Here is a 65,525-nt window from a genome sequence, read left to right as displayed (position 1 = left end):
TTTCAAAAATTTGACTATTACACTTGTTCAGAGATGTGTTGATCTCAGGGTGGATTATTTTCACTTAGGTGTTATGATGTCTGTACATTGTATATCACTTTTTACTTTGGTGAAATTTATTAAAAGATAGGAACCTGATATTTGTTACAATTGCGTACCTTGTATTGAGTTCTTTTAAAATGCGTTATTGCAAGTTACTGTTGTATTGTATTGAGTACAGAGGGTACCTTTTACATATTGGGTACAGAGGGTACCTTTTACATATTGGGTACAGTAGGGTACATTTCCTTTGGTCTCCTAAGATACCTTATATACATGTATGATACCCAGGGGTACCTTTTCAATGTTACCTTTTCAATGTGTTTACCTGTTATCAGGTTCCTCTCTTTCGGTACACTGTGGTATCCATTATTAGGTATAGCAAGATGTCTTATGTTGGCTATCACTTGGTATATTTTTTTAATTTTTGGTACAGTTGGTACCTTTTATGAGGTACTTCTGGGTACCTTTGATGAACTGTGATGTCATTTGTTGCTTTCAGTGTGGTAGTTTATGGGGTCCATCTGTGTTTTATAAGCTGAAAGGGTTCCCTGTAAATTATACCACAACTGTAGAATTCCATTGCGTTTAGAAATGATAGCATTAAAATGGCACAAACTGAGGTTATAACTTTTTTTTACCAATACAAGAAACATTGATTAAACTATTTTTATATAATGTTTAGGTCGATACATGTCTTCTCTGACATTACAATTGTCTTCTTGTATTGTTGGAACAGTTGATTAGATATTTGAGATTTCCTTGATGTTATTTAATCGCACAAAAAATCACATCAGATTGTTTATAAGTAATATCTTAATACCAGATTTGAGTTCAGTCAATTGCAAGTGATGGTTCAGTGTGCTTCTCAGTAAATATAACACTGCTAGTACCTTTTAGATGTGCGGTACAAACTCGTCATTGCAAACCACGGCCTCTTTTACGGCACCGTCCAAAACACACCGTCAACAGACTGTGGCAGCATTCATATACAATCTAAGTATTTACTCCCTGTGGCTTTGTACATCAACACTACAACCAATCAGATTGCCTCATGTATACCATGTGCTATACAATGCCTTGGCAAGATACGTATGTACACTGAAAACTGACTTGACAGGTTGGGTTCTGGTTGCTGAAATTTATTTTTTTGTCATCCTAAGGACAAGATTGGAATGATACATGTATAAACAGAAAATAACGACCTATAAATCTTGCCTCAAAGTGTCGAATATGATTTGTAAGAGCATGGATTTTTTCTTTTAGATATTACAAGGTACTCACAATATTCTACTTACTGATGTATACTTAACCACCTCTTGCAATTAATGAACTCAAATCTGGTATATTAGGATATAACTTACAAAAAATCTGATGATGTAATTGACCATGCATTTCAAAAATGTACAGGAAGTCCCTAGTAAATGCAATCAATAGTTCAAACCCATGCCTGACTATAAAATGTCATGTTTTTGAAGGCATCCATCGACATTAATGTTATACTAGAGTTGTTTAGTCAAAAGTATTTTCACTTTTATAGTGAAAAGTTTGTAAACTCAGTTTGTGCCAGTTTAAATTCCAAGCCTTTATTTTGTCACTAGTACTAAAACTTTGATATGTGTGTTTCTCTGACTACATTGTGTGTAAAATATTTAGTATAAAATATCAATCTAGCCACTCTTCTATGTCCATTACAGCGCTTCTTACAGAGGGGTGGGGGTGGGGGTTTAACCGAAATAAAAGAAAACTTACAAAACTCAGTACAATGCAAGTTTTATTAATTATTTTGACAAAAATATTGTGTGTACCTGTGTGATTTTTGTCGCTATGAGAAAGAATTGTAAATTGTCTCTCGAGTTAAAATGGTATAATTGTGATGTACTTTTATAAATGTTAAATTTTATTTACATTCAAAGCTTATTTTTCTGATCACAAAGTAGGACAAAACTATAAAAAGTTTATTGAAAAATTTGTCTTTTGAATTTATACATATTCAGAAATGTATACTTTACACTGTGTTTTATTGGACTTAGCAAAGAGTATTTTTGTTGACATTATTTTGACAAATGTGAGTTGAACTTTTTTTTTTAATTTCTGCAATGCACTTTCAAGTATATGGGTGTTGTTGTTTTGTGTTATATTGATCGCTATTTGCTGTGATTTTTATCATGTTCTTTTAATGCATAGTTTCAAAAACTACAAATATGGCAGTAAAGTTTTCTTTCCTTCAAAATATAACCATTTCGAAGCCCCCTTTGTGTTTATTAGTCTCCAGAGGGGAATATTCCACTGGTTCAGTTCGTCCATGGATGCGTACATGTGTCTGACTGTCTGTACAAAAAATGTGGCATCATTCTCTGACATGCAATCAAACCTGTCACAAAGGTGACATATCATATCATGCCACCATTGTCACAAAGAAGTAAAGTATTTGATTGTGTGTGTGTGTGTGTGTGTGTGTGTGTGTGTGTCTGAGTGTGTGTGTGTACATGTGTGTACACACATCCACAAAGAAACTAGCTCTGTTGTAATTTGTAGAGAAGATGGCAGGTTTCAATCAGATGATAGCTGTGGAGGGTCTATGCTGTAAGTTAGTGTACGTAAAATATCATTAGCCCTAAAAATGTGTGGTTCCGATTATGCTCAATTTTAGAATAGGTAGATTCTTTATTGTATTTTCAAAAGATTAGTCTGAAATTTGGTTTGAATGTTCTTCAGGGTGTGTAGATGAACATTTGTTCATGACATGATAATTCCATTAGTAATATGCAAATTAGGGCAAAAAATGTCTTTTTGGTCAAAAATCTTTAATTCCAAAACCACTGAGCAGATTGGGCTGGAATGTAATGGGGATGCATATTTGGCTGTATAGATGAAGTAATATTAAGCAAATAATGATCTCATCAGCAATGTGCAAATTAGGTGTAAAAAATATGAATTTTGGTCAAAACATATCTCAAAAAGTATTTGGTCAATGAGACTGAAATTTGGGGAGAGATTTCCAGAAGTGATATTCTGCAGATTTTCTTCAAAATATTTTGACACAATTAGATCTAGTAGCCATTGCCACGCCCTTAGCAACAACCAAATAAATGGCAGTATACTAGTATTTTGCTAAAATAACATTATCTGGTAGGCATGTGAGTAAACATTCAAAAAATGCATGCAGATATTCTTAGCAACCATGACCACGCCCATAGCAACAGCCAGATTTTTAGACATGTGAGCAAACATTCAAAAAGTGTATGCAAATATTCTTAGCAACAAGACCACGCCCATAACAACAGTCAAATGAATACACATATTACATAGATAACAGGCATTAATTAATAGACAAATTACTAAACATACAAGAATGCATGTGAACATGCCTAGCAACAAGACCCACATCCATAGCAATAGCCAATTGATTGTGTATAATTGCAAAGATAATAACTGCTGGATAGGCAACTGGATAATCATTCAGCAAATGAACAGCTATACCTAGCATGTATGAGCATGTGGGTAAACATTTTTAAAAACCGTACAGTTGTGCTACAACGCCATTGGCTATTTTTCACATGTGAGTGTCGAGTTCACTTAGTTATGTTTTCCGTTGCTTTCCATATGGTCTCTGTACGTGTTATTGGTTTCTTCTCCATCAGATGTACAGCCTTTGCAGATTGGAAGAACAGTTTTATATTGTCGCTTTTTAAGTTGATGTCAATTTCCGCATCCACGATTTCTTGCGAGACTTCACAATTTTCGCGATTTTATAAATATTTTTCTCGAATACGTAAAAAAAGGTCGGCCAGAGGGTCGGCAGTGAAAAGCTAGGTATGGTCGGGTAACCGGAAGCAAATAATTATTTTTTAGACCTTACTTGCAATGCTTTTGAAGTTACTTCAGTAAATGTGAAGACCATAGAACAAAAATATAATGTTATATACTGATATTGGGTCAACATACGCAATATGCCTCCTCACACAAAAAAACACAAGTCATTGTTTTGCAGTCTGAACTTTGACCTTTTGACTAAGTCCTTTTGACCCATCGTGTAATGTATAGCATCCCTGGTGACAATGGACAATGTAGATCGAGAGCCACCTGGGTTCATTGTAAATGTCATCTCTTACTAGTCTAGACTGTTTTCTGTAACTCTTGAAAAAAAACCACTTCGGATCAGGATTACTACAGTAATATGTAGGTGTGAAAACACAGTTTTCTAGCAGATGTATTGGAAAAGTTGGTCAACAGATAATGAATGCTATGCAGTCCTTATGGTTCCACTCGTACATTGCACGATGTAACACAAGCTCAATAAACGAACTTCGTTCATGTAGGGGCGGGGTGTGGGGTCTGGTGTCAATGCGATTGCTGAACTTCATTTTCGCACTTCTAAGAAAACTTTCACACCTTCGATGATAACAGATTCTGTATTTATCATTGAGATGTTGATGAGTTGATTAAAGTTTATTGCTAATATCATATACAGTGCTGGGTTTTCGCTAATATTTCAATGTTTCCTGATATGTTTTTTATATTGCATCGATCATAGTGATGTGACAGTTACAATTTTTATCAGGGTGACATTACATATAAACGTGTCGATGTCGCTTAGAGGGGGGTGGGGGGTGGCCTAAATGAACAAAGATCGTGTACTGAGCTTGTGTGATTGTGCATAACACTAAAGTGAGAACCTGGGATTCAAACCCTGGCCTTTAAACCAAACTTTCAGTAATACAATTAACGTACATTGTTGTACTTCTGTGTTAAACATGATATCATTACCATGTCTATTTATCGAGTGCCTGCATAAACAATTCGATATTGTGACAATAAAGTCGCTTTAGGCAGAAGTACACACCTGTTGACTGGCGGACTCAAAGTGGCACAAGCTGAGATTACTAGTATGTCCTTTTTTTATCCCAGTGAAAAAACACAATCAAAGACAACAGCATGCACATAGAAGAGATACTACACATAAAGATATCAATAATATGTGGTGTGTACGTACATGTAGTCGTAGCCATTACTATACAGCAAAGAAAAATTAGATGAATTAGAATAGAAAAAGATATACGTGACTTGGTCGCGATCTGAGCACTTCTGATTTGTCTAGCGGACCGGAGTTGTCTGAAAGGTTCGAGGGTTCATTCAGTTCAGAGGGTACCGTAATGTCCTACAGTTATATGTCTTATTATCCAAATGAAAACAAAGGTTTACTTGATAAAAAACACTATCTTATCATATCTTGTCCAGGGATGATATGTCGGGTACATCCATAGTCCGCAGTATATTCTATTGTAAGGCTTGACCGTTGGAACTTATAGCTAGTGAATCATTGTATTGTCTGTACAATGTCCGTGTCCCTTGGTCTGTTATATCTACTGAATAACAAAGGCAGACAATAAATTAATAGTCAGGGAGAGGAGTGCTGATTTAGCAGTAATTTTCACATGGAAAATAAGACCAGAGTTTAGATTACCCAATTTCACACTGATAAGCTTATACACTGTGTCCGCAACTTGTAATCAGCAATTCGATGAATCATGATCTCAACATGGATAAAATAGACCTTAAATTGATGTACAATGTGTAATTATTGGTATTTTAATAATTTTATGCAATATATTACTGGTTGTCTGAAAAAAAATATTTCCCAGTTACAGCTGGTACAGGTTTCAATGGCCAGTTCATTTTTTCTAATACAGTAGAGTCAAGTTCCATATTTTAGTTCTGTAGGTCTTTTGATTATCAATTTTAAACATTAACATATACCGGCTTTATGGGTTAGATCAATGTGTGAGGGCGCCCCATCACGTGTACCTTACAGACTATCCCTGCTAGGTCACACACATTAAAATATAAGGAGTCACCAGAAAACTATTATAGATGTCATAAGCTTATTCATATACGTAGCCTGCACGACACCCCCCCCCCCCCCGGGATACTTCCCTCATTTGAATATATATATATTTATATTTATATGTGTGTTTGTGCGTGTGCCGCCCTTTGGGATGTTTATTCTACTTTTTTGGTTTAAATTAGGGTCTTTTTTTTCGAGCTGAAAAGCCTAAAACGGGCCCGGGTCCACTTTGCCATAGTTTCGATTTTGCTTGATGGTTTAAAATGTGGTCCTTTGTCCTAAGGAAAATGTATTTTAGTCTAAACTTTCATCCTTTAAAAACCTGTGATGGTCTAAAAATGGGGTACTGATTTTTGGTCAAAGTGGGTCTAAATAGGGCCTTGAGTTTCCAGCACTGGCCACATACCCCTACTAGGGCTGGCCAATGGTACCGCGCGCGCCCGGGGGAACACCCTTTCACTGATCAGAATTACAAATGTCATTCCTCATGTATGTCGCCGAGACAATGAACTGTGGTTTCAAGTAAAACTGACTTGTACTCAATAAGAAAGCAACGTTGTTTCAGAAATGATGATAGAAAAGAAACAATAATGGGATCTGTATTTCAGGTTACTGGTTCAATATACCTTATGCTGTGACATATGTGATCGTTAGTACAATGTCGTGAACTGCTCGCACTGTGCTCGGGGTTCATGGGTTGTGCCTCTGAGTGACGAGCGCCATATGCGGCAAAAAGTAACCTATGAATTTCTTGGCATTTCACCCTGTATTTGTTTGACTTTTGTTTAATGCTGTTTTTTTTTAAATATAGAAGAAAAAATTAATTATATACCTCGAGTATAGAAAATTGAAAAGTTTTTTTTTTAAGAATAAAAAGTTGAAGCAGATGGCATGTGGTACTCCCATATATATATATAAGTACTAATAACCACGCCAAATGCAGCCTAAATTCGGTATTGGACGAGAACAACCGTTTGTAGCACAACTGAACTGATAAGGTTCAGTAGTGCTTTAGGCTTGCCAAAGTATGTGTGTGTGTGTGTGTCATTATATACACACGTTATTGGCATGTTGCAACACTGTCAGGAATCGGAATTGCATGAATTCTATGCGGTTGTTTTACTGTTACGTTCTGGGGTTGCATAATGTTAAATTTTGGTGTCTAAGTAGTTATATAACTATCTTTCTAGTGTACCAGGATCTAACCAATCTGATTAAAATCTGATTTTGGGAATGTGGCTAGATGTCTTTATTTACCTAGCTATTCCCATCTTGCTGTGACATTTATTTTGTTCCGGGTGATCACCGCCACCAAACATCTGACCGCGTGTAATATAGACAATCCCATTTAAATCTCAAGGATCTTCTAAGGTTTCAAAATCATTCAGAGAGTCTCCGTACGTGTTGACCTTCATGTGTTGAGTAAGCTTATTTAAATGTAGTTCGATTGCTCTTTTTTTTCAATTTTTCCAGTGTGCACAGCTGCCAATGTGAAGCAGAGTCATCCGGATTAGCTACTCAAAGCATACATCACAGCACAATGGACTGAATAGGGGTAAATAATGACATCTAGCCGCTTTCACAACATCACATTTTAATCAGATTGGGATCTAACGAGCTTGTCTCAGTTAGGAATTAGCCCCACCGGTATCGTCACTCATACCACAGACAAGTAAAGACCTTCTTACTTGTCTGTGCTCAAACCTACGCTTTTACACCCAGGCAGAGAGAGACACCGCACACCAACTATTGCGTTGTAAATCAAAATCTAAAGTGTCTTTATTTCTCCAGGTCCCTAACAGAGAAGTCTAGTTGTCACCTTGACATTATATACTGATGTCATCACTCTGAATATAATTTGCCACAAACAAATTATCTCACCTAGATAGATTCATTGCTCTAGAAGACACGTTCAACTTTTCACAGAATATTTAAAGATTGAGATTTAAGATCATGCCAAATGTAAATTTTTCAAGTGTAAGACACGCACTATTGGAAAATTGGATAATAATGTGAATTAGATAATCAACAAGTTATCTTGTTTACAAGTACTAATTTATGCTGTTAAATCAAAACACTTGACAATTCTTAACTACTAGAGATAAGTATAATTAATCTAGGATTAGTAGATAAATCAACATATAAGTAAACCACTCTGTTGTTAGCTCCTGTTTGTAAGTAAGTAGCACAAAGGTAAACTATATGTTAATTGGGGGGGGGGGGGGGGTGTCAAATTCCAAATATCATATTTCTGGATCGTAACATTAACATGAGCTAGCGCCCCAGAAACAAAACCAACCGAAGGTATCACCTTCACTTTCTTTGCATCACTCTATCTGAAATAGACAATTATATATGAAACCGAGGGGTACTTGAAAATATATATTTAGGGAGGGGTTACTTTAAAAAGTGCTGTAAGATATATGATATAAAGGCATTCAGAGTGGGGCCAGAAATCGATCAATTTTGAATCAAGATTGAAAAATTTGTTTACATAGGGTGGCTGGTTGGCTATAATATAACATGTCAACACACAATAATGTGGGAAGGCATGGGGGATATACTTTCATCACATTTTTAGAAATCAAGAATGGGGTATATTTAACACCATGTGTGTGTGTGTGTGTGTGTGTGTGTAAGTGCGCGTGAGTGCCAGTGGGGATGTATTAATAAAAAAGATGTCATGACACAACGTCTCCTTAATTTCATGTTTGTGAAAGTACTGTTACGGATGAGAGAATACAACTTTTTAATATTCGCTAAGTTTTGATCTTTTGCGAGGTCACCGTGAACTCTCAGCTGTCATGAATTAATACTTAGAACAAATGTTTGCATTTCGAGAATAGTATTCTTCTGAGATGACAACATTAAGTTATTAAAAGATCGTTGATGTCAAATAATGACTGATTACAGACAATTGGAAGAACAATGACGTGATCACATTGTTTAGCTAGTTTTCATATTTGCCAATATCATTTGCATTTAATTAAGGCGACGGCAATACTTCTGTTTTAGTCATTTATGGTGCTGATTACTTTATCACCCAATCATTTGAGTATTGTATATTTTACGTTTATAAGAATTTAATGGAATAATAAAATTATGGATTCAGTCTTTGGACGAGACGGTCTGAGACTAGGAGCTTCGATCTGCTCCGTGGACACTTCTAAATGATCCAGGTTAACCATGGACATTGTATGTAGTCTGAGCTAATTTCCTAAAAGTCCAAGTCGATCCCGTGGAGAGAGAGAGAGAGAGAGAGAGAGAGAGAGAGAGAGAGAGAGAGAGAGAGAGAGAGAGAGAGAGAGAGAGAGAGAGAGAGAGAGAGAGAGAGAGAGAGAGAGTGAGAGAGAGAGAGAGAGTAACATTGAAGGGGTTACCTTAACATTAGAGGTTACCCTCAATTTGTTACAAATTCAGTCTAAGAAACCATACTTGGTGGTGACATATAAGATTTCTCATGGATTTAAAGAGATTATAGTTTGTCATGAAAGGGGTTATATCTATTAATTATATATTTTTTGGAGAAGGGAGGGGGAGAAGTGGTGTTTGCTTTAATTCATTTCATCTTCAAATTGGCTTGTTTTGTTCAATTTCGTTGTATTCCATTCCATTACATTTCGTTTCGTTTCTATCCGCTAAATAACATAAGCCATGCCTCCGACAATGTACAGTATTAAAATAACGATTTAGAGGCAAGAACTAATAAGTTTATGTCCACTAGGATTTGATAATAAACACTGATCTCCTGTATTATTTTGATTCCCAGGATACTGTTCAGCGCGTTTACAATTTGAGAAAAAAATATAACCCCCTCGCACAACGCATGATAAACCTTTGATCTTGATTCGATCGACTAGGTGATGCTACCACCCAAGCAAGAAATACAACAGCCAATAAAAGACTCGACAGTGGGTCTGTAAAACATATATACAATTTTCTCTGATACACCAAACCTATGTAACTTACTCAAGAAGTACATTCTTTGCTGACGTTTACGAATTAACATGTTAATGTGTTCACCCCAGATGACAGTATTTGTTAACAACATACCAAGATATTTGTAACTATCTACTCTTTCAACTTCCTCTCCATTTATCTCTAGCATAGGCGGATGTGAAGTACTCTTTCGAAAATCTAAAATCATTTCTTTTGTTCTCTTGACACTTAATATCAAATGGTTACTGTCACACCACGTCACTAATCTATCAACTTCTTGTCTGTAAGTTGTGTCCTTATTCAGAGTGATAAGGCCTACCAGAACTTTATCCCAGCGAATTAATAAAGTCTATCATTACTGTCGGCATGTTTTGGAGTACAGTCGGATGTAAAGATGGTAAACAAGGACGGAGAGATTGAGGCGAGCCAGTGTTCGTCTGTCGACTATCCGAGAGCGTCGAGTTCACTTTTACGATGTTTATCCGTCAAACCAGAAAGTCAGCGACCCATCGGATTAATTGTCTGCTTGCAGCCATACCTTACAACTTTCTAATTAGCAATATGGATAACAGTATGTAAAATGGAAAGAACTGCATCCTCTGTAATTCTGTGATGACGGTAGGCAAACTGTAGTGGATCTTGATACAACAATGTTTGAACAACGAGATAATTGTATTTTTGGAACAGGGATGATACAACTCTTTTTCCAGAAGTGCAACTGTCGATCGACAATTTGGAAGAATTTTGAAAAGACCGGTGCCAACTCAGTACCACATTCTTTAAGAAGTTTCCCTGTGATTTTATCAGGGCTGTGGGTTTTACGAACATTAATATTTCTAAACTGCTTTCACACCTGCTCTGCGGGGATCATTATTTTAGATTAAATTATTTTTACCTTCATCATCATCATCCAAAGACTGTAATTCATAAGTAGGTTCCATTCCATTGTCACTCTCTTCGAAGCGAGTATAGAATGTATTAAGGTCGTTCGTTCGCAAAGGAACTTTCATTGGTCACTGTCAGTTTGTCCGTGGATGACATACCCAGTTATGTTTTGTAATCCCCACCAGGTGTTCCGTACATTGCTTCTTGACAAATAATTCTCTCGTTTGCATTTGTGCTCAAGCTTTTTCTTGCATATTTCTTTTATCAACAGTAAATTCTCTACTTCTCTTTTCAGTTTTGTATCTTCTTCCCTAGGTTATAAGCACTTTGTTTACATTGCAGTAGATGTTTCAAACTGGTATCGAACCATTACATGGTTTATTGTTTGAGAAGCGTTTCAGAGTCCTAGTAGGTATGCATAGATCAACGCAAAAGTTAATGTAGTCACTTATCACCTCCGTTGCATTATTAGCATCTTCAGCACCAATAAGCTCGTCCCAATCAGTGCAATCTAGGCAAGCGCGAATTTTTTTCAATAGACTCAGGAGAGAAGCACAGCAATGAGACTTTCTTTGTTTTTTTTGGCAATTTAATCTTTGCCTATATGGTGGCATCATGTGTAACATACAGTGATCAGATTTCCCAAGCTCGACCAATCTACGTGCACAGTAGTCGTGAAAGCACCACAACTACCTAACTATACATGGAATCAATAGATACAAATAAAAAATACTTACCAGGTGTGCCAAATGCCGTATTATGGTTCAGTCGGTTTGATGATTGTGTTGCCGTATCTGAGACCCCTGTATTTATATAATATTCACATACATATACCGACTGTGATCAAAGTGAATTTATTATCCCATAGTACCATTGAGTAAACCCAGCACAGGAAATAACATGCTTTCCTTTTGTACGGAAATCCAGTTAATGGGTGTCCTTAAATGTCCTCATTTTGGAACCATTTCCTGTGAGTCAATTAGTACGAAGAGACGCTGACGTTGTCAATTTCAAACGATGACTTTAATTCTTGATGAAAATGAAAATGTGTGATTTTCCATCCTCACATTATTTTAGAACCATTTCCTAAAAAGTTGATTATCAAGGTGTTTTAAGTCTCACAGGCTTACTTCAATTTGAAATTAATTAATTCTTTCATAAATGAAAGGTCAAGCAGACACCTACACCATATAAGACTTACTTTGGGAGCCTTCAGTAATTACAAGGGGTAGGAGGGGGAAATCAGGCCCGATCTGTTACCTAAATTGTAACCCTCCCCATTCCACTATTCTAGAACATGTCCCTCCTTCAATTTCTTATCTCTAAACTATGATCATCCTCTTCCTGTTTTGGGTTAAAATGCTATTAGGCTTGAGAAGTCACATCAAGTGTCAATGGACTCGATCCCACCGCTGCCACCACTTCGATAATTCTAAAGGTAGTGATCGTTTCCCATAACTACCACCAATTGAGAGTGAATATATGTGTGAAGTCACTTCATTAATTAATACCGTGTTTGGATCTAATTGGCATAGCTAAAGGCCAGAACTCCCAAACACTAGATAGGTGCACTACAGACATTATCAGAACAGTGATCAACATTCATGCTTCATCACCACATTACATCCAATATCTCACCACACTGTTTCCCTTTCACTACCGTGAGACCTACTCCTCTCCTAACACAACTACTAATAATTGATTCACTGCAAAGGTTTTCAGAAGCAATATGACTGAATCAGACTGATGTGTCCTGCTATTACAGTACAACAGTGGTAGTGGTGAGATGTGGCGACAGTCGTGGCAGCAATGGGGTGCCGAAAACCACAAAATAATGCCAAGATAGGGATAATAGAATGTTGTCAAGTGCAATGGGATCCTCCCCTAATATTATTTTTCTTAAATACGACCCTCTCCGAGATTTGTAAAATATACACCCCCCCACATTCTCCAAGTCCTCCCCATCTGTAATTCCTGAAGTAGTCCTTAACAACATATTCTACCAGTATATTACAAAGTACACCAGTAATAAATCATAATGAAAACACACCACTAATTGTCATGGTTTTATCATTTGTTGAGAGTGAAATTATTAACTTTGCAAAGTGTTTTTATCTCTTGTCACGCGTATATGCAATTCAATTTCCTAAAAAGCAATTCTTGTAGTATAGTGATGTTTAGAGAATGTCGTGACAGAATTAATTACATTTACATATAAATCAAATTGTTTGTTTCGTGCACATGTCATGGATCCTTTTTGGCCTATTTTGACACTTGGATTTTGTAAATTACCGGAATGGACTGATTCTTTTGATAAATGTTTATATTATAAATCATTTGAATTCCAATTTACTTTCCTCTTTGCTATTACAATCTAATATTGATGTTGGATACCCGCTTGATAATTCCAACAATTCAACCACTGCTCCTACAGTATATTAAACGCCGAATAATCGTGATTGCACCTATGTTGCCACGTTAGCATAGTTTCATTGCAATATCGACGTCTGGTTGACATCGAATTCTGTCGATTCCGTTATTGGACTGCGTAGTTTTGAAATTCAGTAGCTCAAATTCCTCAAGTTTAAGTCATGCTTGAAGTCTTATTGGACATCACCATTGGAGACGCTGTAAGACTGAAAGTATATAATGAATAAATTATGATAATAAACGTCATCAAATGCCATGCAGTTGTGTAATATTTACCGAGATTCCAAAGATCGTAAGTCTGTGTTTGACTTATATTGTATTAGGACCACGTGGGAAAGTTCCTTTGATATTTAAAAGTTGAAATTCACAATATGAGCGGCGGTTTATTTAAGTTTGTATTTAAACGAGTCTGTTCTGAGGCAAGTGATGGCCCAATCTCAGCGAGAAAAACCCGGAAATGCAAGCTCTCGCGGTGAGTGGACTTGCGCTTCCGGCTTGCGCTATCACAGAAACAATTTTACCCCTCATATATTATTGACATTTTATTGTATTCTGATAGAAACATTCTGAAACATATCTCGGGAAACGAGTACCTTGTGCTCAAGTACCAGTACGACCACAAGCACTTGCTGTACTACGGTATACAGTCTCAGACCACTAACATTTATTTAGTGGTCTGAGGTACAGTTGACCCATACATAACAGCGAGGTGACGGTAACGATCGAGAACCTGACAGTGTCCCGGTCCCGTCGTCACGTACAAAAACTGAAAGTGGTTAAGAAATTCTCAGAGAAATGGAAGGCCACTCGCCCGTGGCTAGTACACTGCAGTGAAAATCTTTATTGAACATTAACATTGTAAAAACAAATAAAAGTTTAATTTCGCAGTGGCCACCACATTTTAGTTTAGGGACGTCAAACCCTGAAGGGAGAGACTTACAATCTCCGCCCTGGTTACGAGGTGTACTTTTCTATGGCTTAGATCACTTGTACAGCTCCACTAGAGCTGTATGTAGTTAACTCTTTCCATGCTTGTTTCACGGCCTTTGATAGTCTACCAAAACCATAATGGTCTACACGTTTTCTCTCTCTCCTTGGATACCTCCTGTGATTAACCTCGTCATCCATTTGCTGACTATTTGCATTCTTAGGCAGTGCCGTAGAAACACTAAGTGCAGATTCGTCAACTACCGGACTTTTGTCACCATTGGTCATTTCACAATCCATCGCCAGATCGCATGGTGTACTAGTAGCACTTTCCATCGTATCCAGATCACTGATTTCATTCAGGCCACAATCCAAGTCATCTTTCTCTACTTTACCAGTGTCCAAAAGACTGTCTAACCCAAGGTTGACCTCAGTTGACTGACCTTTCACCTCAATTATGTCACTGTCATATTTTACAGTGTCTTTGATGGGGTCGGTGACCTTACCTTTGTCACCCTCATTTGATGTTAATAGAGCTGGGTCAGTGGGTTTACCGACCTGGATGCGTTCATCCAGTGGTACAACTTTAACTTTGTCCAACCAGGGAATCAGAACTTCCCCCTGATATTGCTTTTCATGGTGAACTAGCTTTGGTTTACTTCTAGGGCTGAGCTGTATCCGGTACACCAGGTCGGACAGTTTGCTTGTAACCAGATATGGCCCTTCAAAAGCCAACTGTAGTTTTGGTGCGTAACCCTTTTTCCTTCGCTCATCTTTCAACCAAACAATGTCCCCAACTTGAAAAGTATTCCTAGTTGCGAAACGATCATACAAACGTTTCTGTCGCCTAGCTGTGACATTCAACTGTGTTCATGCATGTTCGTGTGCATGTTCCAATTTTTTCCTTAAGTCAGCTACATAGTCAGAGTTGGTAGCCCCCTTTGGAGGTTCTACTGGTGTTACTGCCATATCTAAGGGGTAGTGCAACTCCCTCCCAAACATCATCATATTGGGTGTTTCCCCAGTAGATGGATGCACACTGCTACGTTATGCAAAAGTGGCCAAACTGATGTTCTCATCCCAGTCTGATTGATGTTTCAGGGGATCCATCTAAGCTCTTATATAACGGACCAGGGTGTGATTAAACTTTTCGACCTGTCCGTCACTTTGTGGGTGCCGAGGGGTAGTGTAGGTTTTATTCACCCCCAGCAATTCACACACCTCCCTGAAAATATTTGAAATAAAATTTCTGCCCTGGTCACTATGGCATTCCAGGGGCATGCCAAAACGACTGAGGAAATTATCCAACAGCACTTTCGCAATTGTGGTAGCCTCCTCATTAGGAATTGGATAGGCCTCCATCCACTTGGTGAAGTAATCACCAACAACCAGTATCTTTTTATTACCTTTACTAAGGAAAGGGTCCCACCACATCGATGGCTATGCGTTCAAGAGCTGCACCAAAAACATAAGTTTTTAGAGGAGCTCTCTTCTTTCCAACAACTGACTTATTTTTAGCACACACATTACACAATCGAATGTGACTTCGCACGTCGACAGACATCCCATACCAATAGTACTTAAGCCTTGTTTTTGCCAGTGTTTGCCCACCGGCATGACCACCAAATTTACTATCATGAAAAGTCCCCAATACTAGCTTGACAAAGGTTTTTGGCAAAATGATTTGCCACCTCACTAACTTTCCGTCAGTTGGTTCCCATAGCTTGTATAGTATACCATTATGTACCCTGAGTTGGGAATATTGGGACCAGTATGTCTTCAAAGCTGGTGACTTGTGAGAAATATCCTCCCAAATTGGTCGAGGTTCACCACTCTCCACATGTCTCATTATTAGACCAATATTTGGATCCCCCAATTGTTGTTTCTTCAACTCATCCACTGACCAAAGAGTCTCATGGTCAATGACCTGTTTACTATGTAAGCTAAATTCAGCTTCCCGTTGCTTGGATTCAGCAATCGGGGGCTTGGTGGACACTTTATGCGCATTACACCAATTTGGATGAAGGCGTCCCTCCACCCTAGGCCACCCATTGTTAAATTCGCTGGGAATTACCCCCACCCTTGAAGCCTTACGACTGACAAGAACACCTTCAGAAACTAAATCCTGACTTTCCGACCTGTTTGACTCAATTTCTGAATTATCAATTACCATAGTGATTGTATTCATGTATGACTTTTCTTGTGGTGATCCTTACCACACTGCTTACAGTACTCCACAGGAATGACTCAAGGCATCTGCATTCAGATGCTTTTTACCAGGCCTGTGTTCAACTTTAAACTTATACTGGCCCATGATCTCTAACCAGTGGGCCAACTGTCCCTCTGGGTTCTTAAATTTCAGCAGCCAAACCAAAGAGGCATGATCTGTCCGAATGGTAAACTCTCTACCAAGCAAGTAATGCCTGAAATATTTCACATATTCAACTATAGCTAATAGCTCTTGGCGCGTCACACAGTAATTTCTCTCTGCTTTACTCATGACTTTACTAGCAAAACAGATAGGTCTCTCCACCCCCTCTTGTATCTGACTCAACACAGCTCCAATACCCACTTTGCTGGCATCTGTATCAAGAAGAAAATCCCCTTGTGAAGATGGAAAAGCCAATACTGGCGAAGATGTCAATGATGTCTTAAGCTGATTGAAAGCAGCCTGACATGCTGACGTCCATACAAAATGAGCATTCTTTTTGATTAGTTCATTCAGGGGCTTTGCTATAGTAGCAAAGTCTTTAATGAATCGCCTGTAGTATGAGGCTAAGCCAAAGAAACTACGTACTTCAGATACACTAGTTGGTACGGGCAATTCTGGATTGATTCAATTTTCTTAAAATCGGTGGAAACGCCATCTTTTGAAACTTTGTGACCCAGAAATTCCATTTGCTCAGCAAAAAGCACACATTTCTTTGCTTTTAATTTCAACCCAGCCCCCCCCCCTCAGTTTATCAAAGACCATTTGCAATCGCTTCAGTTCCCCCTCAAAGGTATCAGCAAAAATAATCAGATCATCCAGATACAACAGACAGATCTCCCATTGCAACCCATAGAAAACTTCCTCCATTAACTTGTGAAAAGTGCCTGGTGCTCCTGATAATCCCATGGGCATAACTGTCCATTCCAACAATCTACCAAACGGGGTTACAATAGCTGATTTTTTTCTACTTTCCTCATCTAGACCGACCTGATAAAAACCACTGCAAAGATCAAGACAACTCAAATATTTTGCTCCACCCAGACTCTCTAGGTTGTCCTGTATACGGGGCAGAGGGTATGCATTAACTAGTGTTACTGCATTAAGACGACGGAAATCACACACAAGACGGAAAGAGGAGTCTTTCTTGCCCACAAGTAGACAAGGGCTGCTCCATGGAGAATCACTCTCCACTAACATTCCTTCGTCAACAAATGTTTGAATTTGTCTGTCGATTTCAGCCTTCTTCCAGTATGGAGCACGATAAGGAAGCAGTTTTATAGGTTTTTCAGTAGTAGTAGGAATATGGTGTTTTACCACATCTGTTTTGCCTAAATCTGTTGAATTTCTACTGAAAACATTTGCATTCCTTACCAGCAAATCAAACACTAGCTGTTTTTGCTTGTCTGATGTTAAGTGCAAAACACTACGGTCATATAGGTCTTTCATATGAGTAGGCATATCACCCCTCCCCCCAACAGTCACTTTATTGACTCTATTTGGAGCTGTTGACATGTGACCTGGTTCATTTGAAATCAAAGGAGACTCGATGTCTAAATTGACAGTTCTGTTCATTCTCAGGAGACTCATACACTGTCCCCTTTTAACCTTTATGTCCTGGCTACTGAGATTTATCACCCTAACAGCATGCAATTTACTTCCCACTTGACTGAGAGATCCTGCACCCATTAGACCAGTTTCGTTCAACTGCACTGGTGTCACTAGTGCTGTTATTTCAGAAAGATTAGATTGGATTTTGTCGTCTAACACGTTACCTGATATTTCCCTATCTGAAAACTGACGACCACCATACAAGTTGTAACCAATTTCACCAACTCAAGGAATTCTACCCATTCGAGACATGATGATTGCTTCATGTCCTGCTGGAATAGATTGTGCCCAGTTTGCTTGTAACCGACAACAGAAAGGTTTTGGGTCTACATGTATTGTTTCTAATTCCTTATTACCAACAGTAACAGTACCCCTTTGAAGATCTAAACAACAATCAAAACCCCTTAACAGGTTCATACCCAAGGTGCCTGCAGAGCCATTCAAAGATTCAGCTATTAAAATTGGTTCAATACTTTGCTTATCCCCTATCTTAATCATCATTAATGCTTCACCAAAAAGGGGCACCTTCGAGCCGTCCACCTGGATTAAAGATGTATCAGAATCTACTAACTGGGGACGCTCATTCTTTGGTATAAGTTCAAACATATCTTTAGATATGATACTGTGTGTTGAACCTGTATCGATGAGACATTTTTGGGATACTCCCTGTACAGATACATCAATTAACAACATGCTGGTAGACTGAGGATCCCTGCCTACCTTTGAATGACCCCTTGCGACAATAGGACATTGACCCTTTAACTCAGAGATAGATTTAGAAGGAAGAGAGAAGTCAGCATTACAATTCTGAGAAGAGTTCTCAGAATTCACAATACTACTTTCATTAGAAAGAGGAAGAGAAGATGTATCAACATGTGTTTTAGGTGGTCGGTGTCTACCATTCTTTTTACATTTATTCTTGGTAGATACCTTGATACCAGACTTTGAAAATGAAGAATTTGTCAGTTTCTCACTAGCGCGATCTATTCCGGCCTTGCCCTCAAGTTTGAAGCTGTGACTTTTCGATTTGGATTGGGAACAGGCCGGCCCTCCCAGCCCATTGGAGTTTAACGACTCTCCTTTTACTTCAGATTGACCTGGCCTGTATTGTGGACACTGCCTCTTTCGGTGTATTTCTTGGCCACAATTCCAGCAAACAAGTTTCTTTCGATTCCCATTACTTGAATATGAATATCTAGACCTCGCTGACTGTGTCGACTCCAACCGTTCTAGGCGATCCTACACTTGCAGTAAAATCTCATTAATGCCCTTGGGCTGAGAGGTTGTATGTATGTTATCACCTAGGCCAGTGGCTCGAACAGTAACAGTTTTTCCTTTATTTTGACAAAAGTTTTGGAAGCTTTCCTCACACTGTGCCTCATGCACAACACTTTCCAGGGTAGCATTCTTTTTTCTACCCTCCTCACTTATCTTACGTTGAATAGCTACGTCTTTCACCGCCATCATCAGACAATCTATACACAAGCGTTCCAAACATTCACCACTTGCACTTTTATCATCATTTCTCGTATCTCTTGTGCAAGATCTTGCAGTGATTGATCTTTCTTTCTCACAATAGTTTTAAACTTGCAGGCGGAAGTCGTCTGCCAAACCACGAGCGGAAAAACGCTTTCCTAGTAAGTCACATAACCCCTCATATGTGTTAAAATCTTTTCCATAGTGAGCAGCAAATTGCAAAGCACGGCCTCTCAGTTTAGTCAACATGTTAAAACGATGTTCTGAATCCCACTGGTTGACTTTTGCACAGATATCAAAGTGAACACGATAATTGGCGAAATCTGATTCACCAGTGAAATTGTCTACTTTAGCAGTGTTATTCTTTGGATCAGAGAGTCCATGCTTAGAGAAATTCAAGTTAGAACCGTTATCACTTGTGGAAAATACTGGGGTTTTATTCTTACTGTATGTCAGTGAACAACCGTCACCTCTGGATGAGGCTGTTCCTCTACCCAGTGAGAACATTTCCCCTGTTCTACCTCTAATACCAGAACCATAAAAGGAAGTATTGGCGGGTGTAGAATCCATTTCCCTTACACCACCTTCTCCGCCAAAAGAAACACTACCCCGAACGGTAGAGGTCAAAACTCCACTTGCACTACTAGCTGTACTAGTGCTGAAAACATTATCAGCGTCCTTATCACCCCCCCCCCCAAAAAAAAAAAGAAAAAAAAGAAAAGAAAAGAAAATGGAATAGTTTTTAAGGAAGATCAACACCTCGCTCGACAATACCATCACACCTCGCTCGACAATACCATCAGGAGACATCAGAGGAGGCATAAGGACCTCATAATGCTGATCATGTCCAGGACCCTTGTTTGGAAGTGATAATTCAGTCTTACCAGCATCCGTATCGGCGTGCGGAAAAGACACTTCACTATCACCAAATTTTTCCATGTCAGACAAAATCTGCACTCAATTAGAGAGTTTCGGCTACACGTTCAACGTGTACGCGAACGCGCAACTCACTCACGTTCACGTTCGCGTATCAGCTGTGATCTAATTTTGCTTCGGCTAGCCGTTTACGTATATATCAATAACAGATTACATGTACATGGTTAGCCTAAATATTACATTAATGTTTTGGTTATATGACATAAATAGCGCAATGACAATAACCGTATGGCTCGACATTATGACAAGACAAATAATTAAGCAGATATATTTACGTGAATAAGCTCGTATGTTCACAATAAAATCACCCTGTAGTATCTTGAAGATTGCAGCGACAGTCATCATCATACATCGTGATTTCTGTGCAAAATCAGTTACGTGAAGGCAGCCACAGATTCAAGGCTGCATTTTAAATATTTTATCAAGGAAAACCAAAATTACCGAGGTGTATTATGTTGTGAAGGGTCAACCTTGCCAAAAGCATCAACATTTTTTTTTATAATATTAGTGATTATTTTACAAAAAATTTTAAAAGAAATTTCACGTTGTTTACTTACGTGTAAACAGCCGTCGCCACGTTCGAAACGCCCGCGAAACTTGTCAGTACGCAGAGAAGTAGGTCAAAATTGCGACGTAGTAGCACAAAATCTCCTACGTCACACGTGCGCGTACACGTTGAACGTGTAGCCGAAACCTCTAATGTCTGCCTAGTAACAAGACTATATATAGAACAACAATAGAACAATTGATCAATAGCACAAAGTTATGAACAATGTTGCAAAACTCGTACTTTGCATTATCGATTTTTCAGAACAGGGCACAAGACGACCCAATTTTACATCACACCGCTTGCCACCATTGTAATGAATATCTGGAAAATGCTCCAAAAACCCTGAAGTTGTAAACTCTATAAAATACTACACCACAATGCCCACGAAAACCAGTGTAAACGGTAGCGCAAACTGGCCTCCGATAACCGTGAATGCCTCGTTACGGGCCGTTCGTTTAGATTGTGTGCAAGGGCAGAACTCGCACCGTAAAACTGGGTCTGCACGAATGCACTGATTGCCACACCAATCCTATGGAACAAAGAAACCAGAAAAACCCTGGAACAACTCGATAAACCAACAATCTACCTGACAGAGGTGTACGAGGAAATATTTCCCCAATGAAAGAAACAGGTTTTAACCGAAATAGAAGAAAAATAGAGGTAAGCAAGAGATTAGTTCACCAGCACAAGAAATACGCTGTTCACTGCATGCCGTCTTCAACCAGAGTCCCCGGACGGAAGGGGTGGTTGCCCATGGTTACCAACCTCACGTGACCAAGTCTCCACCTCCTAGCAACTGACTGACATACTCAAACAGTCGGATAACCGTACCTGAGAATCAGGGATCTTTTACATTTCTCAGCCAGATACTAATAGTATAGGACTGGCGACAAGTGACCACTGAGGGCGCTAAAATGCCCGAGTATTTCGTAACAATACGGACGTACACACACACACACACACGTACATACATACATACATACATACATACATACATACCGACAGACAGACATGCATACATAAATATATACATACATACATACATGATACATATACATACATACATACATACATACATACATACATACATACAGACGTACATACAAACACACATACATACATACATACATACATACATACATACATACACACATACATACATTACATACATACATACATACATACATACATACATACATACATACATACATACATACATACACACATTCAGTCATTATATAAGTAATGGTAGAAATATCCAAATAGAAATGAAACATTTAAGTAATTTAATTATAATTCAATGAAAACTATCTACAATGGAAATATAAACTTAAATAATAAACAGAAAATAAACAGGCTTGTGGTACTATTAAAGTAAAATTTCTCTTAGCTTAGTCGAGAGGTAAAGTTCGTTCGGCATTCTTGGCTTTGACTGGGGCACACAATCAGACTTCAAGCGTGAAGTAAACTTGAGGAATTTGAGCTACTGAAGTTCAAAACTACGCAGTCCAATATACTGTAGGAGCAGTGGTTGGCGTGGTTGGAATTATCAAGTGGGTACTGATCATAATAAGTATTCTACATCAATAGTATATTGTAACAGCAAATAGGAAAGAAAATTGGAATTCAATCTATTAAAGAAATGATTTATGATGTGAAATTTTATCAAAATAACCAATCCTTTCCTGTAATTTACATATCATTCAGGAAACAATAGCCAAATGCAGGTGTCAAAATAGATGAAAATGGATCCATAGTGTCTGGACGAAACAAACAATTTGATATATATGTAAATGTAATTCATTCTGTCACGACATTCTTTAAACAACACTAACTACACGAATTGCTTTTTTAGGAAATTGAACTGCATATACGCGTGACAAAAGATAAAAATAGTTTGCAAAGCTAGTAATTTCTCTCTCACCAAACGATAAAACCATGACAGTTAGTGGTATGACGTTTTCGTTATGGTTATCACTAATGTACTTTGTAATGTACTGGTATTACAGTGGTATAGTTTGTTGTTAAGGTAGAGTTTATGAATTACAGATAGAGGAGAACCGTGAGAATGTGGTGGGGAGGGGGAGAGAGATTTTACAGTCGGTTCTTGGGGAGGGTCATATTTTAGAAAATGGTGTAAGGGGAGGATCCCATTGTATACTTGACAACATTGTATTATCTATCGTGGCATTATTTTGTGTGTTTCGGCACCCCATTGCTGCCAAGACTGTTGCCACATCTCACCACTACCACTGTTGTACTGTAATAGCAGGACACATCAGTCATATTGCTTCTGAAAACCTTTGCAGTGAATCAATTGTTAGTTGTTGTGTTAGGAGAGGAGTAGGTCTCACGGTAGTGGAAGGGAAACAGTGTGGTGAGATATTGGATGTAATGTGGTGATGAAGCATGAATGTTGATCACTGTTCTGATAATGTCTGTAGTGCACGCACCTATCTAGTGTTTGGGAGTTCTGGCCTTTAGCTGTGCCAATTAGATCCAAACACGGTATTAATTAATAAAGTGACTTCACACATATTATATTCACTCTCAATTGGTGGTAGTTATGGGAAACAACCCATACCTTTAGAATTATTGATGTGGTGGCAGCGATGGGATCGAGCTCGAGTCCATTGATACTTGGACTGATGTCACTTCTCAAGCCTGACAACATTTTAACCCATGTTTTAATACTATTTGAACAGGAAGGAAGGTCACATTTTAGAGATAAGAAATTGAAGGAGGGCCAATTTCTAGAAAAGTGGAATGGGGAGGGTTAAGTTTTAGGTAACAGATTGGGCCTGATTTCCTCTACCCCCTCCCCCTGTAATTGCTGAAAGCTCCCAAAGTAAGTCTTATTCATGAGTTTCTAAAGGCTTCATTTATTTCAAATTGAAGGAATCATGAGACTATAAACCTTGTGCTAATCATTTTTTAGGAAATGGTTCTATAACGTGTGGATGGAAAACCACACATTTTCATTTTCATTACGCATTAGAGTCATTGTTTGAAATTGACAACATCAACGTGTTCGATATCGTGTAGGAAATCAAAGGAAATGGTTCTAAAAATAAGGATATTTAACGACATATTTCATCATTAACTGGGTTTCCGTACAAAAAAAAACACATTCACTTCCAATAGATTTTTAAACACGTGTATAATGGGATAATGAATTCACTTTGATTCCACGTATGCATGTGGATATAATATATAAATACAGGGTCTCAAATACGACAACACAATCCACACACCGACTGAACTAAAACACGGTATTTGGCACACCTGTAAGTATTCTTGCATCTATTGTATTGATCCCATGTATAGTGAAGACTAGCCTAAATTGTAAGCTTATAGCACAGGCTACAGGACGAATGATCAACTTTGTTCTCGCGATTTTCCGGATTTCTAGTATTATTTTCTCTGTACTTCACATAAACGGTAGACGAAAAACTATTGATATGCAAATACGAACATAAGCATGAATAGATGACAACTGTAAATCAACATAAACCTTATTAATCTAATTGACAATATTTAACGTCTTTGATGAAAGCCGAAATATGGAAATTAACATTACAAAGAGTAAGTACAAGTACTGGTACGATTTGGTTGCTGTAACTGTGCTGCTCGACTACGTTCGGGGGAGAAGTCACCAGCATGTTGAATTCCAAGTACATGTATAACTTTGTTTTACCACTTATTTTGCTCCAGTTTCGCCTCTGACATTTAAAGATTGCCATAAAAGTGTCGTCTAAACCATGGAACCAAAACAGAACATAAATAGTACTTTTACCATTCTTTAGTTTCTTTTTGAAAGTAACCAGGCCAGACAACCTAAGAATGCATGTGGAATGAGGATTAACGTTACCGTTTATTTGCTGCGAATATTTCAAACTTTTATTTCTATACGTCGTACTTTCTAATTATTAGGACAGTAAAATATTAGACGTTAGAATAGTCTCTAAGCACCCTTCTCCATCATACATGTCTACTCTTTGTCTTCATACAGTGTAAACTTTATGTTCAGGATGATGTAACATGATACTTCAATGTTTCAATTGACATCTCATTATAATTTGCATGACAGCGTCTTACAAAGTTAGCCAAAGACGTTGTGGTATTATCAAGTTGAGAGAACAACTGTTTCTATAACCCTGCAGCGTCTGAGCCAAACCACGATTTATGTATTTGTAATTTACTTGTTACAAACCGAACACACAGGCACCACAAGTACTTTGGGTGCCATGCGCAGTACTGATTCAAACACTCTTACTAATAAACTGTTTGGTTCACACAACAAAAATGATGAATTTGAAAATTGCTTTTTAATCTAGCATGATAAATACAATATTCAGAAGAGTGTATTTCAAAACAATCAAAGTAGTTTTCTATGCTATAACATTGTATACATTCGCTGAATGTGCAAAATCAAAGAGGTTGCTATTCTACACTTGGTTTTTGTTACCAAGACTAACAGTGCCCCAACGGCAAACCACAATGAAAAGCTGAGGCCATACACACGTTCGTTGTTGCGGGCGCACTCATAATGTAGGGTATGTTGAAATACAGCAACCTCAAAGGCGAATGTCAATCAGAAAATAGCTGAATGTTTCGTCGTTGCGGGCGCTCATATATTGTGTGGCGTGATGAAAAGCAATGACTTCAACGATGACTGACTGAGTCAGAAAAATGGAGACTATCACTTTTGCAAGTAGTGAAAGTAAGTCCATCTTCATGTAAATCAAATGCAAGGTTATTATGTTTCACTGAAAAGATCATGGTAGAGGTAGTTGCACTCAACTAACACAACTAAGCATGACCAAATGGGAATCCAAGTTACACTACTACCTCGAGGCTTGTGTAATAGGGAACTAGCAAACCCACCATGTTGAATGATGCATCATGGGAAATGTGATAATAAATACTAATAAACAGGTATTGTAAACAATACAATTACACTGTTTACAACCACACATGATCAATTCATAGTTACCCTGACCATTGTGGGGGTTTATTTTATCGGCAGCTCCAGATTGGGTATTACGATAACCACAGATAATCCCATACTCCTTTGCGTCTGAGCATGTTCAGTCTGGATTGCAAGTTCCCTATTCGTACGTATTTACCTAGATCGTGATCTTAGAAGAAAAATGAATGGCGATTTTTTGTGTCTCTAAGGGCTTTGTTTTTAACTTTATGATTCTGGGTTTAATTGTGTGTTGAATTTGACACTAAATGTCACCCATTTAATGAAAGCCTGAGTGAATAACTACAGATGCATAAAAGTGACCACGTACACTTAACTGTATAGTACATTTTGTTTAAAAAAAAGGTCAAACGATTCTCCCATCAGAAATGAGAAGTTGGTAAACAAAATACATTATTTAGATAACGATACACGGTTGACATAAATCGATTACAAGACGTTGACTCCCATAAAATTAAAATACACTTAAAATTACAGATTTAAAGGTAAAAGACACGATGTGAATTCACTATTTTGTTCGAAGAATAAAATTTGAAGATACAATGGGTTCGAGTAAATTTCATCCACTTTCACCCGTCAGTATGGGGTTTGCTCTGATCTGAACTTAGATGAAAGTGACATATGGGCTTTGGTAGGCCAACTTCATTTCAATGACTGTAGCGCCATTTACAGCAATAACAATGGAAACAGTCGACAACCCATTTTTTTGCCAAGCAAGCCCGTACGTCATCACTTTCACGTTTCTATTAAACAGTACATTTACAGTGTATTATTTTTCCTCTTAATGTACACTAAGACTTAAACAAAACTTGTACCAACTTTTTAAATGACATTATTGAAGTGAAACGACATAAAAGTACAAGTTACAAATATAAACCAACAATTTAGTCACTCAGTGAAATGATTTACAGTAGACACAAAATGATAATAAATGATAAGGCAATACTCGTACAGATAAGATAAAACCAATCTGAGATGATAAATAACTGGCATTCTTTAAAAAAAAGAAATTGTGTATTTACTACTGTAACAGTGACTTTCAAGGGGCACAAGCTGAGTTAATAAGTTTTTACTCAAGTGAAACACTTATATAAAACCTAAATTAAACTAGATGTAATTATGTAATATTGGGGAAAAGAACACAATTCCATGTTCAAATGAGGGCGAGGGACATTTCTCTCTGCCATTTGATATTTATTTGCTGACAACTATACACGTGGCAGTTTTGCTATGATTGCAGATGATTTGATGGAAGTTAGTCGTTGCCTGCAAATGTTCACAGTGTCTCTCCATACAGGTCCCCTTTTATGTCAGTTCACGTTGCGATCTTCTGTAAAGATAAAGATAAAGATACACTCGAATGGTCTGTCAAAAGTGCATTGATTTTTGGGGACAGAAGTAAGATTGTTTACAAAGGATGTAGAAATATACTTTGCAGATCGATAGAGATATACATAACGCCGGTTTTCTCCCATACACTATGAATTGACCAAACCCATGCTAGATTGCACACCCTGTCACTTTAGGCATTACATATGGAGACAAAAGAACGCTCAAGGTGTCATTAAGTTTACAAACTTCGTTAACCACCCATCACCCCCTGTAATCTTGATAAGGTGTGATAAGACAGTAGGTAGTGTACGGCTCTCTGTGGTGTAATGGTTATTAGTACTCATGATGAGCAGTTTAGGCAGTAGGTCATGGGTTACAATCCCACTGGGAAACGTGATTTTTCTGTGACCGACCCAAACCTTGGGTGTGAGGTCGACAGACTCGATATGAAGGCTGTATATACAGTCGTGTCTCACTCACAAGATGAATGCGAATGGGGGGGGGGGGGAGAGACGTATATATCGAAGCGTGACGTAGTCCCCAAAAAACCCTGAATGGAACTCTGTAGAATTGTGTATAATATCTTCATAAAAAGAGAATCGTTGCAAACAATTCCTAGCACACAAAAAGTGTATGATCGGATCAAACTTCGGTGTGATTTCTGAAAGTACATTATACTTATTACCTACTGTATGGACAGAAAGCTTAAAAGTGTCAAAACTCAAAACCACCAAAATATTTTTTGCTGGTCTATTGTCATCCGTAAAATGTTGGAAAATCTGGCAGAGAAAGTTGATCAAGCTACGTCCAAACATTTCACAGCTTATTTGTTTACGATGGATTAGTTTTTTTTTCTTACTGTTTCTCCATTTGAACTTTGGTGGTAGTCTTTTTTCCTTGTAACCAATAGGTTTCCATACATCCCTTTCCCTAACAATGGAATGGTAGAAATAAGGCTCGTGAGTAATGAATACTATGTTTTGAGAGTTTACAAAAATACGAGTGACTTATGGGGACCTGCTACTACAAGTCGCTAAACAAACCCTTAGGTCACCAGTATTTTCCTGCTGATTGAAGAAAAATATAGAGGACTAATATAAGTATGCCTCCTCTAGCATAATATATGAAAAATCCGACAAAATTTGGCTCATATTTCGAGTACCACAGAACCAGTGACGTAGACACAGGTTGTCGTGATGTTGAACGACCAGTCCATATTTTCTGCAACTATTGCTTTGCAAATGATGATTCAAATGCAAAAGTAGGAATGATTTTTCCTGTTATAATTGTGTATCTCAAACTTCCAATTCTAGATTACCTTGATATCAACATTTCCCCGTGATTCGAATATATAATCGTCTAGTAACGACAGGATATGATGGGTCCATTTACTGCAGTGTATTTTGAGGGCTGGAATTTGGAATAAATTACGTCGAAATGTTAGTATTTATTTTGTATTATATACTGAATCTCAGTCACTCACTCACTCAGTACCTCACCCATCCTCTCTCGCCCGCCCGCCTACCTACCTGCCTTCCCATCAATGTACGCATTCATTCATTCATTCACTCACCCACCAGGCCACTCACTCACTCACTCACTCACTCATGATCACCCATTCACAATTCAAGTTAACAGATAAATTGCCAGTATATGGAATTCGAAAAATACACCGGTAAGCTAAGTAACTTTTACAGCATTTTGCCCAAAACTTACGTTCTCCATGACTTTGCATCCGTGAAGCTACGTTAACAGTGTCGCCAAACAAACAGTATCTTGGCATTGCTTTGCCGATTACACCAGCTGCGCATGTTCCGCTGTGGACCCCAATGCGAAGTTGAATTTTCTCTCTGGGCACATGACGCATTCTAAAAAGTTCTGAAGCGTTGAGCATGTCTAGTGACATATCTGCAATTTCGGACGCATGTCTGGTACCATTGCGTTTTGGCAGACCAGATGCAACAATGTAGGCATCATTTATCGTTTCGACCTGCAATAAAAAATAATTGAATTTGAAAATAGCGCCCTCTATTTTCATTTCTATAACCCGATATAAAATATGATAGATAACGAAAGATTTAGTTTAAACAATGAACAGAGCAACTAGACTTAATCATCATATATTTTTACTTCTAATTTTTATTGAAAATTAATTTTGAAAGAAATTGCGAACATACTACAAAATTTGAATACGCCGTACGGTGTGAAGGCGTTATTGATTAAGTCGGTTAAACTACAAGAGATCTTTCACCCACGTCTTTTCTTCCCTTCCTTGATTTGGTCAAAGCTTTGCAAATGTCAGAGATCCAAAGGAACGGTGAAAATGCCCAGGTAATATTTGTATTCTGATTCTTATCACATGTATTGATGTGGTTGAACTAGATATATATATATATATATATATATATATATATATATATATATATATATATATATATATATATATATATATATATATATATATATATATATATTACGCTCTGCCACTGCGGTATAGAGCACTGTCTTAGCAGATTGATACTCACCGAGCTATATATATATATATATATATATATATATATATATATATATATATATATATATATATATATATATATATATATATATATATATATACACATTGGTCTTAAATCTTGGAACACAACCTCAGCGATATATTCCAAGGTTCAAATACCTTAAGCTTGTTTCATGCTCTCAAAAACTTTGAATATTACATTGAATATTAACCTCAAATTTCTCCGTTTACCCGGCATGCAATGTAAATTATGCTGCTGGCTCTATTATTAGGGACGATAGCACAAATGTCACACAAGCTCAGTAAGCGAACTTCGTTCATTTAGGGGAAGGGGCCGGGGTCAATGCGATTGCTGAACTTCTTTTTCGCACTTTTAACCAAATTTTAAAAAACATTCTCACGCCTTCAGTGATAAAAGCTTCTGCACTTACTAGTGGGATGTTGATAAAAATTACTGCCTATGTGAGCTACAGTGCTGGGTTTTCAGGTAATATTTCGATTAGTTTACCAGCATCTCAGTAAACAGTTTCACAAGGTGGGAACGTCAGGTTTACCATCATATTCTTACATAACATAGTGGTGTAACCGCTGGTGTTTTCATCATGGTTTCCATCGTATATATCGTGTCATGTTTAATTAGGGGGAGGGGGTTTTATTCGAAACGAACAATGTTCGATTATTTGAGCTTGTGCGATCGTCCTTGCGCCTCGACATTTGCTTTCAGAAATTAGGCGATCAAATCTTTATCTCATTCAAATGACGGTTACCTTGTAAACATCATATTGTTCGATTATCTCATCAAAACATGTGTATACGTCATTTAGCAAGTCGACGATCTAATTGAAGAACAAAAACAACACCACGTTAATATGAAATCTGATTGTGACTCGAAATTTAGTGACAATGTAGACTATAACACGCTGAAAGATACAGTCAAGGTTGTCGGTCCGTCCGATAATCTACGCTGCCAGTGTAGCGCCGCTAACGGCTGTATGATTTTAAAATGGGGAAAGCGATAACTACTAGTATATGCAAATGTGTTCTGTCATACCGTATGCTCAATCACAAAATTTCCAATTGGAAAATAAATAGTGACAACACTGTTTAGATAATACAATTGTTGCCTCTGTAAAAGTGTCATCAAGTCGTCAATTTTCTCTAGCAGAAATGTAATATAAGAAATGTCTTATTATGGCAGCTAGCCTAATGCATTAATTGTCGATATGCAATTCATAACATACTTATTACACGTATTACGTATACACGGAGGGTAAAGATTTCAAATACGCAAAATAAACTTGCCTGAAAAGGAGTACTTGCGGATGCTATTTTTTCAAATCCACTGATGTCAGAAAAAAATATAGTGACTAGGTCGTAGCTCTCGGGGTTGACTTTCGCTCCCATTTTTAGCTTGTCTGCAACAACTCTAATGTGACAAATGAATGAGATGGATCACAAATAATGAAAACATAAAAGCATGGAACATGGACAAAACGCTGGGAATCACCTAATAATTAGTAATGGCATTTCATTGCTAAAATCCGGCAACAGTGTATACTGAATCTAGAAGTAATCCATGGTTTCAAATCTCAAGAGCTGTCTTCATTCCGTCTAGTTCAATTAGAAATCATGAACATAAAGGTTGTTCATACAAATGATTAAACCGCCAAATGTTAGAATGATGCAAACAATAAGTCGTAGTCTGATCTGACAAATACCATATTTGGACAATATAATTGTGCCGCTAAAAACTAACTCATTATTAGGCAGAAGTCTTTGATTGATTAAAAAGGTGTTCCTGACTGTGTGGGTGACTTTGTTTGAATTTGACATTCAACTCAGGACCTACCCTCATTGAGCTAAACGTCAGAATAGATTCGAATCCTCGGACAGCATTTAGACTAGCCACAGCGATGATCTTTACGTATGTTATATTTTACCAGTCCCCGTACGACGTATTTCATGTATGTATTCTGTAATGGTTTTGCTTTTGTTTTGATCGTACGTATTAAAAGCTCTGATATCGGACAGTTTTAAATCATCCCTTAAAAAACGGAAATATTTTCGCCCACCGATTCTGTACTTATAGAAAAAAAAGCTAATGGGGGGGGGGGGGAGGTTGCACCAATATTTTAATTCATCGTCTGTACGTCTAAGTACCAAAGGTGCACGTATGATTGCTTAGATTTTTGTTTTCCTTTTAAAGGAAAATATCAAACGAATCGCGCTACTACAAATATATCAATATATAACTAAAAATAAAGGGTGGACGCTGTAATAACTCCTCTATGCAAATCAACGTTTTCCTCATAGTATTTGTATTTAAACTTGAGATAATTTATGTTATAGGCCATCGCCTCCTTTCTAAGCTAATCAGCAGACTGCTGTCGATGGCTACGTACCTCACCAGGTTTCACACTGCATATTTGCATACAGATGATTTTTATGACAATTTATGACGATGATTTTTTGATTGACGATAAATGACCATTATTAATCGGTAAGACTATACAGGACATTTCGATGTATATCCCTTATGTCCTGTCCATAAAGGTAGGGGAATACATACAAGGAAAACAACAATCTAAGAAATATTCCTTAGCGCCCCTGTGTCCATCACCCCTTATTATACCCAACGCATTTCAATTCATTAACAAATTACGATTCGAGTTCGCTACATACGGTGGCAGCATCCTGTACAGAAGTCTGTCCGTCTTTTTCTTTTCCAGTATAAGTTGCTGTGTTCTTTCTTCAACCAGGTCTTCTAAGTTATCGGCATACTTCTCCATTTTTGCAGTTAACGTTTCCAGTACTCTTGGCTTTCTGCAGAATTACAATGAATCGTGCAACAGAAAGAGGTATATATGGTGAGCGAGCCTTGGAGAGTGTTAAGTTTAAAATCAGGCTATTGTGTTACATGCATGCGCCAGTGGTTTAAAAAAACTAAATTGACAAGAACTTGAAGCTTGTATACATTGACGGGTACGGGTGTCCAAAACAACAATGCACATAAAGAGATGTGAGCTCTCTGCTTGGAAACATCACCATATAATAATGGAAGACGTTGTAGGCATGTTTTGATAGGAACTCGAGGTTTTTTTTGTTTTTGTTTTTTTTTTTTTTTTTTTTTATCAAACATGGTTATCGCTAACTAGATAATCCGATCCATATTTTCCACCAGGGCTCTTTTTAATTTAATTTTTTAAAAAGATTTTATGACTTACAAATCTCAAGACCGTGATTGATAGAATGTTATATTTGGCCTGACTAACTAACTAACTAACTAACTAACTAACTAACTAACTAACTGACTGACTGACTGACTGACTGACTGACTGACTGACTGACTGACTGACTGACTGACTGACTGACTGACTTACTAACTAACTAACTAAATAAATAAATGACTAACTAACTATTAACTACATAACTGACTGACTGACTAACTGCCTGATTGACTGACTGCTATTAAGCGAATTATTAAACCGTGCGCGTGTAACTTGACGCTATTAGACACTGACTATAATGTCAGGTAGTGTATTCCTTTCCTAACTCGGTTGGTAATCTCATGATAAATGCGAAAATGATTAAGGTCACATGGTAGCGATCACGAAAATTGCTAGTTCTGTGTGTTTAGCTGCTAGACCCCACGGGCTATTCTGCTCAGGGTGAAGGTGACCTATCAGAAGAAAGCCCGAGGTCTAGCAGCAAGACCGTGCTAATGCGCTAAGTATTCCATAGTAAGTACTTCTCTCGATAGTCACGAGTCTCTATCTCCTTACAAAAAGCTGCACGCTCTAGGGGACGAATTTAACTTGTTGAACTCAAGTAGCACTACCAGAGTGATACTAAACGCTTCAGTAGTTTTGGATGATAATACAATCAATGAAAGTACACTTTAAACTTACTCTCCGTTATTGATGCTGATCAAATTCTTCTTCAATTCTGTAAATGTGGGTCTCACCAAGGGATCTTCGGATAAACACGAAAGAATGACGCGTAACCATTGTACCTCGCACTCAGAAGAATCAATCTTTGGACGGAATGGCGGAGTTTCACCATTCTTCACTCTATTCACAATATCTAACGAGAAAAAATGGACCATGAATATTGCAACTTATGACACAATTACATACAAGTCATCAATAAATTACAATATGCCCACAAGGCGGTCATCATCTTGAATATATCAAACAATTTCGTTTTCCTGCAGTTGGTGACGTAAGTTTAAGTTTGGAATACGTTTCATGTCAATAGAGTGACTTAAACTGGTTGAAGCTGAGTGTGTAGGATTCATTATTTGGGTTAAAATACACCGACAGTCTGTCGATTAAAGTATTCTAGTATTTTTGTAATGTTGAACGTTATCAATGGCAGTAAAACCAGTCTTCTCTCGCGCGTTGCCATCTCAGTCTAAATGGGGCTCCCTCAACATTTAGTCAACGTATCTGTCTGTCTGCCTACCTATGTACCTACCAACATATGTCTGTCTGTCTGTCTGTCTGTCTGTCTGTCTGTCTGTCTGTCTGTCTGTCTGTCTGTCTGCCTGCCTGCTGCCAGCCTGCCTGTTTTGGTCCGTCTGTCTGTCTGTCTGTCTGTCTGCCTGCCTGTCTGTCTATCTCTTTGCTAGCACCCATCTAAAATTAAATAGGTTAACATGAAACTTGAACAGGCATTGTCGTTTGGATAATGACAAATCGATTAAATTTTGCTGCAGAGTCACCTAAATTTTAGTAGAATGCAATGAACTATTGTAGAAGACAAAATTTAAAATCTAATTAGTCTTACTTGGAAGAGATGGGTCAACAATAAACTGTTATTATCAATTAAAAAATAGTTGATTTAATTAAAAATGAAATTTGATTAAACTACCTACTATGGCAACGTGTATTTAATCCAATAATTCTATAAATCAAACAATTAAACGTCAAGTTAAAATGTGGATTGATTAACTATGACCACTACATGTTAAACAAGTCTGTACTTAACATGGGAGTTATTACATTGTAAATTTTAGACGTTTCAGTTTACGTTGACTTCACTAATTGATGATGGAAAGCCTTGGTGGAGTGCATGCTATATTTGACCCCTTTTAGATTGACAATATGGCGGATGTAATATGTGCCCTTTTATGGCCAATGAGAGAAAGTCTCCTGGCAGACAACCTGATTTTAGTGTTCAATGACGGGCTTCAGGGTTTATCATAATTACCCGTTCCTATATTTGACTTTGCTCTCTCTCTAGTAACCCTGTTGGAAAAACTAAATATGGAGAGTTGTTTCACCTTTGGTAAGCATAGCCTCATTTGGCGTTGGAAAGGGGCCATTCCGTTGTATTATTTCTTGAAGAACAATCCCAAAGCTATAAACATCACCCTTCTGGCTTCCATTTAGCGGTCTGGTAAATTGCCGTAGAAGTTCCGGAGCTGTCCACAGTTGTTCTATAGTTTTGTATGGATAAAAAGCATGAGGCAACGTTATAACTCTTAATGTACGAATGCTTGTCTTTCCCTCTGAGGGCACAATTATGTCCCAGAAAATGTCCAGATCATCGATATTTTGAAGGCTTTTGTTACTCAGTTAATCATAGAGCTAGCACTGCTGCTTTCCTTGATGTCTGAGCAACACAAAAAAATCCCTGATTTACACTTCTACAGAATACCAAGGGACAATACTATGAGGTGATCATACCCCCAATTTGAGTGAGGGCGCTGTATTCTCAATTTCCTATTTTGCGGTCTGGAATGGCCTATTGCACACAACCTTGCTGGAACAGTGTTCTTGGAGTCTGACTGCAGTGGTAAAAGTGTATCACAATTATTTATGTTCTTGTTTTCATTTGTAAATGAGTCAGCAGCATGCCTGGTATTTGTTTTATCTACAATACTGTATAAACCAAGACAACACAAATACATTTGCACCGTGTTTCGGGAGGAGTTTTGCCGAGGTTTGGTGAAAATGACTGTATTATCATTATAAGAACAAACAGAAAGATATATTCACTTGTCCACATTTCTTGGTCAATGTCTCCGAGAGCCAGCATGTACGAACCCACTGTGGTTTTCGTCGTGTGACCAGTAAGTTGAGGGACCTTAAACGGAAATCCGGTTACTTTTAAAACCCATGTCTTGTCAATCACACACGTTGTTGATTTCAGGTTGCCATGGGATATCACGTCACTCTTATGAATATATTCCATTGCCTGCATGAGTATAGAGTTGAAAGGAGAATAACCTGCATTTGTTACTAGTCTAGATCCTATACGTTTGTTTTTAATATTAATTTGAAGATCTCGCTACGCACGTCTAGTCATATGGATGTATGTAGAATATAATTTCATGTTAAATTTTTAATGACCACCACCACCACCACCAAAAGCTGATTTAATCCAATCGAAGTCCTATGACATCCATATATGACTTACATTCAAACTTGACGGTGACGTAACGATATTAACATAATTTGCATATCAGGGTCGTGTTTCTCGAATTCTTGAATGAATTACCCAATCACAAGCATGTATCTGTCAATGTATGATAGATATTCTACTTTTAACAGAATTTGTTCTATTTGAAACTCCTTGTCATTTGATATTTCACTTGTCATTCAAAACAAGCATTTGAAGAATTTGAATACTCGGATTGCAAACCGTTACTATGAGCTACTTGTGAACAAGTTTGATCATGTAAATCCTTGTACCTCCCATTGTACAAAAAGCCGTTAATGTAATTTTATCTTTGTTTCCTTGTATTGTGTATTCTAACTGTATTTTTTGCCGGTTGTCTTTGATTTCTATGCATATTTATTTTGGGGTCCACATTTATAGGTGTTCGTTACCTGTGTGGACTACCTGACCTTTGTCAAAGTTAAATAAATAAATAAATAAATATTTGAAAAATAGAAATGACCACTACACTACTACTACCATTGCAGTTTTAAAATCACAGAAACCATAGTTTTTTTCTGAGCTGATCTACAAATGGTGTAACAAAATATTGAATATTACCTGTACTAAATCAAATATAAATGAACATTTGAAAAGCCACTCTAGTCGCACGTCATCATTGTCTAGTATGTCCTGTGAAATAAACATGTGAAATGAACATACCAATTATTAATTGGCTAACTTTGGAATAGAAAATGGTAACGAATGAGTTGGGTATCCAGTCTGAGCAATAATAGAACTAGTGATTTACATGGTGGTATTTTACATACTTTCCATATATTTGACTGTTAGTTTCAAGTTTAACCTTCATGACGAGCAAGAAAATAAGTTTTGACCTGCACCTTTCAAACTGTTACAAATGACAATTAAATTTGTCATTTCTTCATTTGTAATTGTCAATATTGGGTCCTATTTGTGTGTGTGTGTGTGTGTGTGTGTGTGTGTGTGTGTGTGTGTATTTGTACATATGTGTATGTACTTAATCATGTGTCCGTACGTCCACCTGTCTGTCTGTCTTTGTCTGGCCTCAGTCGGTCGGTCTGTCCGTCCGTCTGTCTGTCTCTGTCTGTCTGTCTGTCTGTCTGTCTGTCTGTCTGTCTGTCTGTCTGTCTGTCTGTCGCTCTGTTCTTGTCACTGTGTGTTTGAAAGTGTTGTTGTCTAATATAAAACTCACCGAAAGTGTTCCTTTTGGGCAGAACTCACATAATAACATATTATTTCCGGGTATAATACATGCTCCGATGAATTTATTAATATTCTCATGATTCATATTTGTAAGCTGTGGGAATAATGACAATTTGAAGTTAAATAAAAAAATAAGATCAACATGTCAATTACAAGGAGTCGACTGAATACAAAATGAAGCCTTTGCCGACATTATTCCATGATAGCTAATTTGTCGACGCTGTGAAATGTAGCGACTCACTACAACAGCATTACAGATAACGCCAACAGTTTTGTGCGAAGATCCTGTTCACGACTATTTTCTGTCTCAAAACTAGTTACAGATGCAGATTATACAAGGTGCGTATAGAACACAGTGCAGTACATACATAATTCATAGCTTTTATATAAAAAAAAGAGACTTGTTTCCGGATCCGGTGTCCAATAACAAAAATCTTACTTTTTGAACTTACGGAAGTAAAGACATTGTAACAGACGACATCAAAATCTCTAATGTTGAGACATAAATGATAATCAGCAACACATTGAACTCCATCAGCAACTCGTATACACGGAGAAATGGGTGCAAAATTATTTGCTGAATCGGGGTCTTGGAAATGTAGAATAAGTTGAATAATTAACAACAATGTGTCTAAGTAATAGTGCGTGAGTCTTTACTTACCTCTGTACGACAACGATTTGTCTGTTTACGTCAATGTAAAAAGATTCTTGCATGATGTGAATACGGTATATTTTATAATGAATGACGCAGTAAAAGGCATATAATAGGTTTCTATTTCCACTTGTGAAATACAAATTTAATTTTTTTAGAAGATTTCTTTTTATATACTTTGGTAATGTGATTGATTGGTTTTTCAAAATTTCTATCTCATAAGAATGCATTTTAATATTTACAGCTCTAAGGTAGCTTATATCTTCTTTCTTCAAATTGATTGTTTGGTCTGATAACTTCTTAACAACACAAAGAGTTCCCCTGCACCAAGCGAGCACTTGTGTTGTGTTGCAGTCAGTGGATGACGTGCGGCTGTCACAGGATAACGTTGAACGACTACGAGTCTAAAAAGAAAAGTATATTCCACAGACACATTAACATTATAAAACGAAAATCATAAATCCTGAAACAAAACATTTATGATTTTCGTTGTAATAATTATTGTCTATATGTTTGCAGTATATCTCTATGTCTCTGGCTCTCTTTCAGGTATGTATGTCTGTTGTTTTCTGTGTTTATCGTGCTGTCTGCAACTCCACCAACGCGCCAGTCTGTCTGTCTGTCTGTCTGTCTGTCTATATATTTGACTATATGTCAGTCAGTCCATCCGTCTGCCTGCCTATCTGTCCCTATGTCCCTGTCTCTGTCTGTCTGTCTGTCTGTCTGTCTGTCGATAAATCGTAAAGGTAATATTCAAACTATCAGGGTAATACGACCGATGGTTTCGCAGAAACGATCGACACTCGATGGATTCAATATCGACATAGCATTTAGTCACTCCCTCTATTCCATTCACTCTTACTGATGCTATCTGGCCTAAACCTGAAAATATATTGAACTGAAGTATTTGATTACCCCATCCAAGGTTTTACGAAATTTCATTTCACTCTGCTCCACCATCCAAAGCGATTTTCCCATATGTTCTTTTACTCTGCGGCTATATAGGAAGAAAACAACATTACTTATGGTTTCCACTTTCAACAAATAAAATAACTTGCTTCAACCCAAATAGATTGTGCAAAGTACATGTAGAGGTAAATCATTTTATATATGTGACGCTGGCTTGTAAACAAATTATCAGTGGAGAAATATCGCTGAAAAAAACATGAATACTTGTTTCTCAATTTATAATTGGGAAACGAATCGAAAAACCATCAACCATGCATAATGAAGAGAGGAGTAATATGTTATTGCAAATTTCAAAGATTACACGGTTCAAAGCGACTTTTGATTGAATTAATCCTCTTATGTCTTCCCGATAATTGTATTTGGCGCCTTTCACTCGTTTTTAGATCCGAGACGACAACTCTCTGATGTGTCTCGGTCAAGGTGAACGACAAGCAGTACTGTGTAATGAGCAGAGTGTTTATATAATGTGTCTATACTTTAAAATTGTTACTCTTCTATATTTCTTTAAGACATACAACGAATTCTTACCTATGCCAATACACGGCAGCCACAACACAAACCAACATCACAACAATGACTGGACATAAGCCAAATATTAATTTATTGTTATTATCTGTCATGAAAAAAAACATCATATTTTAGTATTTTGTGAGTAATTGCAATGTGCTGCAATACGAGATATTGTGAACTACTTGTCAAGCTGACAGAAGCCAGCAGTATGAAGGCACATCTTGTAAGTTGTTCTGTTGCAATTTAGCTCATGGTCACAGCATATGGTGAACGTGGTGCAAACAATACATGGACATGATGGATCACGAGACACAAATGACCAATCAAAAGCTTCTCAATGTTTAAAATAATTAATGATTTGAAATTAAAACAAGCCATCCAACTTTGTTTCCTTATCTGGAAATGTCAGCGTTACAACTTCTTCCTAATCTAAATCCCGGGGAGTCCATAAATTCTAGAAATAAGCCTTGTTTTGAAATACATGTATTTTGCTCGTTTGGAGTGCACTCACAGCTATTTTCAATCATGTGTTCAACCATTAACAACCCTTGAAGACATACATGTAGTATTTTTATGTATTTATAGCAATCGCCCACAGGCCACACTTTTCAATTGAAATCTGCGCCATATTGGATTCGAAGTCGTAGCTTCCTATATCGTTTTGGATAGCAACAAAGTCATTCTGAGCTCCAATTCGATAATTTATTTAGATGCGTCCTGAAGAAATTGAAGTTACATGAACGGAAGCCATTGATAATTTAGAATGGGGTGTCCCCTGTAAAAACATACCTTCTTCCTTACATACTTGAACAAATCCACACTTTGGTCTGTCTGTAGGTGTGTCCAGAAGACCACCCTTTGCCCAGACTGGGAGTAGTAATGTGTCGTAAACCTATTATATGTACATCAACATGGGAAATAACATAATAATTACGTCTTCCATCGATATGCAGTGAAAACATACAACAAACAGATGTGAACTCAAGATACAGTCGACAATTTGGACTCAATTGTCCTGAGAGATTCCAATGCCTCGATATCATGTAGTAAATACAACTAAAAAATGTGAATCTGTAAAACGAAGCACAGCGCAGCACAGTACACCTGATTATAACAACGCGACACAAAGGTGGAAACTAAAGATAAGACATGACAACATAAATCAGAGCAAGACAAGACAAGATAAGACAATGGAAGGCAAGGCAAAGCAAGGCAAGACGCCGCAACCCAACCCAACCCAACACAGAACATAGCATACCACAATGCTTAACAAACCAACACAGCACATCTGCCATATTACATTACATCACAACACAACACAACACAACACAATACAACACAACACAGCACAACACACACACAACACAAACCCCAATGCAATGCAACAGAGCACAAACAACCCACAACACAACACAACACAACACATTACATTACATCACATCAAAACAACACAACACAACACAACACAACACAACACATCAATTGAGTAGTAACACAGAACAATAGAATATAACGAAACGCAATGCTGAGCAACTAGTTGCTAAATATCACCTATGATTTGTATAAGAACTTACATTAACTTCAATAGCATCGATCGCGATACAACTAGTTCTGATTAATCCCAATCTGAGATGATTGTCTCTAGAACATCGACACATTACATTAGGGTTCACTTCATATTACCATTAAAATGAACATACCCTTCCCGAGTTATATATTTCTGCGATTTGTTCCAATTGACCATTTGGTCGTAGGTCGAGTATAGAATAATCAGGGTCGCGGTCACCATTGTCATCCATTACAACAGAGCCAGACATTCCTTTGAAGGTAACATTCGAAATGAAATGTAAAACTGATATTAAGAACATGAAAACGTGCATAGATGTATTTAAAGGAATGTAGAAAATTAACAACGTTAACGTGGTTGAAGTAAGTTACTTTTAAAACAGTGAAAAGTATCTTCGGGCAAATATAAATATAAATAGGTGGACTCACTCGTATGTTTTCGCCACATTCTGTATGTATGTATGTATGTATGTATGTATGTATGTATGTATGTATGTATGTATGTATGTACGTACGTACGTACGTACGTACGTACGTACGTACGCACGCACGCACGTGTGTGTCTGTGTCTGTGTATGTGCATGGTTTCAAAAACCCGATAAAATGAGACAAAACTCGATTAGTTGTTATCGTCAACTATTTTTGCCCTTATTAAAATAAAGTATTATTATTATAATGTTCATTGGAAATAAAAGAGCTATACTCTAAAATGTACAAAAAAAATATAAAAAAAAATATCATAACGTAGAGACATAATTCCACTGTTAATTATGCTATAGTGTAAAATATATTGATTCATATTTGCAGTGCAAATAGACATGTATAAATTTAACTATTTTGAAAGTTAAAATCTTCACCCCAAAGTGTAGCAGGAACTGTACTCATTCGTCTTAAAGTGTAGCATGTCCAGTTACTGTTTCTTATTGGTTTCTGCGTGGTTGTATCAAACAGAAAAGCTGCACGGTATTGTGAAATTCACTGTACCATTGTTATACATGCAATTTTCATCCACATATACAATAGATTGATGTAAGGATTTCGTTAGATCTTATTTTCGAATCGTAGTGACAAGGCCCCTCAGGTCATTCGTATTTTCCTAGCCTGGTTGAGGACAAACATTTGTATGAAACGATATCAAATTATGCCTCACAGAAACCAAGTTGAACAGCAGGTACGGGATTATTTTCTGGTCGCTCTATGTCAATAAAACTCGCGTGACTGGTTCTGAGGCACGAAAACTTACTTGTGAAAACATTCCAAAACGCCGTTGTTTTTTCTCTCTCAATATTTCATTAATCATGTACAATCATGGCCTCCAATATGTGATTTTTTTTATTTATTTAGAGGGAATGTGATCACTGTTCGTCTCCGAGTGGTAAGCCCCCTAAGTCACTTTCCTTGGCTGAACGATAAAAGTACTGCAGAATAATAATGTCGAAATATATAAATGCAGATTATACACTATAGTATGTTTCCGTCGAGTTTAAGGCAGTATGGTTGTCAGGAATGTATTTTCAATATCTCAACTCTTTGAAAAATGAAAATGAAAAAAGAAATATTCAAACCACCTTCGAATGTAAGTCCCTTGACATTCTCGAACCATGCTTCTCCGTCTGTTGGGTCGTTTCCTTTTTCCAGACTTTTGTTGAGAGCAATGGCAAACAGCATGACTGCATCATGTAGCCACGGTGAGTAAATATTTCCCTGAAAATGTAAAAACCATTCAGAAGATGATGACGGGAAAGAAACTGTTATTATCTATTGATCCTTTTACAGATGCAGTCTAGTCACGATCATATGAATGCAATGGACAAAAAAATACACAGCAAATCAGGTAAAACATATTTAAAGAGGAAAGTTTATGTTTTACAAAGAGAAACACTTCACCTATCACAATTTCAAATGTTGATTATATTCACGTTCCACACGTACACACGACGAGCACTCTATAAAGGAATGTTTTCAAAAGTTTTTTGACACAAAAGGCGTGACTCGATCATACATGACAAACTTTCTAATATCAGAATATCATACATTTTGTCTGACGAATTTGTTGATTTTCGTGAAAAGGGATTTCTTTGCAAGTTCTTTCTACACTGTATGTTTACCTCACAACTGATGAACAGACACAAATTATTTACGCTGCTTTCTTTTTTTTTTCTTTTTTTAAAAAAAAGGACGAAATAAACTTTCAATGTGAAAATGTAATAGGCTTGTTTATACAGTGGTTTTTTTTATCGGATAACCAACGGGAGCTAGTCCCATTTACGGGTCCGTTGGTTCAATTTTATTGCAGGAGGAAACTGGAGTACCAGGCCGGCGGGGAAAACCTGTGTTGTACAGTAGCGTGAAACGGAACGACGACACTCTTCTTACTTACAGCCGACACCTGGTGAGCTCTGGCTGCAGAGGTAAGAGGCGTACCAGCTAACCGCTCGGCCACCGAGAACCTTTCAATAAAAGAAAGTTTTCAAAAAAAGAAATTTTTCATTTTCCTGAAGTTGGGTTTCTTTGGACGTTCGTTCAACACCATGCATTTGCTTCACAACTGATGAACAGCTAAAAATTCTTTCCTCAGCAGAGTCGTGATTTGATAATACTACGAGGTAAAATTTTAATATTAAAATACGATACATGATTTCTGACCAACGCAAGGTTTCATTTACTTGAGTGTCGTTACATGTTCACTTATTTTGTTAAAGTTAACTAATAATGTCAAACTTACAAACTATTTAAATCTGGGAGTGACATATTCAGGACTTTGTCAAAAAAAACTTACAAGCTACTTGGTTTGATAAAGCGTACCTGCAAGTATTTCCATGACAGTTCTTGTATCATTAATTTATATAAATCGCTTGTACGGAGTCAACTAGAGTATTGTCTACACGTTTGGTTACCCCATCAGAAGTATTCAACTAATTTAAGCTGGGAGTTACACATTCAGGACATCGTCAAAAAGGCTTACAGGCTACTTGGTTTGATAAAGCGTACCTGCAAGTATTTCCATGACAGTTCTTGTATCATTAATTTATATAAATCGCTTGCACTGAGTCAAGTAGAGTATTGTCCACACGTTTGGTTACCCCATCAGAAGTATTCAACTAATTTAAGCTGGGAGTTACACATTCAGGACATCGTCACAGGCTACTTGGTTTGATAAAGCGTAACTGCAAGTATTTCCATGACAGTTCTTGTATCATTAATTTATATAAATCGCTTGCACTGAGTCAACTAGAATATTGTCCACACGTTTGGTCACCCTATCCTAAGTTGTTAGTCATTGAAATTGAAAGCGTCTGCCATAGATTTATCAATTACCTTTATTTTGGAAAATCGTCTCATAGTAAAATAGAAAGCCTCGACGGCAGTATTTTAAAAATCAAAGCCTTCAATCTCGTAGGCTCGTTCAATTCGTTGCCACTACACCTTTGAAGCGGTTCGTTTTAATTCTACTCAAAGGAAAAATTCGTTTTTACCCCGGACCTTCACTTTTATCAATACCTTGCAAAACGATGACATATTTGTGAATTTTATCTTTGTTTTTAATATTTGTTTTGTAAATATTGTATGTATTTCAGTCTTTTCCAATTTCTGAGAGTCTGTAAATGGGGTAATCCTGTATCAATCAATCAATCAATCAATCAATCAATCAATCAATCAATCAATCAATCAATCAATCAATCAATCAATCAATCAATCAATCAATCAATCAACCAACCAACCAACCAACCATCCAACGAACGAACTAACCAACCAACCAACCAACCAACCACCCACCCAAACAACCATCAAATCAATTTATAATAAAATAAATAAACTCTTATTTTATACAACAAGTTCATTCAAGGTTCAATGTACTCTTGATAAATAGAGAAATTGATAATATATATAAATATATGACTAAGAAAAATGATTGCCTTTATCAAGAATTAAAAAACAATTACAGTGTAAAAGAGTTGATATAGTTATTTCGAATTCGTCCTTGTCAATAGCTAAGCCAACCTTGTCAATAGACGAAAGGGTAAGTAATGTCACAGAGAGTCTAGCTTCCTGAGTTGAATAAACGTGCATAAAAGTGTATGTGACATGTTGCATGCTTTGTTAAGCTTTCTATTGGCGTGGAATTGTGTATCAAATACGAATACACTTTGTCTTGTATCCGCCATCAAGCGAACGTGATACACTCGTCGGAACGTGACGGTTTCTTTTTCTCAAGCTTACAGCATGAATCACTCGGATGAATACACCTCCTTGCAGGAGACAAGTTTATACTCCCCAATATAAGCAATAATTTATTCTGTACGATATATGATTGAATGCGAACACGTTAGACAGAAAAAGGGGACAAACACCAGGAGGTGCTGAATTGGCACCATAATGATATAAAAGATGTTTACGTGCACATTTGTATACTAAGTCTTGAAGGAGTTGTAACAACTATACATTATTGTATCGAGATGTTTTTTGGTGTATTGATGATCCTTAAAATGTTGCCATAGTCTTGTGAAAAGAAAAGAAGAAAAGGAAGAAGAAGTACTAGATCATGATAGAATTGGTGGTCATGAGGATAATAATTTGTTAGGTGTTGATGATGACTATATGGTGACGACGACTATCATGAAATAAATGATGCAGCGATCAGAGATCATCAGAAGATGATAATCGCTGTTAAGCGTGGAAAATAGTAGTTTTCCCCTCATCTATGTCTTGTTACTAAGTATTATATATATTATGTATGTATGTGTGTGTGTGTGCGTGTGTGGGCGCGCGCACGCACGTAGGTACGTACGTAAATATCTGTATCTATGTACGTACCTATGTATGTACATTCAGTATGTATGTATGTATGTATGTATGTATGTATGTATGTATCAAATCTGAAAACGGCAAGACTTGTAGTGGAATGATAAACTGAATACGATACGATACATGTGGTATAAACTGGAACAATAGACTTTATTTATCAAGGCGCTGACTGTTCGGCCTGCGGCCCCACCCCAAGGCCAGGGCCAACATTCGACCCACTTAAATTTTATAATTCATTTTATAGGAAAACTTGGAATGTATATTGTCTAAACATGAATATTATGTAAATTACGTGAATGACGCTTAGGTTTGTGAATTTGAAACAAAAGGGCGCCTTGAGGACAATTGTTTTCCAGACACGCTATCTTTTAAAATACTAAACATGTAGTCATGACATTCTACCTCATTACTAAACTCTCTTATTCTCAGGAAAAATGATAGCAATACCTATTGAAATGAGATGGCGTAAGTTTATAAAAGCACGTCTAAATTATTGTCTTGAAGCCCATGTCAGCTATTGCAATAATGAGATTCTCTCTAACTGGGTGTTTGGCGACATGTATAAAGAGCGTCATGTCTGAAACCAAACACGGTAATTACACATTCATGTATGTATGTATGTATGTATGTATGTATGTATGCATGTATGCATGCATGCATGCATGCATGTATGTATGTATGTATGTATGTATGTATGTATGTATGTATGTATGTATGTATGTACGTACGTACGTATATGTATGTATGTATGTATGTATGTATGTATGTATGTATGTATGTATGTATGCATGTATGTATGTATGCATGTATGTATGTATGTATGTATGTATGTATGTATGTACGTACGTACGTATATGTATGTATGTATGTATGTATGTATGTATGTATGTATGTATGCATGTATGTATGTATGTATGTATGTATGTATGTATGTATGTACGTACGTATATGTATGTATGTATGTATGTATGTATGTATGTATGTATGTATGTATGTATGTATGTATGTTTGTTTGTTATTATTATACATCAACAAGGCATTCACATATATAGTACTATTTCTTTACCTGTTTGTCAGGTGGTAGGGTGTGATTGAATGGAGGCTCTGCCATCTTAACTGGAATAAGCTTACGAAATGCATCGATTTCTTCGTTACTCACTGTCTTAACAGTGATCTAGACATGTAAGATAAAATCAAAAAGTATGGTTGAAAACAAGTGCACGAGAATGAGATTGATCAATGATCTGTTATAGCTTCAATTATTATTATCATTTTTAAACCTTTATTATGGACGCACAGGCCAGCGAATATCAGAAACACACCACGAGACAGCTTAGATATAACATAACATGAAACAACAAATCTTTATAAAAGGTATAATATTTTAAGAGAAACAAAATCAATGTAAAATCTTGAGCCAGTGGGCCTGAAGCCCACCAAACTGTACATCACATGTAACAACACGATGCATCAGAGGATTTTGACTGTTAATAAAAAAGATATGACATAAACCTAAACACCACATGTCTCCTAAAAACTGAGAGGAATTAACTCTATTGAAAACAAGCATCCTAAATGATCTGGCAGAACTTGGAAGCCCTGTCAGTCTTCGGAATACATTGCTGTGACAAACAATTATATTTTGCACACTACTTATATTGAAGTCACACCATAAATGGTTTCCGTATGTTATTGCAAACAACCGTAATAAGGAGACGCAGTTTCACCGATATAGTACATGCAGAAAAAACCTTCTCAACAAAAGGTTGGATCTACCACAAAGTGCTCTACGCTGTTTCAAAATATCTCGATTATCTTTCAAATCATCAGTAAAAACATGTCCCGTGTAATCAAAACTTGATGCGAGTTCAGGAATATGCCCACAAAGGTTAATTGGGGGAAAGACTGACAATTTTGTGGATTACCTAACGTGTACAAATTTTCTAGCGTTATAAAAACTGTTACGATATATGATCATCTGCATATTGTTAACAGAGATGAGTAAGTGTCCTGAGGCATTTTATAGATGGAGAGATGAGACACATATGACAAATTATTAATTACAATTCCACCCACTTCACAACCAACCCTGACACGAGTCAGTGACCTGTTAAGTAAATGAACATAAACATTGAAAAGAAATGGGGATAAAATTCCCCCTTGTCGAACGCCATTTGTTACGCTAAAAGGGGTCGGAAGAGAATTTGACCAACAAGTACAAACCATTTTGAAAGTAGCCGTATACAATATAGGTCGATACCGATCTGTCAACCATTTTCCTTGAGAGTCTAATGATTTACTCTATCAAAGGCCTTTTCGACGTCAATGAAACAAACGAAAACTGGGCTGCCATTCGACTTATAATACCTGGTTGTTTCTTTAGAGTAGACATATGCACATATCAGTGCCATGATATTTCTTAAAACCAAATTGATTGTCAGATGTATACAAGTTATGATCGCATCTATAATGTAAAACATATTCAAGAACCTTTGAAAACATGCTGGTTAGAGCTATCTATGGGTCGGTAATTATTCTTGTTCGAGAATAAGAATAACATTTGCAACAATATCTGGTACTTCACCGTAGACAAGTATAGCAGAAAAGCAAAGGGCAACATGAAAGAACTGCCAGTCTACTATTCTGCATATTTTAGATGCTCGGCACTCAGGCAACACATTTAACTCTTCAGAAAAGACAAAATTTTCAAAAGCATTATTTACCCCTGACTTGTGTTTCAAATTGTGACTGCCCCCACATATCCACTATTGGTTGTTTACCAGTTGCATCGTTTATAATCGTTGCTAGGGGAACTCTTTTATTATTAATGTTAGCAACTGCGACCCACAATTGTCTATGATTCCACAATTCCATCTGCACGATTTTTGCATTTCATCTTTCCGACATTGTCTCGGGACATATTTAAATTGAGATTTACATTGACGCATGCGCAATGCATCAGCAACTGGTCCAAATCGAGGCTTTAAGCTGGCTTTCCACGCTACATATGCTTGTCTGGCATTTATATGTGCTTTCTTGACAAAGTCGTTCCATCCGGGCATTGGAGGAAATTGAGTGGTTTTCTTATTACGAGTTGTTACTAGCCCTTAATAAGACATCACGATTGAATCGTAGTGTAGAGTAATTTGATCTTTATGATTAATAATCTTACATTTACATTTTCTAAATGAAATTACATCTATATTTGTAACAAAATATTGTTATATAAGGAGCCACCACTATACGTAACGTCAAATTTACCCACCTTTACTCAACCTTTACCCTACCCGTGACCCACCTAACTACCTTTTCTGTCAAGGGGTAGTACGAGAAGAAGTGACACTTTTGACTGTATACAACCCCCAGGGGAGAGATCACCGGGGGTGAATGAAGTCAAAGGTGGAACTTCGTCTCATACTCACCACATTTACACATCCTCTGCTAAAGATTTACCCCAGAGGAAAGACTTTGTCAAATGTGACTTTTCGTATAGTGCACTCTGTATCAATTGAATATATGTTAATAAGACTTATGACCAGTTGAACCCTGTCCGCGTGGATCTACTGTCATTTAATTTATGTCTTTCGATTTGATTAATATCTGTTATGAATGATTTGTTTGTATTTTAGGGTGTAGTAACAAATTCCAAATTCCACTGTTGGGATAAATAAAGTTATATATTGGTATTGATGTTAAGAAATCTGACCCATCCCATAATTTTTGCGGTCTTCCCCACCTGTCGGCTTCCTAAATTAAACAGACTGACAAAATCACGATAAGACTTATGTTACACGAATTCCAACATGTCTAGATTCCCAATGTTGGAGTTACGCTTATGTCTGAGATTGTGTACATTTGAATCTGGTGATTCAAACAATACGGCAATAGCATTATCATTGGTCCATTACCACATCAGTTTAATTTATTCAGTTGTACTTATATGATAATACATAGCATTGACTTACAGCGAGAATAGTTTCATATGCGTCTTTACTGTCTTCATCTCTCCCATCCAATTTTCTCCATGGAACGTGCGAGTCTTGAACATCCGAAAATAGTCGGTTCAGGCTAATGAACACATAGTCACCGCTCGTCATATCGTTGTCGAACGCCGATAACATAAACTTTCGTTCTTCGGCCACATCTGTGTTACAGATAATGACTACTGGAAAAAGACACAAAGCGAATTCAATTATGTCCTTTGATTATCTAATTTTAACATTGAAAACTAGAGGGCACCTCGACAATAATTTGATTAAAAAATACAATTTAATTAACTACTTAGCTTACATCAACATTGTGTTCCTATTATTTAAAAACCGACGATTTGATTAAACATGCGATTTAATTAAATTTCTGGGTGTGATAAAAGTGTTTGTTTTTTAGATTTCACTCTTTCGGATAACCATGGTAACCGCAGCTCTCAACCAAAATCATAGCTCGCTAAAACAAATCAAATAACCGAGTGACAGACAGATTGACATATATGCCTGAAGATACTTTTTATTATTTTAAAACTAGCTTACTTCTACCACGCTCTTTGATTTTCTGCATTGCGATATCTAGTTCTTCTTTCGACGGGTCTTTATCGAGTTGTAAATATTCCCCAACAGTGATGTTGTTCTTATGAAACGACGTCTTAAGGCCACTGGCGGCGTTTCCACATACGTCACGTCCATTGGAGGATACTATAACCGCCAAATTCCAGTCGTAATTTTCAAACATCTAAAACACACAAAACAGATTTACATGAAAGGGCAATTTAAAAAAAATGGTAATTTTGGTTTCACATAGCAAGTTGATTTTAGTCATAAATTTATGGTTAGTGAAAATAAGAATACATGTATCATACTGAATAACTGGAATTGAGAAAACCCTTCTCACAAATCTTCTCCAAAACCATAATACTGACACGATTTTATAAATTTGTGGATAAATAAGACAAATGAAAAGGAACAATAGAATTATTTATCTTGTATAACGGTTTAGCTCCTTTGAGCGTGGTTTAAATATTACCAAAGACAGGTGACGTGTGGCTTCACGAGACTTGTAGCATGCGAGATTTGGCATTGGCCGTCTTGGCAGTCACACGTGGCTTGTGTTGAAATTTTTTTTAATCATCATATTAGCAACCAATACATTTGTATGTATGTTTAATGTAACTTTAATTACTTCAACTCTTGGCAAGAACATTTGTAATGAAATCTTACATGATGTAAGCTTGTAACCCCTATGCAGGGGAAGCCTTTGTCCTCCAGGGGGCGTACCATGTAGTAAAGTTAGTTAAATGTCAAAGTTCCCTTTGTTACCAATACCTCTGTGTGTGTGTGATTTATAAGTCAACTTTCCTTTCTTCTTGGTCAAAGAAATATCAATATCCTGATTTCAGAAGTTTCTGAAAAGTTCATTTATCGATTAAATATATTATAATAAAATACAAAGACGACATATATTCTCACGTGTATGCCAGGTAGTTTACAAGTTAGCTACAATAATGATTTTCAAGTGTTTTTCGCTTTCCAAGTCTGACAGCGATCGTGCTGTTTTTCTTTTCTTTTTAAAAAAAAAAAGCTTTTAAGCAAAAGCAAGAAGAAACTTTTCATTACTTTACGCTCTGACAGTCGACTAAGTTATTGTCATCGACCCCACTCTCTATTTTTTGCTACAAAGATCCATTCATTAGACAAAATGATTTTTGCCCCAAGCACGTGTTTATTTTTGTCAAATTTTGAAAGTACAGCATGTCATTCCATCGAATAAAGAGTAACTTTATATCAAAGATAAAGTTTCAAAGCATATAATGGAGAAATTCAATATTCAGAATGAGTGTTCTTTTAACAACAGATACGTGAGGCTTGAGTGAACAAATTCCACGGGAATTCAGCTGATGAGTGCTCACACAGAGACTCGAAGGTATGCGTAGGTGTGGATGATTTTTGGAGATAGTATTGAAGAGTAGATATATACGTTACAAAATACTTCAAAGGGAAGGCTAACTGCAATTACATGTTAGTGTAACAGTTCAATAATTGGGTACAAGGAGAAAAATTTAAGACAAGATTTAGTTTACTCATATGACCGAATTACACATTTGGACTGCCTCAAATTAATAAAATGCTGTATACAAAATATTCTGAAAACCATGCAAACATTTATTTGTGCGTTCTGAAAGAGAATCGCTGTAAAATATATACCATCATTCAATCGGTCTTTTTTACGTCTCGTTGCAGATATCGCGAGATATGCAAATATGCTTAGTACCAACAGTTGTCAAACTTGTGATCGCGGTCAAGCTTTCGCCGTAGCCATGTGTGATGACATTGAGAACAACAGTGTTGCTAAGTGTTTGACACTTTCAGCTTGACCACCCTCACGTGGCTGTTAAGGACGAAATGGCTCACGCGGGATCTCGTGAGATCTGCCGCGAGACGAAAAACGGCTTATTGATCATATCACCAGGACCAATGTTCACCCTACTTTAGATACCCCTACTAAAACCAACAATTTGAGTTTTGTCTGTGATTACACTTATAACCATATGATAGCAAAATAATTATCACTGATTAATTTGTCTTTGAATGTGAATTAGCATATGTGACCCTTCAGCGACATATTCAGTTTACTACCAGATATTGAGGTTTTGATGTTCTTCATCAATATAAATACCTTTGAAACCAACCTTACTTGTAAAAGAAACATTTATGAAAATGATTTTTTTTTCGAAACAGATAATTTAACATCTCAGGATGGGCTGAATATATTATGCCCATTGCTTAAACCAGTGCCCTGCTTATAGAGTAAGCTTCTATAATAATAAAAAAACATTCGTAAAAAGAAGGCCAAGAAAGGTGACGACATCATTGCAATACAAATACCTTCGCAACCAACCTTACTTGTAAAAGAAACAGTCAAGGTCGCTGTTAATTACGGGAAACAAGACAGGACTAAGCATACACACTTAATTGACTTGTCCCATTTGTATACTTAAAAGAAATATATTAAGTACATTTGTATGTTCTGAAAGCAAGGCTGTGTAGTTCCTTGTTATCCAATCTGTTAAGACAGCGTTGAAAAACTATAACGAACATCGTCATAAGCATATTACAACAGCAAACACATGAGCATACAGAGAAAGACCGATACAAACAACAACAACAACAACAACAACAACAACACAGCAGCAGCAGCAACAACAACAACAACAACAACAACAACAACATCAACAACAACAAAAATACCGCGAACAAAAAGGAAATTGAAATAGAAGCAACATTTCTGATATTTCACATGATATACTCTAGATATGATGATCCTAGTTAACTAAAGGGACATTTATAAAGGCTCTCTCTTTCTCTATGTCTGTCTGTCTGTCTGTCTGTCTGTCAGTCTGTCTATCTGTCTGTCTGTCTGTCTGTCTGTCTGTCTGTCTGTCTGTCTGTCTGTCTGTCTCTCTCTGTCTCTCTCTCTCTCTCTCTCTCTCTCTCTCTCTAATCTCCATCCATCCATCCATCCATCCATTCATCTACCCATCCATTCACCTAACCATCCATCGATATATCTACTCATCAAATCCATTCACTATAACATGTACCCAACATTTCTAAGTTCACATGAACATCCGATTGCTGATGAGCCGTGAGGATGAATAAGATATGGAAGAGGCAAAGAGAAAATTGAAATGTTGTAGTGGAGATGTTCGTCGACCTGCAATAAAGTAACGACACGTTTCTAGCCCAACATATTGTAGAACATATTGTAGAATATTCAAACGTCGTTCCGTAGAATTCGTTATAACAAACAGATAAAAGGACACTATGAGGATTCACAAATTCTGGAGTACGATATCGTTCTATATACCTACTAGAGCACGCCTCTGTAAACGCTGCTTCTAATTCTCGTGTTCACTTAAGGTTTGCGCAATGATAATATATGCACTTAATGTCAAACATTTATGAAACTTCAAAGGGAGTTTGTTTTTCGAAAAAAAAACATCTCAGGATTGAATATTTTAAAATGGATTCATACAGTTTATTGTTTAATACAGTGCTGATTGAGTAAGCTCCTGTAGTAAAAAAAAACAAAAAAACATTTCTTAAGAAGAAGGCTAAGAAATGTGACGCTATTATTGCTATGATGGCAACAATAACAGCATTTTCCATCTTAGCGTATGTTGTACCTTTATAAAATATAAAACATACGTACTATTCGCAATGTGAAGAACTGCAAAATCAAAGGTGTAACAAAACAAGAGTTTGGCTTCTAAGATTCTTTATGATCAGGAACTTTAAAATGTTTGTTTTCTTTTTGTTGACGATGATGCACCGGAGTTAAGTAGTCAGTAATGTTGCAATCGGTCGTGATCGAAATAATAAAAAAAACGTGGTACGTATTAAACGATAAGTCAATACTCACAACCTAGTTAAACCAAACAAAAAGTAACGATTGCAGTTATGTCGTGTTATTTCCCTAGAAACAACCAAACCATTGTAAATCTTCAGCAATAGATTATAAACAATGACCACTTACTATTCAATCTGAAAAAAACATAGTTGAAATATGAGTTTCTATGAACGTGCTTTGTCAAACAGACAGTCGTGAGAACGTATATGAGTATGGGGCACTTCAAATTGTATTACGGTCTGTACATGTCATAACTTGTAAAAGTTTCTGAAGTAGACAGCCCTCTCCTGAAAGCCCTATTTCTACTTAAGTATAACGATTGCACAAGAATGGTGATATCATCAAGTAGACTTTCCTGACAATAGAGAAATAAAAAAGTATTTTCTATGTGAAAGGAAAACCTCTCCATGACGATAAAATACTTTGAATGTACAGTGTAGCAATTATATACGACTGGGAAAGGTTTTGTGTTTGTTGGACGGGTGATCAAACAGAAAAGATAACGTATATGTAGTCATAAACGCGTTGTATGTATGTATGTATGTATGTATGTATGTATGTATGTATGTATGTATGTGTATATAGTACGCCTCGTTATACGTTAATATGAAGGCCCAGTTGCTGATTATCAAACGAAGAATGCAAACCCTTTATATCTCATATAAGTCCAAATCTTCACTTCAAATTATTTAAAATGTTCACTAAATCAGTTGATTGATCAGGAACGGAGTACTCCTCAGGGCACAGAAAATTCCATCACTCTTCCTTTTTCTAAACTATATGGCGATAAAGTCTATTTAGTTAGTCAACCATGATTAAGCTTGTCATACAGTAATACCATTATAACGATACTCGAATGGAACAACGATTAAAACTTCCGGTATTTAATTTTGCGTTCAGTTATTGCACATAGAATTTCGATCGTGTCTTCAGAGCATTGCCATAGCAACGATAACATAGCTATCATATCATATGTTTCAAGTGATAAATGACAATGTTTTGAATGGTTTCTTAGCAATAATACACGTCGACAGAAGCCTTGCCCTTTAATTGTTGATACAGACATGAAATGTAATATGAGTGTTCTTTAGTGTCAAGCAGAGTTCAAAATTGAAATGCAATAGCTTCAGAATAATCTGTCAAACCCAGAAGACAGCATTAATAAGGTATGAATGCAAAGTATACATCGCCAGGGGATATACAAAGCCATACAAGCCCATGAAAATCTTTACTCTCCTGACTATTGATAAACAACTTTCATGCCATTTGTAAAGCTGTGTTATCGACATTAATCTTGAATACATTTTTATGAATTTCTAGAGTTTTCGTTTAGGCTAGAATGATAAAGAATAGTGTTTATTGGTCACGAAATGTCACTGACAAAATCTGCGATTCTACATTTTCCGGCAAACCATGGAAAGGTTTTTGAATATCTTGTAATGGGAAATAATATGAACTTAGTCTGTCATTGTAATCCACTGTCACTGTCGACGTCCTATTTAGTATAACGCTGCCTCCGTACGCTACCGTGTTTAGTTACATCAATATGATATCATAACTTTTAGATTAGTCAGTACTGTAGTAAAAGGATAAACTGCATATGAAATATGTGATGTGATGTATTGACTGGAATATAGACTTTATTTATCAGGGCCCTGAGTTCGGCTTCACGGCCTCTCCACTTATAGTCAGGTGGCCATGGGTTAACACCAGTTTTAAGGATTATATTATTGAAACATGCTTGATAAAAGCACCAAATTTGGAATGAATGTTCCTTGGGACCTACTGATTGATTTTAGAGGTATCTTCAATACTTGCATAAATTTGCAAAAATCAATGAAATTCAAAATGGCTGCCATCGCTCTTTAAAAATCCCATGTTTCTCGGAAATTTAGACAGACTCATAGTTGGCATGAAAAAGTAGTTAGAAACATCAAACAATAGGGTCACCCTTATTATATAGTGAATAAAATAAGTATTCCAGTTGAACTAAGAGCGTGTACACATTGTAAAGTCACGGTTTGTTGAGTATGAGTGTCATTTTATATTTGTTTGTCCTTTATACAAGTATTGTAGACTTGAATTAATTACGCAAAGATTTTGAGTTTAACTAAGTTGGTTATCTTCCATTACTAGCATGTATGAATGTATTGGTTCAGTGTTTATAAAGCTACTCGTAAATGTTCTGTTCAGAAAACATAGATGTATTCGTTTTCCTCTACCTCTTCCTTCGATTTTTTTAAGCAGTACAATTTCTCTGTCGTAATGTAAGATTTTGTACGATGAGTCGAGGTCTTATAGCATTTGAAATAAAGCACTGATGTCTTTGTATACAATTATTTTATCTTCCACAGTATAGTGTATCATGTCCAACAGCAGGCTGAGGTGTCATCAAGTTCTCAGATATGATTGTACCATGACGTTATGACAAAATGTTTATGGTACCAAAAGTTTAAAAAGACCAGTATCTGTTGAAGGCCAACTTAACTACAGTTTTATCACATACCCAGTATATCCTAGGAAAGTCCGTTAGTACCATCTACAAAAGTAAAAAATTTTAATATCTTGTGTGATCGAGAAGATAAGTAGTGCGCTCGAGATATATCTCATGCACGCAAGAAAATATCTTGTGCACTTGAGATATTATCTCGTGTGCACAACATTATTATCTCGAGCGCACAAGATAATTATGCACTACCGTTTTCACTGGGTTTCATTGACTTTGTGGTATAGTGTTTTATAGATATTCATTAAAATACATACGTACGTATGTATGTACGTACGTATGTACGTATGTATGTATGTATGTATGTATGTATGTATGTATGTATGTATGTATGTATGTATGTCAAGTTTCTCTTCATAACGAGATAGTTTATCGAGATAACGAGAAGGTTTCTCGAGATAACGAGAAAGTTTCTCGAGATAACAAGATGGTTTCTTGAGATAGCAAGATAACTTTTTATTTTCTGAAAGAAAAAAAATTATCTCGAGATCCCAATATAGTTTATCAAGATAACTTTCACTCTCCGAAAGCAAAAAAAATACATCAAGATCTTGAGATAACGAGATCTCGTGCACTCCAGATAATATGTCGTGCACACGATATAATATCTCGAGCGCACAAGATATTTTCTTGAGTGCATGAGATATATATCGAGCACACAACTTATCTTCCCAAGCACACGAGATATTTTTTTTATATATTTAAACATTTATGGTCCTGATACGTTGTTTGAGGACCTGAATAGTGCGACGTACGAGCTCTCCTAATTAACTTGGACCCTTCCGCCCTACAACCTTAGTCTGCAAAACCAACATCCGGGCCATGAAGATTAATATTGTATATTATGATGTAAATTTTATATCCAGACTTTAGCACCGAGTTTGTCACTGTAACATAAAATGATTGTAATATTATATATATTTATTAAAAGTGTCATTACCTTCACGACTACATTGGCAACTTTATTCAACGGACCCATAATTCTTGCCATCGTTGTGAAAGTACTCTTATCAGCAAGGACAGGGTCACGTGACACCCAGGCCACAAAAGGCAAATTCCAATAAGATGCAAGCCTTCCAGCTGGGACGGCAACTACGATAAGTAGAAAAGTATAAAGAGTTAGCTACTATCATTGGAACAATGTACACGATTTGGCATATATGAAATGCTTGTATTTTATTCATAATATGTATGTATAAAATGACATTAGATAGGACATTGTAAGGTAGCTATAGTCTTTTGTGGATTTTGCAAAAATCTGTAATGGTAATAATGGTGTTTTTTATATAGCGCTTCCCTACTTTGTGCCTTAAGGTGCTTTATTTTTATTACCCCTGGTTGGGATCTATATCGACCCTTTATACTTCCTCAACTCCCTCAAGAACATACACCCCTCAGGAACATACAATCCACTGCAGCCTTTATATGCACATAGGATTAAAGCATACACATTACAACCATTCGCCCATCATGACTCCACACTGTACATAGTCCCTTGCAGTCTTGTTACTTGTTGTCTAAAATACGATTCTGCTATTAGCTGGTATTAAAATCTACATACGTTTATAACATCAGGATATGTTTATCTATAACATAAAGTGCTGTAGACAACGGAAACACATTTTTCATTAACTACACTCATTTATGCATACCTAATGAACATGGAGCTCCAACGAACAAGTCCACTTTTTCTTCATAACGAAGATCAACAGTCATTCCTGTACCGATTCGAGGGTCACAATTTGCCATTACCCACACAACACTGAAAATAGGAAAACGTAAATTTATCAAGGCTAAATCATTAAAAAGGCGTTCTTGTCAATATTCCATGAACTGTAGTAAACTATGGTAATCGTACGATGTTGGCTTTGACATATGAACTTGAAATCAATAGAAAGTAATAGACCCCGCACTTCTTCTCTAGTAATGAATCGAGATATTTTTCTTTACATAAAAGTAAGTATTTGATACCATGTTAAAGGACATACAACTATAATTGAGAAATTCACCTTTAAAGTCCTAATTTCTACGAAGCAATCAATAGTATAGATGTGTTTAATGTAATGTAGCTTCTAATTATTCAAGCACAACTCACAGTTGGAGGATATCAAAGAAAATAATGAAATTGTACAATACTGTGCGAATTTGAAATAAAAATCTTCACCGAATCATATATTGGTGTTTTAAGATTCCTTTGATTTTCGAAATGAGTTTAGGTCATCTTTTCATTGCTTAATGGTGTATGTGTTAGAACGTAATACACCGATTGAGACGAGTACAGCTCTACATATTATTGCAGCAATGAAAAGTACAGATATAATAAGCATCATCTACTATATAAATATATGTGTAGCTGTGAATTACAAACACACGGCATGTAGTGTATCAAAGGACAGCATCATAAATTCCTTATACCATGTTCTTTTTGCACAACTGCAAGAAATTGCTCCCTCAATACAGTCTGTCACATAGTCAAACATTATTACTCCAAACATTTCTTATGATGAGTATATTGAATGAACTGCTCATAACGATAATGGAGTGATATGATGCGCTAATATTATTTTAGTTATTATAGACAAATTTCATGATGTCTTTAGTAGGTCAGGTAACGGCAGAGTGGATATTCACACTACGAGATTGTAGGTTATATACCTCTGGGTGCTAATTATATGCCTTTGTATTCCCAGGGATATGTAATTTGGTTTGCTTGACGTACTCTGTGAGGACTATACAATGAAGCTTATTAATCGCGCTGCAAAATGGGAAAGGACACAACAGTGTTTTTTAGATACACATGTTTGACAAGAACCTGCTAAATCAAAATATTCCTGCAATGTATTGAATCCAAAATTGATAAGCTGTTCTTGCAGTCTTGTATCGTGAGGAATGTTTTACAGTCTTGTTGTAAGTTTTGATGGAGGAAGTTATTATGGTTATGGTGGGTTATACCTTAATAGCACGAAAAATCGTTTGACAATGTAATACACTACGGTTTATCGCAGCCAAAGTCATTCACGCAGGTCAAAAGTACTTTCATTTTTAATTTCTTAATCACAATTATATTTATTTATTTATATACCACCCAACAGGCATTGCCCAAGAGGGTCCAGTGTTATTGCAAGAGAAAACCGGAGTACCCGGGGAAAACCTGCGTTGTTCGGTAGAGTGAAACCGAACGACACTCATTTTACTTGCAGCGTGGTAAATTTAATCAAACCCAGAATGTGTTCGAACCCCGCTTGCAGTGCTAAGAGGAAAGTGGTTTAACAACTAGGCCATCGACAACCCTAAAAGAACCGATAATGTATGAGGAAAGCAAATGATATCAGAAATCTGTATACAGTGTCTCAGCGATATGGCTCAAGCATGTGATGACAATATAATGTTTATAATGCTGAAATGTTCAACATTTCAAGCCCCAAATCAGTTATGTTGTTTTGAAAAAAATAAGTCATGACTCATTGTGACTAACCGCAGGCCACATACAATGCGGTAACTGAATACATGTAGGACAAAGAACATATAGATGGCAACACCATTAAACTGTGGAAATGCAAACCAAATAGTAAGCCTTGTGAGTTTTGATGAATGTCACACGTTCATATCATCAGTGTTAGGTATTTCTTTTATGCAAATCTTGGCACGATGTCGAATATTTTGCAATCGGTGTCGTTGCGAGAATGTCCATAACAATACACTCATGCTGGTAAAGAACTTCAAAGACCACGTCATTTTTGATAGATGAACAGTTCTTTATAAAACTGGAATCATGGAGATAAGCCATTCAAATTGTCTTTTAATAGCGTGATGTTACAACAGTTTCCATTTGCATTTACTATCTTCCAGAATCTCACAGGATACAACCATCTGTTCGAGGAAGCATGCTCATGACCTTCTAAAATTGCTGAGGGCAATGCAGTTCATTTGAACGAATAGCTACCTTTATATTACAGAAATCCTCTGAATGAGTGATTAATCAGCACGACACAACGTTGTCGATAACTGTTCTGAAATTCTTTGGGACCGAAAACACAGTACAGTCATACATTTTGTAACTCTGCATGAAGTAACCAAACAAGCCCGTAGGCTGATTTCACCGATATCAAAGTGGGCGGAAGATGTTTCGATAGATAGATAATTTTAAAGATGTTTCGGGAGTGCCCGTAAAAAGAATTCTAGTTTTGTTTTGTTTTGTTTTTTTATCGAAGTCAAGTTTAAATTAAAGGAATGAAAAAATAATCGAGGCGTGTAAAATGGAGCGCCAGTGTTCGAATTAAACACATTTTTTTATCAAATAATTGTGTTCCTTTTATACTGCGCCCAATTATGAAGATATGTGAAAGTGACGTTTTGTGAATTTAACTTCGTATTGCACCAAATGTTTTCAAGTACATAGCTAACCAATTTTGTTTTCCATGACTATTTACGTGACACGTGTCCCTAAGTACACGCATATCATCTGGGAGTCAAATTTTGAGTGTGAACCACCCAAGGACGATTGAAAAATTAACTTCAGTAGGAAAGAAAAAATAGTTTCCAAATTGAATGTTACTGATGCGATGTTTCCGGGTCATTAGTTTATAAGTAGTATCAGGATAACTTGAGAAGAGAGCTCATCATTTTTCATCTATTTGTTGAAGTGTGTTATGTAAAAAATGGTTGGTTACCCTATGGCAAGCCATTCAACCCAAAAGTAATATTCTTATTTTTTAGCTGTAAAGCATAAAATAAGTAAAGCATAAAGCCTAGAAAAACAACAACAATAATCTAAAATAAATTAACACTTTTTGAATTAAATAACGTTAACATGGAAAAAAAGTGTGGATTCTATCGACAGTCCACATAAACTGTTAAATCTAGTTTGTAACTCCGAAAAATACAAAATACTACATCTAAAACAAGAATAATATGTTCGGCCTGAATCGTTGCCATGTTACCCTACCGCACCTAGTTTGTCACTGCCAACCCTAAACCCTTTTTACGTATTCGAGAACAAAAGTCGTAAATCGCGAAAATTGTGAAGTCTGGCAAGAAATAGTGGATGCGGAAAGTTAACTGACATAAAACTTAAAAAAGACAATATAAAAGTGTTCTTCCAATCTGTAATGGCTATAAATCTAATGAGAAGAAACCAATAACACAAAGACAATATGAAAAACAACAGAAAACATAACTAACTGAACAAGACACTCACTATATATATATATATATATATATATACAGGTTTTGAAAATTTGAACCAAATTATATGCTATAGACCCTACAGAACTGTATGAGTGAGGACTACGCACCTCACGAAACAGTTCTGTAGGGTCTATAGCATATAATTTGGTTCAAATTTTCAAAACCTGTATATAATTCGCTCTACTACCCGTATTGAGCACTTTTATGCGGTTTTATCTACATCCAGTCAATTATATATATATATATATATATATATATATATATATATATATATATATATATATATATATATATATATATATATATATACCTATTTATTCTAAAATTGAGCGTAGTCGGAACCATACAATTTTGTTGTTAGGCCTTATAGAAGCATGCATCCGTCGATGTCATAGTTGCGTAAACATTAGGTAGTTATTGTTACGATTAAAGTTCATCTTTTCCTGATCACAGCCTAATTTGCATGTGTTATTATTTATTGTAGGTTTGTTATGAACATTGCAGTTTTTATGCTATGGTTATGTCAGAAAAGTATGACAACAGGAAATTTACTGTAAGCATCACCAACAAAAAACAGACAGAATTGTCATATATATATATATATATATATATATATATATATATATATATATATATATATATATATATATATATATATATATATATATATATATATATAACTCGGTGAGTATCAATCTGCTATAAGACAGTGCTCTATACCGCAGTGGCAGAGCGTAATAGTTTTGGTAGTACTGGAACTCTTTCTTGGGTGTAACTCGGAGTTTCACGCATATTGCGATCATCAGACACACAATGTGATGTGAGCTAAGAGAGTGTCTGATGATCGCAATATGCGTGAAACTCCGAGTTACACCCAAGAAAGAGTTCCAGTACTACCAAAACTATATATATATATATATATATATATATATATATATTCCTAGCTACACATCTTGCCCCTATTCCTAAGTACAAATGCACGATATTCTTTTGACAGGCATACTGACATCACCATAAGCAGCATGTCTAGTTATTTAAAACATGCAACGGGGAACACAATTTTAAAAGAGAAATTGTAGGTTTATTATTAAAGGTGAATTCGAAGTCTAATCTAAAAATGTAAAATACTTTGATACAGCTACCAATATAGATATTGATATTTGATTTGGTCAGCGAATGCTGTAATGCTAATTGTTCAATATTCTATATTTTCTGTATTTTCTGTACCTCAACTCACGGCAGTTCAGTATTTGTAATCAGTTAATATACCGAGAACTGGTATAAGTCGCCATGTATTTAACGACATATTATGTATTTTGCTTCGATGGCAATTCATTCTCTAAAACTGTCATTTTTTTCCTATATTTCGTGCTTGTAAATATTCACAATTCGCATGCACACCACTGCTATATTAGCAAAATATAACCTACATGACATATACCGATAACAATTATTTGTATAGGAACGCCTCGCATTTTACTTTGACTTTGCACAGGTTGATGACTGGATTTGGATGGAAGTCCAATATTGCTGCGGACATTAGATGTGATGTGAGCTAAGATAATTGTAAGTAGCAATTACTTTAAATACCAAGGGATATACTTCAAGGGCGTACTAATGTAGCTATCTAATAGCCACCTCATTATCGTCATATACGGTATCGCATTGATTTTCGCTTCGTTTTTCATGTGGAGTGGCTCCAGTCAATAACAAACGAGACAAAAACACATTATTATACTAAAAGTGCTTCCTTTGTCCAGAAGTTCATTGTCAATTAACTGTACAGACTGATACCATCAATGCTAGAATCTCATATCTGAATAAGTACACTCTGCATTATTAACAACACAAGGCATCTTGAAGAGATATTATTTCCTGTCATCCTGTCTGTCTGTTTGACTACTGTCTACTGGCTGTCTTGTGCAGTTGTCTAGTGCTCTTATTCGTCCTCTCTATGTATGTATGTATGTATGTATGTATGTATGTATGTATGTATGTATGTATGTGTGTGTGTGTGTATGTATGTATGTATGTATGTATGTATGTATGTATATATATGTGTGTGTGTTTGTGTGTGTGTGTGTGTGTGTATGTATGTATGTATGTATGTATGTATGTGTGTGTGTGTGTGTGTGTGTGTGTGTGTGTGTGTGCATTGGATAGGTGCGTAGAGGACAGAAAAATAAATGTATAAATTGATGGATGGATTGACGGATTATTGGAAGCTTATAATATAAGTCAGCTTATTTTGTACTCTAGTACATTATGTTTTTTTACGTTTTATTTGCAGTCCCCAGTATTTGTTGATTTACAGTCAATTTCTTTTAAAGATAGATAGGGAAAACTAAATGTTAAATCTTAATGAACTGCTTCTGGCAGAGTTTTCAAACAAGTAGGCCAGTTTTATTTTGAAACGCTAGTGCACAAAATAATGAAGTTAACAAGCCACTTTAGTATACCTACTGCCCAATGACAGAAATCCAGCTAACCAAGTATGTGGAATCGTGCTGTTAATGATGTACCTTTGGGAACTTTGTTTGTGCCCATTAAGCTCATGACAGAACTACAAGTTTCCAAAGGTAAAAACATCAATCTCATGTTAATGACGTGTCTTCCAAAACTCCACATTTAAATCTCTATAATATGCATTTGATTGGAAGAAAGTTACCCCCTAATCATTTGTTAAGAAATCTCTAAGTACACTTTACATATTATTCAACCAGTTTCATCTGTCGGTTCATCGCTGGCATGCAGAGTGCCGGAAGATATTTCAAATGAAGGCTAAATGGTATAGTCACATGCATAGATACATATATATATCCTCGCTCATATTTGTTTGTGACTTTCAATTTAATTAACTGACGTGATTGACATCCTTTTGACCTTCACGTCCATGAATACTAATTTATTTAGGCACTGGTATGTATATCTTTATTCTAACATATGTTTCATAGTAGTCTTCACTTAGAGAACCCTTGCAATTGACAATAATAATTTAAATTCATATAATCACATTGCTGTCGCCAAAAGAAGTTAATAGCTATAAAATTCATAATGTGTTAATGAACTATGTTTACAAGCTGTAAGGATCTCTGAAAACGTACACCTTTTAAAATAAGAAAACGACCACGGTACTACAAACATGTATATTTTAATTTACCTACCTGAATGTATGACCTGCAAGAAGGGTCGCATCATCTTCGATTTTCTCAATGGCGATCGTTGTAGCACTGGCTCCGGTTTCCCAAGCAAACGATTCTTCGAACTCTTCTCCGGTAGGAACAATAAGACCCATCTTAAAATTTCTAGCTTCAATGTGTGAGCGTTTATCAATGAAAAATAGACAAACTGTCAGGAAGTAACCTAAATGAACTACAAGACTCGAAACCATGTTCGCACCGCTTGGATTGTAGATCATATCACGGTGGAGACACTTCTGATATATATCCGTTATAACAAGCCGCGATGAGTATGTTGCAATTGATAGCGCGAACGATTTCTAGTATAAAGCTAACAGCTATAACCATGCACGTCCGTAACACATAACAACGTCGTCCCCCTTTGAAATATGTGTATCACAGATTTTCAATGTCTGTTTTATTTTGTAAAATCC

The 65,525-nt window shown here is 36.6% G+C and overlaps 1 protein-coding gene across 1 annotated transcript; it reads right to left on the bottom strand.

Moving 5' to 3' along the window:
- Positions 1–27,145: 27,145 nt before the first annotated feature.
- LOC144440720 (atrial natriuretic peptide receptor 1-like) lies at positions 27,146–65,303 on the bottom strand. The gene is made up of 22 exons (XM_078130102.1): positions 65,077–65,303; positions 58,378–58,487; positions 57,666–57,817; positions 50,346–50,544; positions 49,785–49,984; positions 46,886–46,993; positions 42,582–42,717; positions 41,148–41,266; positions 40,253–40,339; positions 38,211–38,372; positions 37,306–37,410; positions 36,693–36,764; positions 35,690–35,888; positions 34,972–35,199; positions 33,596–33,770; positions 32,370–32,510; positions 30,990–31,113; positions 30,455–30,523; positions 28,889–29,162; positions 28,491–28,582; positions 28,032–28,102; positions 27,146–27,170 (listed from the first exon to the last, which is right to left on the bottom strand). The coding sequence occupies exons 1-22, from the start codon at positions 65,301–65,303 to the stop codon at positions 27,146–27,148; spliced, it is 3,075 nt and encodes a 1,024-aa protein (XP_077986228.1).
- Between the last annotated feature and the right edge of the window lie 222 nt (positions 65,304–65,525).

This window comes from Glandiceps talaboti, chromosome 10, assembly GCF_964340395.1.
Source record: "Glandiceps talaboti chromosome 10, keGlaTala1.1, whole genome shotgun sequence".
In the NCBI taxonomy this organism is placed as follows: domain Eukaryota; kingdom Metazoa; phylum Hemichordata; class Enteropneusta; family Spengelidae; genus Glandiceps; species Glandiceps talaboti.
The sequence above is the reverse complement of the archived record's forward strand: the minus strand, read 5'-3'. Positions and strand labels throughout refer to the sequence as shown.

Bases quoted from the DNA above. Each gene is read 5' to 3' on its own strand.
- LOC144440720 (XM_078130102.1), bottom strand. From the start codon at position 65,303: ATGGTTTCGAGTCTTGTAGTTCATTTAGGTTACTTCCTGACAGTTTGT. The intron at 46,994-49,784 runs GTAAGTCAATGC...TTACATGTCTAG, and splicing joins CATATGAAACTATTCTCGCT to ATCACTGTTAAGACAGTGAG. The intron at 33,771-34,971 runs GTGAAACAACTC...TTTTCTCGTTAG, and splicing joins TGAGGCTATGCTTACCAAAG to ATATTGTGAATAGAGTGAAG.